Source organism: Anabrus simplex, chromosome 6 (assembly GCF_040414725.1).
Source record: "Anabrus simplex isolate iqAnaSimp1 chromosome 6, ASM4041472v1, whole genome shotgun sequence".
Taxonomy (NCBI): Eukaryota; Metazoa; Arthropoda; class Insecta; order Orthoptera; family Tettigoniidae; genus Anabrus; species Anabrus simplex.
Genome location: NC_090270.1, coordinates 213,568,472 through 213,640,560, shown reverse-complemented (window position 1 = coordinate 213,640,560; position 72,089 = coordinate 213,568,472). Strand labels below are relative to the sequence as shown.

Below are 72,089 nucleotides of genomic sequence, written 5' to 3'. Positions count from 1 at the left end.
TGAAAAAAGTTTGTCTGTGTAAAAAAAAGTGTTAATTGTTTTAGGTGCGTTGATGAGGGATTTTAAATGGTTGTTAGCTGATGTTTAAGTCTTAAGTTTTATAAGGTGAGATGTAGATAGAGGGAGTAGTGCGTGAGAGGTGATGGTGACGTATCAAGGGAAGAGGGAGGGGTGGGGGACTTGACCCCACTCCAAATAAGTTAGATTTGAGCATGTCTGCACGGAAATGAAAAGGATAGGGAAGGTAGTGTGCTGACAATGGACAAGAGTATGTGTGACGTACATAGCGGAAGTGTGTTGCAGGCCACCTGTTGGGTCTGGTTTCAGCCAGGGTGGCTTGTAACACATGATAAGGAAAGGAACACAGTGTTTGTCAGCGAGGGTCGGTGAGATACGATACCAGTTCTCACGTGGCAAGGCTGGTGGCTGCTGTAGACGGGTTGGGGGCGTGTGTTCCATGCCAGGGCTGTTGCAGCGACCAGTCTAATTAATTTTTATATATTATTTTTTTAGGTGGTAGTCAGGGGTTGGGCTTTGGGTAGTTAGTAGTGCGGTATTGTCCTGCATGTGTGCTGGCTATCCGCGTACGTGTGGGATGATACTGAGTAGATGTAGAGGTAGTAAATGTAGTTAAGTAGTTTTAAGAGAGATGTAGTTGCTATTATTATTTGTTTTCCTTTGTTTCGCTCTGTCTGTCTTTATTGCCTGTAAGCCGATGGTGTACACTAGGGTGGGCAATAAAGATATGTATGTATGTATGTATGTATGTATGCAATAGTTTTATCCTTTTCCAGATAGTCGATGAGGATTATTACTTGCGAATCCCAAAAGACAGTCGCCATAACCTTTCCGGCCGAAGGAACGGTCTTCGCCTTTTTTGGTGCAGATCCCCCCCCCCTTGGTAATCCATTGTTTAGATTGTTGTTTGGTCTCAGGAGTATAGTAATATATCTATGTTTCATCCACAGTGACGAAAGGACGCTTAAAGTCCTCCGGATTCTTCTTCAACAGCTGCAAACCATCCTTGCAACACTTCACACGATTCCGTTTTTGGTCAAGCGTGAGCAATCGCGGCACCCATTTTGCGGATAGCTTTCTCATGTCCAAATGTTTATGCAAAATATTTTGTACCCGTTCAGTCTAGATTCCCACAGCACTAGCAATCTCACACACCTTAACTCTTCTGTCATCCATCACCATATCATGGATTTGATCAATGATTTCTGGATTCGTAACCTCCACAGGTCGTCCAGAACATTCAGCGTCACTTGTGCCCTGTCCGAAAATTTTGAAACCACTTATAAACTGTTCTAATCGGAGGTGCAGTCACCATAATGTTTATCAAGCTTCTCTTTAGTCTCCTGAGGCGTTTTGCCTTTCATAAAGTAATGTTTAATCATCACACGAAATTCTTTTTCGTCCATTTCTTGAAAATCACTCGACTTCCTTGATTCACACGAATGCCAAACACAAAGAAATACACCAATATGGCTGAAACTTAGTGTGCGTTCATTCAGGAGATCCTACTAACTGAACATGACCTCGATACGCGCCGGTGGTGCCATCTCTCGGACTTCGCACGGACTTTTCAAACCACCTTCGTATTGCAACGTGTGCGTTGCAATGTCAAAACTTATTACAAAGCATATCCATTTATGTAGCAAGTCATACTTTACATGTTTTACTGTTAATCTACACACACGTGTATATATATCACTATCACTATCACTATCAGCCATATTCAATCGTTTTTACGATGTGGCCTCTTTAAGTCCGAAGCAAGGTAGGTTTTCATGAGGTCTCTCCATCTGGGACGGTCTTGAGCGATGTTCTGCCAATTGATCCCAGTAATCTTCCGGATGTCTTTATCCCATCTGTCCGGTGGTCTTCCCCTTGGTCTGAGATGATCTTTCGGATACCACTCAAGCACAAGCTTTGTCCACCTACCATCAGTTCTCCGAGCAACATGGCCTGCCCACTGCCATTTTAGGGTAAATACCCTTTCTAAAATGTCACTGACCTTTGTGACTGACCTGATGTAATCTGCTCTCTTCCTGTCTTTCTTCGTCAAGCCTAGCATGAACCGTTCCATAGCTCTTTGGGTTGTTCTGAGTTTTTGCTTAACAAACTCGCTCAATGTCCAGGTTTCACAACCGTAAGTCAGTACGGGGAGAACACTCTGGTCAAAGACTATCTTCTTTAGGTGGGCTGGCATGTTGGATTTGAAGACTGAAGAATTTCTTCCGTAGGCTTGCCATCCTAGTTTGATACGTCGGAAGATTTCCGGTCTTAAGTCCCCTTTCATGTTTACAAGTTGCCCAAGATAGACAAATTCATTGACCTGTTGTAATGTGGTGTTTCCCACATGCAGCTTTCCTGCTGGGGCCCATTTGTTAAGCATTACTTTGGTTTTAGAAAAGTTCATGGATAGTCCCACTTTTTGACAGGCTGAGACAAGATCATGTATTAGAGTTTGTAGTTCATCGATGCCGTTGGCCAAAAGTGTAATGTCGTCTGCAAACCTTAAATTGTTCAGCCTTTTCCCATTGATTTTGATTCCTGTGCTTTGCCAGTTGATTTTTGACATGGCCATTTCTAATACGGCTGAGAACAGCTTGGGAGATATGGGGTCGCCTTGCTTAACACCTCTTTGAATGGGAAAATCCGTGGTTGGCACATTGATGTTCACGAAGGCTGAAGAGGTTTCGTAGATATACTGGAGAACTCTTATGTAGGCAGCATCGACGCCGTGTTCAGCTAAGGCTTGCATAACAGCAGCGTGGCTCACCGAGTCAAAAGCCTTTTCAAAGTCCACAAAGGCTAGACAGAGCGGCATTTGATATTCATTACTTCTGCTGATAACTTCACGAAGGGTGAGTATATGGTCGATTGTTCCAAAACCTCGGCGGAAACCTGCTTGTTCAATTGGTTGGGCAAAATCAAGCGTTGAACTGATTCTATTTGTCAGTACCTTGGTGAAAACCTTGTAAAGGACATAAAGCAAGCTAATAGGACGATAGTTTCTGATGTCATGTATATTCCCTTTTTTGTGCAGGAGAATTATCATTGCTCTGTTCCAAGATGGAGGGATGAATGCATTGTGTAGGCAAGACGAGAATATTTTTGCCAAGTGGCTTAAAGTTTCATCACCAGCAAGTTTGAGAACGCTAACTGAAAGGTTATCGCTACCTGCGACTGATTCTTTTTTCATACTGTTTATAGCATGTCTGATCTCAGATGGGAGAACTTCCGGGACTTGGGAAATGTTGGATAAGTCAGGCAAGGACAGGTTATCATCAGCCTTCTCGTACAACTTGCTATAAAAGTTCCTGATGAACTCAAGAAGTTCTTCCCTATCAGTAATTCGTCCGTTGTCCCCAGGGGCGTATATAAGGGGGGGCCCAGGGGGCCTGGGCCCCCCCCCGAAAAATGTATAAGCCTTGAAGAACCGGACCAAAATGATGGGAATTTTCGATCGTTGTTGAGATACCGAGCCAACAGTTAGCAGTTTATGTGCCAAACCTGGACGATTTTTGTAACTCACTAAAAGAACGCTTTGAATCTCACAAGGAAATAGTTGCATCCTTACAAAACATCCTTCCACAATTGTGTATCGTAACAGATTTCGGTTCACTGGAGGCTGCTTTTAGTTTCTACGAAGGAGATCTGTCACATAAAGAGATTGTGCAAAGTGAGTTTATGTTGTGGAAAGAAAAGTGGAGTCAGGAAAATCCTTCAAATCTTCCCAAAATGGCTGTAAGTTCTCTAGAAAAATGTGACAAGACTTTCTTCCCCAACATTTATACCCTTCTCAAATTACTCGCCGTTCTTCCTGTTTCCATCGCAAACGTAGAAAGAACTTTCTCTAACCTAAGGAGACTGAAGACTTACTTAAGGAACAGCACATCTGAAAGTAGGCTTAACGGGCTTGCTTTACTCTCTATCCACAGATACATTATAGTTAGTGACGAAGAAGTTCTTGATAAGTTTGCAAGTGTACCAAGAAACCTGGACTTCGTTTTGTAACCATTGGCGTACTGTATGTATGTATGTATGTGTGTATGTATGTATGTATGTATGTGTGTATGTGTGTGTGTGTATGTATGTATGTATGTATGTATGTATGTATGTATGTATGTATGTATGTATGTATGTATGTATGTATCAGCCCAAATCAATGTTTCCTTTTTCCTTTCTAAAGTGTTTGAAATCGACTGACCTCTTAAAATTACTTAACCTAACCTTACATCAATCTTGGCCCCCCCCAAAAATATATTCTATATTCGCCACTGGTTGTCCCCATCTAATGCAATTAATTGATTCTTCCCGATCTGTAGCTTCCTTTCAGCAGACTTCAAACTTGTTTTTTCAGATAAGCAAGTTCTCAGAGTATCTTCGTTGAATTTCTTTAAGTCGACTTTAATTATCTTTCTTATGGTTTTGCACAGCTCAGAGTACTGTATTTTGTCACAGTCAGACTGAATTTTCATTTCTCTCCTCCTCTTTAGCAGGTTCCTGGTGTCGTCACTGAGTTTCTTATCACGAGTGTTATTCTTTTTCAACCCTCCAATTACTTCAGCCGTATCCATTAGCATTATATATATATATATATATATATATATACATTTAACTACAATCACGCAAACGATCATCATTGCATAATTGAATTGAACAATAATAATTACAATAATAGTAATCTCACAGATAAAATAATAATAATTCGGACATAATAATAATAATATCACAGATGAAATAATAATAAAAGTACAGATATCATCTTGTAACGAGATTTGAACCGTTACAATTCGCCCCCTCATAAATAAATCGAAGAACAAAGAATCTATTGGTTTATGAACAAAATGATACATATAACACTGACACATAAACACTTTAAATGAGTATACAACAATAATTTTCTTTTTCAACATCCATACATTTTATAAAATATCACAGATATGAGAATTTTTCTTGCATATTGTCATCACAGATAACTGTCCAATATTTCGTTCTCTGTCATACAATACATGACAATGTAGCACTTATTCTTCCAATGCAGCAATACGACACTTGGTTCACACGCAAATTCGCAGATGTTAGTTTTAGTTTGCTAGTTTCTAACAAAAATTAATCATCTTATTATTATCTCAACAAATCTCACGTGAAGTACTTCTTTACATTTATAGTATTATAAATACCGACAATATCCCCTTCCTGATTTTTGAAAAGAATTATGCACACTCCCCGATACGCGTCACAATAGTGAAATACCCCTGATACAAAAGAACGAATTCAGACATATTTCCCGCCTCTGCAGATGATTAAAATGGAACTCTGAGTAGCACCTTGTCACTCAAACTGAATCAATTTTGCCCTAGTTAACTTACATATCTCAATAAATCCATCCTTCTTGGCAACAATAATTAAAGGATCAACACTATGGCTACAAGATGGTTCAATTATTCCGTAATCCAGCGTAATGTTTATCTGTTCTACGACGGCACTAGCATATTTAAGTTGAATGGGGTACTTACCTCCCACAAATGACGAATGGTTATGTTCAACAAATTTATGTTCATATACGTGTTCTTCCTGGCTTATCACTATATACCTCTCGATGCTCAACCAACATAGGACACAATTGCTCCTCCTGCAATTCACTCAAATTACCTCACGCCACTGCCTCATACAGACTATCCCTCGGATCCTGGTCGTATATACGCGTGACACACATCAAAACATTTCCTCTCACTAGGAACACCTTCACTCACCTCTCTTATATCTTTAATAGAACACATTGTTTACCACCACTTACCTCAGACCATCATAATTACCAAGTACTTCTTTGCCAGTTTTCTCCCAGAACAAACACACACTACCCAAATCAAAGTCTATTCTACTTCCATGATTTGCAACTCTGTCGGCTCCTAAAATATCTGAATACACAAGCTTTGGTACAACTAAGCATGGCTGAAAGTTACAATTATCTTAATCGTGATTGGTACCGCTATCACCTTATTGACTCACTCACTGTTCACCATCCATTTTACTGACCGACCAACTGTGGCTTCACTCTCCCAATCACCAATGACTTACGCTACAATATACAGCCAGCTTATATAGGCATTAGTTGACACACCTACGCAATCTCCAGAAATAACTATGATATACTCCCACCCTGCTCCAAATGTTACACACTATGGAGAAATTGCCTTGGGCGGCTGGGTTCCTCCAAACAAAATTAGCTCATCGCTAAATGCGATGACTCGGCAGTTACGCTAGCAGTATTGCAACATGTGCGTTGGAATGTCAAAACTTATTAAGAAGCATATCCATCTATGATATAACGTAGCAAGTCTTACTTTACATGTTTTTACTGTTAATCTAAACACACGTATATATACCGGTACATATATTTAACTACAATCAAGCAAACAATCATCATTGCATAATTGAATTGAACCATAATAATAATAATTACAATAATAGTAATCTCACAGATAAAATAATAATAATAATAATACGGACATAATAATATCACAGATAAAATAATAATAATAATATCACAGATGAAATAATAATAATAACAACAACAACAACAACAACAATAATAATAATAATAATAATAATAATAATAATAATAATAATAATAATAATAATACAGATATCATCTTGTAACGAGATTTGAACCGTTATAGTAGGACGGAGTACTAACAACTATACGTGAATGGGAATCCAAAGATGAGAAATGGAAACGTTTATTCCACGAAAATATAAAATGAATATAACATTTCCCCCAAAAAGTGTCAACAGTATTTAACAAAACAAGAAAAACATTTTTTTCTAACAAAATAGCCCTGAAAGTTGCGGATCTCTACCCGAATTATGTGAAAGTCTTTATCATCCTTGGAGTCGTGAGTAATTAACATGGCGTGAGTTTATTGAACAAGTAAGTCTGAACACTGTAGGTATAAATGTCGTCATTTAAAACGTTCAACTACAGGGGATTAGGAATATAAGATTCGCACATTATTTCCACTAATATGACTCCCAATGGTTAGGTAGAAAAACACACACTGGCTTTGGACCACTATACGACCCCCAAAATAATCACTGAAGTTAAGTATGAGCCCGCTCTCATAATCAAGAATGGACTGAATACTCACATCCCTTAATAAGCCTACGAACTCTCCCCTTACACAAATGACACCAAACAACCAATAACAATGCAAGAGACATGGGTAACCAAATATAACACACACAAGTACCTGAAATAAAAACATAAACAAACACTTGTCTTATCGAGATAACATACATGCTCGTCTTCCCAGTCGGCTGCTTTATCTAATGTTCATTAACCTGCTGCCGTGATGGGCGGTTAACAAGGTCGTCTATCTTTCTACGTCCCAAACAAAACATTCCTTTTCGCTGCAGAAAGGTCGCCGCATAGCTGTAACGTAACACTTGGTTTAAATGAGCCTTCTCACCGTCTGACACTCGGGGACACATCCCTCAGCTGGCTATTTTCTTATTTCCCCGCTCGCGGGAAACATCTCAATAGTGCGGGCGGCCATGGCTCTCATATATCTCGCAACAAAATCTCTCATTGGTCTGGTACAATTTCTCCCCAGACTCGTGATTCAACATGGGATAGGCCTATCTACAGCAACGGGCTATCCGGAACTATTACTCAATACATCGCATTTCTTATCTTGCAGACCCAAGTTCGATTCACGTGCTTTGCCATGCGTTGCCTGCCGAGATTTTCCCAGAAGAACTTTTCTAACTCAACGGTGGGAAATGTACGTCCATTCCTTACTCTGTACCACTGAAAAATGTACATGTCTTATACTGTACGACCTCCACTCCTATTCCTTAGGTTATTTCTCACAGCACTAATCTCCCAGTTCGGTGCCGTGGCAGGCACTACTGAGCTTACTTTCAGGATGATCATATCATCTCAGATACTCTCAAATAAAACAGACAGGAATAAGTTTATGTGACAAGACCTCAAAATCAATAAACCAACATCTAATACAAAGCTAATAAGTCTGAACTAATGCATGCATTGTCCTAAACCACCTAACCTATTTACATTTATATAAATGCTTGATGATTAAATGAATATTTACAAAAAAATGCTAATCCTGGTTTGTCCTAATCCATGCTGAAAAATTTGTTCAGACTTATCTGTTCCTGTGACGTTCACTCATCCATCCAAGGCCGCACTGCTTGACTTAGTGCATAACTGCACTACTGATCTCCACAGTTGCTGGTCCCTAGTTCGGCTCCGTGCGGCGGTACATGATTGGTGCCATCTGCTTGATTAACACGTTCTATAGGGAGCTCTGTTACAATTTGCGCAAGAGGATCTATTCGTTGGAAGTTCAGCTTGCTGCCTACTGCAATTAACGCAGATTATTATGTTAATGGATTTCGCTTCCGACTATCGCACTGGCGACTTTCATACAACGGTTTATGAGTGGTAAAGGTTTTTATCAGTTTCTGCAAACTGAAGCTCAGTCTGTCGCTACCGGCAGCCTGCAGCTCCCTGATCGATTCCGTTCACTCACTTATTATGATTATTCGATCAAAATAGTCTACCTAGCATTATTACATTCATTTGCCTCATAGTTTCAAGCAAGACGAGCTTAATGAATTCTCTCTCTATTGTCTACGGGCACTTCTCCTACACTGTCGTTGTTTAGGTGCTAAGTTCCGACGATACGCACAGTAACACATTCAGAGTTCAACAGCCGATCTCACATATCACACCGCTTTCATAAGTTCCAAGAGAGACGCGGTACGAGGCAGATCCCCAGCAAGCATTGCCTTCTTCTTTGTGTCAAGTAAGCTTCAGTTCCCACACTCCATAAAAATGTGAATATTATTTAGTCAGAGCACCAATAAGAGATATTTTCAGCTATTGATGATGGGACAGGCAGCTGGCTGTGGGCACACACACGCTGACGCCCATTGTAAGAGACTTTTTATAGGTAGGCTATTCTTGTTGGTTTGTTTTGTGTGCCGTTTTTTGCCGTCTGACTTTGTTTAATAGTGTTGATTATTATTTATATCCTTATAGTGTTTTGTATTGTCCCAGTTCGGTCTTGTCTTGATTTCTATTTGTTTTTGTATTGGTTTTTTTCTTTTCTATTTTCTCTGTAAAGATTAATTAGGTTGTAAAACTGTAAAATGTGGAGAAAATAAATCTATCTATCTATCTATCTATCTATCTATCTATCTATCTATCTATCTATCTATCTATTTTCAGCTAAAGACACTTGGAAAATTAAAATTACATGATTACAATTCTCTGTTTTACACTCGCAAACAACAGTTGACTGGCGTAATTTGGACATCTAAACAGTCATAAGATCTCCCGCTCTTCTACTGGAGGGCTTGAGTTAGGTAATTCCCCTAACTTATGTCTCTGCCACAAGCCTCTCTCATACAAAAACCACACCCGTGCGCGTTCGCGGGTTTTTCCAGTTTTCGTACCTCAAGTGTTGGTAAATAATATTAATTCAGCGTTAAATATTGGTCCTATCGCATAATACAGTATGGTTCACATTGAAATGGACACTAAACACGACTGCTGCTCTCACTCACTCACACGTAATGACACAGCCACGTATTCGGGAAATGTGCGCGCGCAGACATGTGGCAGCAACCGATTGACGCATCGAAATCTTGATTTCCAGCTTCTCCTGTTCATTAACGAGGGTCAGTTCCGCATCAATCTTATACATATTTTCCGGTTCAGTTTTATTTTGCCCACCTTGTATCTGGGGGACCACCAAAGACCATCTACAATAATATCAGGCCTTAATACAAAAACAAAATGGCCGACGCATCGGTTCAATGTAAACACGCCTGTTATACATAAACATAACCTTTTGATTATCGTGTTGAATTGCTAAACTGTCAATAATAATGAACAGAACACTTTACTTTGGGTAAGAGACCAATACTATCTACAAATATCTTATATTTAGATAAGCAATATGTGGATAATTCAAATATAAATCTTTTCTATGAACTAGTATGGTAAAGGAAATAGGTAATATAGGATTTCATTCTAAAATAACAGTCCTGGGGGAATATTTGATGTGTTTCAATTCAGTCAATTAATTAATCAATCACCAATGGTCCAAATTTAGGGCTGTCCTCCAAGTGGCACATTACGTATCAGTTGTCTACCTAGTCCTTTCTTAAGTGCAGTAGCGGCGACTAAGGGGGCGAGGGGGTGGGCCGCCGCTTTGTAGAGAAAACATTACATTTTCATCCCATTTTAGCCGGCTGAAACTAGGAATTATTAAAACAAATTGTGCAAATTTTTAATTATCTATTAACAACATTATTATCGAAAATACGCACAAAATGTCGTTCGCCGTGGCTAACCAATTTGTATAGCGCCACAGCAAGTAATGGAGACTTCGCAAATGCTATGAGGAAGGGTAACAGGGGTATATTTTTTGCCAAGGTCGTGGACACTGAGGTATGATTCACTTGCTGGCCGCGCGCATTCGTCAGTCTGGCAGTCTCTTTAATATTGCCTGTTAGTTTCTTAGAGTGTAGTCAAATACAAAATGAATTTTTTTAAATTTTATAATCACGCCGTACTTCTATTTGATTGTAATACGTGCGTAATATTGTTTCTTTGATTGAATAAAAATCTCAAAAAACTATTATTGCCGCACTTAAGTTAGTAAACTGTCAACCTTCACCTCTCTGTCGAAATTCGCTCAAAGAGCATCAAAACTTACCATTTTGTTGTTGTTCATAAACTGTCAACCTTCACCTCTCTGTCGAAATTTGCTCAAAGAGCATCAAAACTTACCATTTCTTTTTGTTCAGTTTTGATATATATATTCCTCAACCCGGCTACTTTCTGATGTCTGTATATTTTTGCGCCCCCCCCCCTCCCACTTATAACACCCAATCGCCGCTACTGTTTAAGTGATTTCAAAGAAGTTAGAAATGTATCTAATAGGTGTTGATATAGAGGGGGCGCGCTCTTAGTAAATTATTCCAGACCGTAATTCTTCTTCCTATAAATCAGTACTTCTTTTAGGAATACATTTATTTGAATGACCTTTCTATTACCATACGTTTTTAAATATAAACATAATGGCCTACCTCGTTCAAGAAATTTGTTAGAAACATAACCTTGCCGCGAATTTCAGTTCTCTCATAACAATGATTCTGATAATTGTAACGGACTCTTCACTTCATCGGCAACTACTGTTATGAAACTCGCCACGCACATAACCTTCTTTCTACGATTAGTATGGGCTTACCCTCATCATGATATAACTGCATTTTTCTCCAACTGGAACTTGCATACTTCTGTGAATTTGCATACTTCATACTTTGCATGAACTCTACTCTATTCATCTTCACCATCTTCGATAAACTAACTTCCTTTTTGCTGGCTGACGTCACGTGACCGCCTGGTTTATTCGCGCATGCTTCACTAATCTCTGGAATCTTCCAGATATATTTCTCATTCTACTCCACACTATGAATACCTGGCCTTCCTCTGGAAATATTGAGATGGACTTAGGCCTGTGTGGAGGGAGCAACATCCTACGTCAACTTCGTCCTTATTTACATGTGCCCAGATGTCTTCATTTGCGGGCAGTTCAATTTGCTTCATGATGAGGTATGATAAACTGATTTCTTTACTGTAAATATTTTTAATTGCATTGGGACAGACTTTCCCTGCAAAATTAAACTGGGAGCATGGCATTTCCAGGACGAAATTTCACTTGCCCCTTTGTATTTAAAACTTTTCATTGACTAGCTTCGTAACAACTTTCTTTTGAAGTGTGCGTGTGGTGTATTGGCAACTGTGCGACTTCTACTGTATACACACTTCTATTCGTTCAGTGCTTCGGGATATTGTGAAAACTGGTTTAATGGAACTACATTGTGGTTATTTGGCTGTAGAACTACGTCACCTAGTGTTAATCTGTGTGATAACGGAAGTGGTGGTGACCTGCATATAGTATTTGCATTTTGCTCAGATAATTTTCCTGCTGGTATACTTGAATTTGCTAACTGAACATCTTCCTTTTTTTGTCGTTCTGGGTTTCTCTTTTTATTGCAGCATTCATCCTTTCCTTGTTTGTCCCTTTCCTTTCCTGTGGCATTCTTTCTCTTGGATATCTTATCTCTTTTTTTATATATAATGTATTTGTAATCCGTGTAAGTGGTTGGGAAAATATTATATTTGTATAGGCCTCCTTTCATGTAAATTGTCAGAGGTTTGATTTATTATTTCAATATATATATATATTCATTTCAAAATTTTATATTGGTTTCTGATCTATTTTCACTTATCATGTTCCTTTTTCCTCCTTACATTTTTCTTTAACTTTCCAGGTTATGTAGCATTCTTTTCTTTGCCCAATATCTTGTTACTCAGCAATGCTTGTTTGAGATTTTTAAGACCACGGCCTCCATTCTTAATTGGATAGTTACTTCATTGCATAAATCGTACTACTTGAGGGGAAACTATTCTTAGATTTTCCCTTAGCACTATTTTGCATAATATATGTATATTACTCCCATGGGCCCAGCCACACATGGTGGCAGAGTATATATCGCAGCATAAACTCGAATTGTGTAGTCCATTACTACTTTAATTTTCCACTTTGTTACGGCCTTAGTTGCTTAATATTTTTTTCTTGGGTGGTTTAGTATTTCACCTCGCTAGACTTTGCCTTTCTTTTTCTCCTCTTTTTCAACATGGCTTATTTCTCCGACAATTTTTCTCCCTATGCTTCCGATACTTCTGATATTTCGTTTGATCCTCATTTCAATTTTTCTGATCCCAATCCTTTTACTAATCTGTCTTATAACCCTTTTGTTACTTCTACATCTTGTACTTTTTCTACGACAGTTTCTTCCAGTGCAGGCTCTGAATCTCTACCACCCCCACTTCCACCTAACACCCCTCTCTATCCCGATCTTTCTCTTTTTACTGCCGAGTCGAAACCTCCACTTAACCAGGCACCTCTGCCTTCTGTCGACAAAACTCAATCAGCACAGCACTACACTCCTGATTTGCGAACTCCACCACCATCTCCTTCTCAGCAATATTTTTATGAATCTCCATATCATCACAACCCCTCTTCACATCAACCACTCAATTTCCATATTCTCACTAAATGTCTTGACCAGGTACCCGTCATTCAGTCTACTGATCCTGATACTTTGACACAATGGCTTTTTTCAGTTCGCAAATTTCTACTAACTGACTTAGCTCCGTTTTCCCAATTGCTTTCATTGCTTTACCCAAAGACATCTGGTCATCTTAGTAACTTTTGGCTTCAATATATGAAGTCCTCTCACGATCGGGCTCATTTTCGTTCAGTTTTACACACTTATTTTTTGCCTTATGAGATCCGACAACAACTTGGTAACAAGTATATCAGACGTCATCAACGTCCCGATGAATCGGCTTATGATTATCTTGACTCCATCATCGGCTATTCTGACGTGTTAGCTATTGCTCAACATCCCCAGGAAATTATTTCTCTTATTCGATTTTTTGCCTCCTCAGCCTTCCGTCAAATCATTAATCCCTTTTCGCCACCCACTACTGTTCCTCAGCTTTACAGTATCGCTCAACTAGATGTTCTAAATACTCATAGTAACTTATTATTCTTCCACTCCACCTCCCCAGTTCAACATTTCAACAATTCGCACACCTTCTACCACTCGTCTACCTTCTCAGGGTAATATCTCTCGTTTCCGTTGTTATCGGTGTCAGGCTATAGGGCACTTAGCGCGCGATTGTACCAATTTTACCTTGGGAAACTTCACTTCCCGTCGTCAGTAGGCAGCTCACGACCTCATGGGCAAAATCTGCCTCATGTTTCTTCAGCATTCTCTTCTGGTACTCAATCACAGTCCTATACTCTTGTACAGTTACATAATACTCCCTCCTTAGCCTTATTAGATTCTGGTTCTGCGATTTCTCTAATCAGTTTCTCTTTTTTCCAGCAACTTTTACAAACACATCCGCATCTTCAATTATGCCCTTCTACCCTCAAATGTCTCTCCATATCTCAACACTCTCTTGAAATCGTGGGTCAACTAAAACTCTGTGTTAAAATTTCCAAATTTTCTTGGCCATTTGAATTTCAAGTGGTTAGCAATTGCTCACTCCCTGTCATACTCGGTTATGATTTTTTTGCTCATACTGGCCTTATTTATAATACTGCTAGGGCTTCTATCTCATTTTTTTCCAATCCACACGTTCAAATTCCTTTGGTGGACCCCCTTGATTTCCCTATGAACCACGTCTTCAGTCATCAGCATATTTATGCCACTGCTCCCCAACTAGATGCAATTGATGCCTTAAAATCTCAATTCGCTGATGTTATCACTGATAAACTAGGCTCTGTGGTTACTTATCAGGCTCACATTGATTTAATTGATCAAACTCCTAATCGTTCACCTCCTTACCATCTCAGCCCTCCTCGGATGGCAAAAATGGATGACATTATTCACAAAATGCTTCAGGATGGTACCATTGTTCCGTCCTCTTCCAATTACGCATCCCCGGCATTTCTTGTCGTCAAGCCTGATGGTTCTTCGCGCCTGGTAGTTGATTACCGTAAATTAAACTCCAAAATCCTCTATGATTCCTATCCTATTCCTAAAATGCAAAACGCTTTCCACTTTTTTTCTAAAGCTAAATATTTTTCTCTTTTAGATCTCAATTCTGCTTACTACCAAATCCCCTTGGACTCTCGGAGCAGTCGGCTTACTGCTTTCATCACCCCAAATGGCCTTTTTCAGTTCACAAAAGTTCCCTTTGGATTGAACTTGGGGTCACAAATCATGCAGAGATTAGTAGATTCTTTATTCTCAGATTTCAAGTACAAATTTCTCTATCCTTATATTGATGACCTTTTAATCTTTAGCCCAGATTTTGAGTCCCACATGTCTCATCTCCACCAAGTTCTTTCCAGATTACGTTCTATTGGTCTGACAGTTAACCCCTCTAAAATTTCCCTAGCTCAAACTTCTATAAAGTTCTTAGGTCACATTGTGTCACCTCAGGGAGTAGCCGTCGATCCCGAACGTACTTCTGCTATCTCTAATACTCCACCTCCCAAAAATCTCAAACAAACGCGCACCTTTTTAGGCCTGGTTTCTTTCTATCACCGGTTCATCCCTAACTTTTCCCACATTGCTGAGCCTCTCAATTATCTGAAACGTAAAAATGTTCCGTTTACTTGGACTCAATCTCAACAGGATGCCTTTCTTCAGCTTAAATCTCTTTTGATGCATGCTCCCATTCTTCAATTTCCTGATTTCTCCCTACCTTTTGAAATACATACTGATGCATCTAATCTTGCTGTTGCTGGTGTTTTAACTCAGGTTGTTAATGATGTTCCTCTACCTATCGCCTTTTTCAGTCGACTTCTTTCTTCTACTGAAAGGAAATATTCTATCTTTGAACGTGAAGCCCTGGCCTTATTAAATACTATTGAACACTTTGCTGAATATTTGGAGCATAAAGAATTCCTTGTAAAGACTGATAATCAGGCTCTCTCATGGTTGTTGCACAATGCACCTAAGATTGGTAGAACTGGCCGATGGCTCATGCGATTGTCCAGATTTAAGTTCTCCCTTAAGTTCATTTCTAGCACTGAAAATTCTGTAGCGGACGCTCTTAGTCGTTTATTTGACACTTCTGCTCCTCTGCCTAGTACCACTGATAATTTACCCCTGGACGTTTCTATGTTGCCTTCACCTTCCTCTGTTAATGCTGTTTTTTCCTTAACAGATTTTCCCCTTTCATTTCAATCTTTTCAGTCGCATCAGCTCACCGATCAGTTCTGCATCCAACTCAAACAATCTTTATCTGACCCCTCTTATCAGGGTCCGTTTACTATTTTTAAAGACCTCTTGGTCTACAAGCCCACCAAGAAAGCTTCTCCTAAAGTGGTGCTTCCACAGCCTCTTCAACCCATGATTTTACAATATTATCATTCCTCCCCAGTAGGCGGGCATCTCGGCATCACCAAAACGTACAACCGTATAGCCTCTCTTTTCTTTTGGCCTCAAATGCGTAAGTCTATTCGCAACTTTGTTCAAATTTGTGAATTGTGTCAAAAATCTAAACCTTTAAACATAAAGTCTGCTGGTCTTCATTCTGCTCTTCCACCTACTCACCCTGCCCGAACCTTTTTCATTGATCTAGTTGGACCTATTGTTCGGTCTTCTCGTGGCAACTTGTATATTTTCACCCTGTTGGATGCATTTTCCAAATTTATAGTCCTCCGACCCTTACGCAAAATTTCTACCAAGATTGTCATCAATTTACTCACTGAACAAATTTTTCCTATTACCGGTTTGCCTGCTAATATTGTTTCTGATAATGCTTCTATTTTCACTTCCGGTGTCTTTTTTAATATGTGTTTTCAACTGGGTATCAAACGTATTTTGACTTCTCCCTACCATCCTCAGTCCAACACCGTGGAAAGGTACCACCGTAATCTCAAAGTTGCTTTATCTATATTTCATAGTTCTTTTCAGAAAGACTGGGATTCTTATCTTTCCTCTTTGGCGTTGGCTTTTAATTCCAGCATCAATAGTTCTACTGCTCAAACTCCGGCTAAGCTCTTTCTTGGTCGTGATCTTCCTCTTTCCCTAAATTGGGATTTACACAAACATTTTGAATCTTCTGATCAGCCATCCTCTTCATCACTCTGGAAAGACGCCTTTAATCAATTGCTAAAAGCTCAACAAGTGCACAAAAAAGTTTATAATCCTCGTCATAAGCCATCAAACTTTAAAATTGGCGATTTAGTCCTCGTTGCTAATCATCCGCACAGCTCGGCAATCAATGCCACCTCTGCTAAACTTGCTCTTCGATGGCTTGGTCCATACCGTATTTTGTCTTTCCCTACCCCTGTCACTGTATTTTTGCAATTTACTACTGATTTGTTCGACACTAAGAAACTTCATCTGAGTCAGCTCAAGCGATTTCATCCTTCTTGAACTTTCACATCTTGCTTTCCTTTGCACTGTGTTTTCCTTCTCTTGTTATTACTTCTTCTTTCTAAAAAATTTTCTTTCTCTCTCTCTTTTCTACTTCTACTCTGGAAATGTCTACTGCTCCCAGTGTTATTTTTCTTTGTTTTTTTCTTATTCTTTGTTGTTTGTCTACCTCATCACTTCCTTTTGCTCCCTTTATGGATTTTTTCTCTCTCTTTCTCCCCCTCCACACAGGTCTCTCCAGTCTCCCTCCCAGCCCAGTCGGCACAGGTTGTAATGGGAGTGTAAATATGCTTCCCAACCATTTTCTTTTTCTCGTTTAAACTTGTTCTTCGTTTTTATTGTCGTTTGTGCTATTTACATTCATATATATATATATATATATATATATATATATATATGTTTCTTTCATAACCACCCTCCTCTCCTTACTTTCTCCCCTTGCTAACGCGTTAGCCCTTTCCTTTTTCTCCTTCTTCCCCTACCTCTGTGTGTTTTCCTATTTTTCTGACTAGGCATGTTCTTTGTGTTTGGATATTTTTTCTGCCGCCTTTTGTTTTGCAGTACCTTTCCTCTTTGATATACTGTTGCGGCTGCCGTCGACCCCCGCTCCAGCTGTTGGAAGGGCCCTCCATCGCTGTTCCTGGGGCCGTCTCGCCGTCGCCATTCAACTGTATCTTCGGCTTTTCGTCTCCTACCACCAATCTTCAATCTTCAATCATATCAACTACTTCAACTTCAACTACAACTACTGCAGCTACCAAATACAAACCAAAAAAAAATCCTTTGGATTTTTTTTCTGGTGCCCGGCGGATAATGTAACGGACTCTTCACTTCATCGGCAACTACTGTTATGAAACTCGCCGCGCACATAACCTTTTTTCTACGATTAGTATGGGCTTACCCTCATCATGATATAACTGCATTTTTCTCCAACTGGAACTTGCATACTTCTGTGAATTTGCATACTTCATACTTTGCATGAACTCTACTCTATTCATCTTCACCATCTTCGATAAACTAACTTCCTTTTTGCTGGCTGACGTCACGTGACCGCCTGGTTTATTCGCGCATGCTTCACTAATCTCTGGAATCTTCCAGATATATTTCTCATTCTACTCCACACTATGAATACCTGGCCTTCCTCTGGAAATATTGAGATGGACTTAGGCCTGTGTGGAGGGAGCAACATCCTACGTCAACTTCGTCCTTATTTACATGTGCCCAGATGTCTTCATTTGCGGGCAGTTCAATTTGCTTCATGATGAGGTATGATAAACTGATTTCTTTACTGTAAATATTTTTAATTGCATTGGGACAGACTTTCCCTGCAAAATTAAACTGGGAGCATGGCATTTCCAGGACGAAATTTCACTTGCCCCTTTGTATTTAAAACTTTTCATTGACTAGCTTCGTAACAACTTTCTTTTGAAGTGTGCGTGTGGTGTATTGGCAACTGTGCGACTTCTACTGTATACACACTTCTATTCGTTCAGTGCTTCGGGATATTGTGAAAACTGGTTTAATGGAACTACATTGTGGTTATTTGGCTGTAGAACTACGTCACCTAGTGTTAATCTGTGTGATAACGGAAGTGGTGGTGACCTGCATATAGTATTTGCATTTTGCTCAGATAATTTTCCTGCTGGTATACTTGAATTTGCTAACTGAACATCTTCCTTTTTTTGTCGTTCTGGGTTTCTCTTTTTATTGCAGCATTCATCCTTTCCTTGTTTGTCCCTTTCCTTTCCTGTGGCATTCTTTCTCTTGGATATCTTATCTCTTTTTTTTATATATATAATGTATTTGTAATCCGTGTAAGTGGTTGGGAAAATATTATATTTGTATAGGCCTCCTTTCATGTAAATTGTCAGAGGTTTGATTTATTATTTCAATATATATATATTCATTTCAAAATTTTATATTGGTTTCTGATCTATTTTCACTTATCATGCTCCTTATTCCTCCTTACATTTTTCTTTAACTTTCCAGGTTATGTAGCATCCTTTCCTTTGCCCAATATCTTGTTACTCAGCAATGCTTGTTTGAGATTTTTAAGACCACGGCCTCCATTCTTAATTGGATAGTTACTTCATTGCATAAATCGTACTACTTGAGGGGAAACTATTCTTAGATTTTCCCTTAGCACTATTTTGCATAAGATATGTATATTACTCCCATGGGCCCAGTTACATAATGATCCACCGAAGTGCTACATATGTGAGAAACAATTTGAAGTTCTCTGGTAACATAATGCATTTTCGTACAAAGCACGTTAACACCCAAATCGTTGGCAACGTAAATAGCCTACATACTGTGACAGTATATCAGTTGATACCTTATCCTCTAATTTTAACAAAGAGAATATAATCTTCATTCACAGACAAAATAAATAGCTTTATCACTTTTAAAATCCTCAAAAGGTATAGTAACTGAGAAATGTACTAGGACTGGCAACCACACAGAGTTTTGGCCTTATCCGAAAAAAAAAAAAAAAAGAAAAAAAACCAAACAGCTCATCAAGTACACGGAACACATCCTCTCTATTGACAAATTTATCCTGTAATGTTTTAATGCACCCTAATAAATTACTTGTAACTACGAAATAGTCACGATGCATTAAGTACACTTGATCTGAATGTAAGTGCATCTGCCGTGATATGAATTACATCCAGGCATGCAATACGATTGACACGTCCTAATATATCAAAATAGTTTTAAAACCAAATTTCAATAAAAACATCACCGCACTAACGTTTCCTAATCAAACCAAACCAACAGAAAGAACTAAACAGATGTTTAGCACATGCTCATGTTTACATTTGAACAAACCGACCGGGGTGCCATTTTAATCAATATCGATAGCTGCATTAAGGTCTGATATATTGTAGATGATCTTGGACCACAAGTTTTACGTTGAATATGAACCTCAGGGGCACAACATTCCATTTCAAAAATCCCATATGCATAGGCCGGAATATGAACTATGACTGTCTTGGTGATTTACCAGTGATTATGTCACTCGGCTACAAACACCAATAATAATAATAATAATAATAATAATAATAATAATAATAATAATAATAATAATAATAATAATAATAATAATAATAATAATAATAATAATAATAATAATAATAATAATAATCTGCCTTCGTGGTGTAGTGGTTAGTATGATTAGCTGCCATCCCCGAAGGCCCGGGTTCGATTCTCGGCTCTGCCATGACATTTCAAAAGTGGTACGAGGCCTGGAACGGGGTCCACTCAGCCTCGGGAGGTCAACTGAGTAGAGGGGGTTCGATTCCCATCTCAGCCATTCTCGAAGTGGTTCTCCGTGGTTTCCCACTTCTCCGCCTGGAAAATGCTGGGATAGTACCTAACTTAAGGTCAAGGCCGTTTCCTTCTCTCTTCCTTGCCCATCCCTTCCAATCTCCCCATCCCACCACAAGGCCCCTGTTCAGCATAGCAGATGAGGCCGCCTGAGCAAGGTACTTGTCCTCGTTCGCAGTAATATACCCGACCCGAAGTCTCGCGCTCCAGGACTCGGCATTTGAGGCAGTGGAGGTGGGATCCCTTGCTGAGTTCGAGGGAAAAACCAACCCAGGACCGTAAAAAATGATTACGTATATAACTGCCCTGGTTGTATCTTAATCTTTGAATGAGTATTTCCCACTCACGAAGCAGTGGGTTACAAGGCACTTTTTGCTGTCTTTACCATCTGTTGATTGACCTTCGTTCTAAAATCACTTACTATATATTCAAACATAATTTTACAGATGAGGACTTATGATCTGGTGGCATTTTAAGCATTTAATACAGCGAATGAACAAATATATAAACCACACTGAAGATGCACTCAGAACTCATATACGACTTTTGGTGGTTCGTGAAGCACTGAATACAACAGGTTAACCAAACTGGCGCTAATTATTGCTAATTTCCTTTACCAGACGTACTGTGGTCAGGTATGATTAATTATATTGTCACAGGAGTTGGCTGACAAGACCAAAGCCGAGGTTAGCAATACATGAAAGAATGTGCAGACCACACAACTTGTCGACATTCTATAGACATTCAAGAATCCAGCTTTGAAATACGACGTATTGATAACATATGGAACATATTTAAAATAACACGTTCAGTTATGTAAAGATGCGTGAGTTTTTCTAAAATATGTAAAAAAGTAATTATGTATTATACTTCCAAATATGAAAAAATAAATGTGCCTTAGACCACTCCAAATATTCTAATTCGCAAACATATAGGCCTAACGAAATTTTAATTTTAAGTAAACGCGAACATGTATTTACAGAGAAATAAAAAAGTCATTTATCATTAGAACAAGAAGATAAGTGTAGGAGTTGCTTCAGACTGAATCGTAAGCAATTTTGATTATGTACTGAGTTTAATAGAACAAAACATACAAACGAACGGGGGAATAACTCGGAAAGGAAAACAGTTACTCACATTACGGTAAGTTTTATATTATTACATTATCAGTAATTATGTCACAAGTAGTATAATAATTGTCTTCACTTGGTACAGTATTCTGTGTCTGAATCGTTAAGTTGGGTGGCTCGGGGATCGAGTCAGTACGTCTTGGGGAATAGATGATGTCTCAGTAGTACTTGGGTTTAACGTTCCACGAGTCAGTGATCCTTCTTCTTGCATATCCATCTGCTTTAATTCATATTTGCTTAAAATGTTGAATATGTCGTTCTTAGCCTGTATTCTCAACCGTGGTTGCAGTTTCCTTAATACAGCCTTCACGTGGTTCCCAAATGAAGCAACATCGTCCTCACTTTCTGTAGTGATGGCGCTTAACTGATGCATTGTCAATTGCCGGCTTTCGTCTCGTTTCACAAGACAATCAAGACTAGCATCCTGAATGTTCTTGTCACAGCGTATTTTCCGTCGTAGAAGCGGTGGTTTAGGAGACTGCGACGTTTCTTTCGGACACTCTTCGATGATTTCACTCTCAGTCTCGAACTGTGTGCTGGTCGATGAAGCTGAAGGTGATGGCACTGGCGCTGGGACTGGGACTGGTGCACCTTGATCTATATTAGAGGTAGTACTTCTCTCTGTTGAAACCAGATCTAAGAATTGCAGTCTCTGGAAAAATTCCCACTTAGAATTTTTTGTTGGTACAGCTGATCCTGTTCCCAATCTCCTTTTGCGTTTAAATCGATTGTACGAATCCCGTATGTATTTCCATCGCTTTTTACAGTCTGCACCTGAAACAAGATAGAAAAGTAATGTTACACGCGAACGTCTGTAGTTTGTAAACGACAGCATTTATTTAGTGGTTGACATTTAAAATAATTGCAGATTTATGGCAAGTCACGCATCACTGTCGTTTACAAACCGCTTATCAAGGGTAACACTCTGGATCTTTTGAAGTCCAACTTCAGCCTCCTTTCGGGTGGGGAACGAGGGGGGAGTGATATATAAAAAGTATCGAAAATAGTGACGAATCCATAGATTTCCGGGTCGCTGAGATGAAGAATGACACTCCGGATTTTTTAAAGTCCAAGTTCAGCCACCTTTGGGGTGGGGGCGAGGGGGAGTGATATATAAAAATAATCAAAAATAGTGTCTAATCCATATACTTCGGGGTCGCTGAGATTAATAGTAACACTCCGAAATTTTAAAGGCCAACTTCAGCTCCCTTTGGGGTGGGGAGCGAGGAGGGAAGTGATATATAAAAATAGTCGAAAATAATGTGGAATCCATACTTCTCGGGATCGCTAAGATAAATAGTGACCTTCCGGATTTTTTAAAGTCCAACTTAGCCCCTTTTGGGGTGGGGAGTGAGGGGGGAATGATATATAAACAAATCGAAACTAGTGTCGAAACCATAGATTTCGGGGTCGCTGAGATTAATAATGACACTCCAGATTATTTAGAAGTCCAAGTTCAGCCCCCTTTGGGTGGGGGCAAGGGGGAGTGATATATAAAGTTAATCAAAAATAGTGTCGAATCCATACTTTTTGGGGTCACTGAGATGAATAGTGACACTCAGGATATTTTTAAGGTACAAGTTCGGCCCCATTTGGGGTCGGGGCGTACAAATATTACCTACTATCTGGGAAAAATACTGTGGGGGCAAGACGCCCCTAGAATTCCTAGGGAAGGGGGTGAAATATAATCTACATTAATAAATGGAAGTTGGTTTGGAGCAATCTATACTATATATACTGTAATGTACTTATACATATAAACTAGCCCGGTTATTTTTTGAATGTTTACCTTCAAGATTTGTGTTACCAGATAGTTATGCGTGAAGTGATTTTTATAGAATTCCTTTTTTAAAATGTTGATTGATATTTTATGATGTAGTTTTAGAGTTATTGAAATGTGTTTGATTTGAAGTTTTAGATTATTTAACTTTCGAGTAAAATGTTTATCGTTATGGAAGCTCGAACTGACTGGGAAGTATTTGACCCTGTCAAAAATATAATAAGCGATAATTATATGTATTTACCCGTCGCACTATAGATATAATGTACACGATTTCAACTGTCATTGCGACTGCCACCAATCATCCTTGCGACCCAAAAAGCAGCTCGGTTATTTTAGACTATTTACTTTTAAGCGCATCTCAGACCCCCGTCTCAATGGAGGCTGAACATAGACTTTTAACGATATCCAGAGCGTAACAATAATTCATCTCAGCAACACATAAACAATGGATTCCACATTAATATAGGTTCTTCTACCACTTTTCCCACATCTGTGGTTTTGAGGGAGCGAACTGCGTTTACTTGTGGATTTGGTCCTGTTTTTCGACCGGATGCCCTTCCTGACACCAATCCTATATGGAGGAATATAATCATAACCACTATTGCGTGTTCCTGTCGTGGTTGCTAGCGTAGTATGTTGCCTGATTAAGAAGAAGTGTTGGGACAAACACAAACCCCCAGTCCCCAAGCCAGAATAATTAATCACAAGCGATTAAAATCCCCTACCCGGCCGGGGATCAAACCCATGACCCACTGAACCGAAGGCCGTTAGGCTAACCATTCAGCCAAGGAGTCGGACAACATTAATATTCCTTTCCTCCTGATGGTCATATGTGTACCAAGTTTCGTTGAGAGCTATTCTGGAACATACTCACATACATCCATAATCTCGGTCATTTTTACATTCATTTTCACCCCTTCTCAACCTCCAATCTGACTGCGGCTGAAGTAGGACTTAACCAGCATCCAGAGTGTCACAGTTCAACTCTGCGACCTCGTAAAAATGGATTCGACATTAATAACAGTCGTTTTCGTTTATTTTTATATTTTACCCCCCCCCCATTCCCTAGGAGTGCTAGGGGTGTTTTCCTCCAACAGTATTTATTTCAGGTAGTAAGTCATATGTGTACCAACACGGTATGGAAGCTATGCTGGAAGAATCATACATACATGCGTAATTTCCATAAGTTTGGATATTTTCCTTCTCCCCCCTTCTCAGTCTCATGTCAATGCTGGCCGAACACGGAATCCAAAGACATCCGTAATGTCATTATTCACCTCAGGGACCCCGAAAACTATGGACTGCACATTAATATTTGTCGTTGTTTAATATTTTAATATTTCACCCCTCTTTCCGTACTTCTTTTAATAATTCAACTCCGCCGCTAGTACCCCTCTAGTAATTTCTTCCAGGTAATTCATATATGTACCATGTTTGCTTGAGAGGTATGCTAGAAGATATACACATACGTCCGTAAACTCGGTCACTTTAGACATTTTCTTTTCTTCACTCGTTCTCACTCCCTCTGCCGATTGGGACTGAACTTTGTCTTAAACGGCATCCAGAATGTCACAATTCATCTCAGCGACCCCGAAAACTATGCATTCGACTCAAATATCCGTCGTTTTCGATTATTTTTACATTTCACCCCTACCCCAGGGGGCTACGGGTTTCTTATCCCCATAGTTTTTTTTCCAGATAGTGTCATACTTGTATCAAAATTGATAGAGAGCTATGCTGGAACGCTCATTATCTCGGTCATTTTGGAGATATTCTTTTATACCTTTAATCACCCACGATGCCAAAGAGGTGTTGCTATTCATCTCAGCGACCCCGGAAACTATGGATTCGACATTATTTTCGATTATTTTTATATCTCACTCCACCTTCGCCACCACAAAGGGGGATGAACTTGGATTTTGAAAAATTCGAAATGTTACTATCCACCTGAACGACCCCGAAAACTATGGATTCGACACTATTTTCGCTAATTTTTTATCTGACCCCCTAGCCCCCAACCCTAAGGGGGCTAGAGGTGGCTTACCCCCACAGTGCTCGTCTCTACATAGCCAATAATAAGTGTTCAAAATTTGATTGAAATTACTCCTGTGGTTTACGAGGAGACGTGTCATTTACATACATCCATTTTTATATACATACATACATACATACATACATACATACATACATACATACATACATACATACATACATACATACATACATACATACATACATACATACATACATACATACATACATACATACATACATACATACATACATACATACATACATACATACATACATACATACATACATACATACATACGTACGTACATACATACATACTAAACGTCGCCACAATCCTCGATTTGCAACTAGTGCTGTGGCCTCATTTAGTTCTATACCTCTTATCTTTAAACCGTTAGAAACCGAGTCTAACCATCGTCGTCTTGGTCTCCCTCTACTTTTCTTACCCTCTATAACAGAGTCCATTATTCTCCTAGGTAACCTATCCTCCTCCATTCGCCTCACATGACCCCACCACCGAAGCCGGTTTATGCGTACAGCTTCATCCATCGAGTTCATTCCTAAATTAGCTTTTATCTCCTCATTCCGAGTACCATCCTGCCATTGTTCCCACCTGTTTGTACCAGCAATCATTCTTGCTACTTTCATGTCTGTTACTTCTAACTTATGAATAAGATATCCTGAGTCCACCCAACTTTCGCTCCCGCAAAGCAAAGTTGGTCTGAAAACAGAACGATGTAAAGATAGTTTCGTCTGGGAGCTGACTTCCTTCTTACAGAATACTGCTGATCGCAACTGCGAGCTCACTGCATTAGCTTTACTACACCTTGATTCAACCTCTCTTACTATATTACCATCCTGGGAGAACAGACAACCTAAATACTTGAAATTATCGACCTGTTCTAGCTTTGTATCACCAATCTGACATTCAATTCTGTTGAATTTCTTACCTACTGACATCAATTTAGTCTTCGAGAGGCTAATTTTCATACCATACTCATTGCACCTATTTTCAAGTTCCAAGATGTTAGACTGCAGGCTTTCGGCACAGTCTGCCATTAAGACCAAGTCGTCAGCATAGGCCAAACTGCTTACTACATTTCCACCTAACTGAATCCTTCCCAGCCATTTTATACCTTTCAGCATATGATCCATGTAAACTACAAACAGCAAAGGTGAATGATTACAGCCTTGTCTAACTCCTGTAAGTACCCTGAACCAAGAACTCATTCTACCATCAATTCTCACTGAAGCCCAATTGTCAACATAAATGCCTTTGATTGATTTTAATAATCTACCTTTAATTCCATAGTCCCCCAGTGTAGCGAACATCTTTTCCCTCGGTACCCTGTCATATGCTTTCTCTAGATCTACGAAACATAAACACAACTGCCTATTCCTCTCGTAGCATTTTTCAATTACCTGGCGCATACTGAAAATCTGATCCTGACAGCCTCTCTGTGGTCTGAAACCACACTGGTTTTCATCCAACTTCCTCTCAACGACTGATCGCACCCTCCCTTCCAAGATGCCAGTGAATACTTTGCCTGGTATACTAATTAATGAGATACCTCGATAGTTGTTGCAATCCTTCCTGTTCCCTTGCTTATAAATAGGTGCAATTACTGCTTTTGTCCAATCTGAAGGTACCTTACCAACACTCCACGCTAATTTTATTAATCTATGAAGTCATTTCATCCCTGCCTTCCCACTATACTTCACCATTTCAGGTCTAATTTCATCTATTCCTGCTGCCTTATGACAATGGAGTTTATTTACTATCCTTTCCACTTCCTCAAGCATAATTTCACCAACATCATTTTCCTCCTCTCCATGAGCTTGGCTGTTTGCAACACCACCATGATGATTTCCTTTTACATTGAGATGATGTTCAAAATATTCCCTCCACCTCTCCAGTGATTCCCTGGGATCTATTATGAGTTCACCTGAATTACTCAAAACACTGTTCATTTCCTTTTTACCTCCCTTCCTAAGATTCTTTATTACTGTCCAGAAAGGTTTCCCTAGTGCATTTTTAACCCCCTCCCCCATATCAAGATGGCGGCACAATCTGCCAGACGAGCTAGAAAATTGAAAATTGGCAAAATTCTAGCTTTTAGCCTGTAACCGACGGAAAAATTACGAGATTTTAAAATTTTTCATTTTCTACCCCCGAAAAATATGGAAATATGGAGGCAATTTTAATGACGGTGCCGGCTTTCCTTTCGAGGTATTTGGTGGCTAAACTATAAGTCGTATCACAAAACGGATGGCACAAACTGCGTTCAGTTTGGTGTGATTTACAACTTCGGTCCTATGACTTTTTGTCGTAGCTCTCTCTCCCCTATACGTTAGATATGGCTGTATTTCTCGATTAGCTTCCACATAAGTATGCGAAAAATAATGTAAAGTGATAAAAAAATAAACCCAAATTTCACCCTTTTCAAAGTGATATGGGAGATACGAGAAAATGTTATAGGACCAACCATGCAGAACGATAAAAGGGGCGTCTGATGGCGTAATCCGTTTGTCGATATAATGTACCGTGCAGGAGCAGTAAATCTCGAAATGAAGGTCTGCACTTACAAACGTGCCCATGCCTATCTATCTATCTATCTATCTATCTATCTATCTATCTATCTATCTATCTATCTATCTATCTATCTATCTATATTTACACTTAAGAAAATGGAAATTGCAACACCATGAAGGCATCGGTCGTTTGCGTTGATTTTCAAGATATGGAACGATGCCATGTAGGTATGTAAACGATCAAAGTTTCAGACCCATTGGATTGTTGCTACAGGCCTCCCCACGTGATTGGTCGCGGAGGTATCAACTCCAGTATACGGACTCTGGTGTAGCGTAGTTGACTTGCAGTCTGTGCAGTGAAGTGTTCCCCGTCAAACATGCCTCGACGACAGAGAAGAGCACGCTATCAACAACTGTCGCCGTTTGAGAGGGCTCGGATAATTGGGCTGTGTGAGACTGGATTATCGCTAAGGACTGTCGCTGCACGTATTGGCCGACAGGCATCTACGGTACAACGTGTATGGCAGCAGTGGTCAAATGAAGGTACCCACACTTGTAGACCCGGCACAGGCCCAGCGCGACAGACAACAGTGAGAGAGGATCGCAGCATCATTCGGATGGCCCAGATGGAACCCCATGCAACAGCAGCGCAAATTCGAGCAGCTGTGGCACCCCACGTTACACAACAAACAGTTGGTAATCGCCTGCGTGCAGCTGGCTTACGAGCCCGTGTCCCTGCAGAAGGTGTTCCATTGACCCCACAACAGCGACATGTAAGGCTGGCCTGGTGTCGAGAAAGAACGACGTGGGTCTACAAATGACAAAGGGTCGTCTTTAGTGATGAATCGCGCTTCTGTCTTGCCCGCAGTGATTGCCGGAATCGTGTGCGCCGACGTACCGGGGAGAGGGGCCGCCCAGATCTTATTCTCGATAGGCACACAGGGCCAACACCAAGCATTATGGTCTGGGGAGCTATTGGCTTTAATGTGAAATCACAATCAGTGCTTGTTGAGGGCACTATGACTGCTCGACAGTACGTGGATAGGGTACTCGATGCAGTGGTTGTCCCTATGATGGCGAACATTGCTAATGGGATGTTTCAGCAGGACAATGCCCGGGTTCACACTGCACGCATCTCCAGAGAAGCTCTCCACGACATCACAACCTTAGAATGACCCGCCAGATCCCCGGACCTCAGCCCTATTGAGCATGTGTGGGACATGATGGGTCGACAACTGGCCAACCGTGCTCAGCCACCCACAACTCTGGAACAACTGACCCGTGCAGTGCAGCAAGCATGGACCACAATTCCTCAGGAAGCGATCCAGTGCCTTATTGACTCCATGCCTCGACGAATTCATCAATGTATTGCAGCTCGTGGTGGGCACATCCTGTATTGATTGTTGTCCAAACTTGCGGTCAGAGGGACCTGAAAGTGTAATAATCGAATCACAACCGAACACTCGCCCTGCATATTCAATTGCGGCAATGTAGCACCACTCCTTCTGGACGTTGCAATTTCCATTTTCTTCAGTGTATATCCATCTTATCATACTATATATAAAATGGATGCATGTGTGTAAATGGCACATCTCCTAAACCACTGCAGCAATTTCAACGAAACTTGCTACACTTATTATTTACTTAGTAATGTTTTATTTTACTTGGCAAGATCAAGGCCTTCCGGCCTTCTCTTCCATCTAACCAGGCACTGAAATATACATATATTACATTTTATTAGCCTACTTTACAATAATTAGATTTAATACAAATTAAATTAATAATAATATAAGAATGGTGAGTGATGAGATTAAATTAAGATAAAATAAATGAGATATATTAAAAGGACAAATTCTTAAAACTAATATCCTACATGTAAAAAAAAGAGGTAGTACATAAAATTTAATAACATTTGGAAAACAAATCGGGTAAGAATTTTAGACTAATCTTCTACCAGGACATCCATGACTACAGAATGGTTGTGAGTAGTGGCATCAGGTTTACAGATGATCCTTACTGGTGCATAAAATGTCTCCAAAGTGCATCCTTGAAAGTGCGAATAGCGCTTAACCTTCTGATACTTTCGGGAAGGAGATTCCATTCACGGCAGGCAAATACTGTGAATAATTTATCGTAGATGGCAGTTCTATGGGTAGGTAAAGCAAAGATGGAATTATTAGTAGATCTGGTGTTAAGACTGCGATAAGAAAAGAGGTATTTGAAATATGAAGTAAGGTAAACTGGCTGTGAAGAATGAAGGATTTTATGCAGATGGGACAGTGCCACGGATTTCAGCCGGGGCCAAGATAGATGGTTATATGAAGGAGTTACATGGTCATATTACCAAAGGTTACAGACGTATCTCACACGTGCATTTTGACCACGTTGTAATCTGCTCAATAACTTGCACCCAGCGTCTCTATAAATTGCGTCACAATAGTCGAAATGAGGAAAAACCAGAGCTTCTATCAGCATTTTTTTAGTTTTTCAGGAAATAGGTATTTATACCCGCGCAGCATGTGCAATGCAGAGAATGTTTTCTGGGTGATGTTCGTAATTTGCGTTTTCCATGACATGCCATCATCGAAAGTAACGCCTAGAACTTTTACGGATGACATGAATGGTATGTTAGTATTACATAAACTCATAGATGGAATCTCTGGTCGATTGACCTTCGCAGTAGTTTCGGATATCCAAGAATGATGGCTTGTGTTTTGGCTGAGTTTAACGTAAGGCCATATCTCAAACACCAAGAAGAAAATGATGTTAGATCCTGATTGATTTTGTCTATGGCCGAAAATATTAGATCTGGAGATGTATGGAGGTACATTTGTACATCATCAGCGTAAATATGGTATTTGCAGTGCGTTAGGTTTTTGGAGACGTCATTAATGTAAATAGAAACAAGAAGGGGTCCTAACACCGACCCTTGTGGCACACCACACTGCATGGACCGCCAAGTTGATGTGTTTGAAGTCTAGAAGTATTAATACTGTCACTTCTTTGTTGTCCATTGCTTCTCGAATATCTTCTGTGACGTTCAGTAGTGCCGTTATAGTACTGTGTGCTTGACGAAAACCAGATTGTAGTGGTTCAAGTAAGTTGTAAGTCGTCATGTAATCTGTTGTTTGTCTATGAGCGATGAACTCTAGCGCTTTGGATAAAGCAGAAAGTATGCAGATGGCTTTGTAGTCAGATGGTTCAGAAGGAGAAGCTATGTTTTTTAGAGGACGTTCCATGTTTCGGGAAATGTGCTGTCTACAAGGGAAGAGTTGAATGTGTTAATTAGTGCGGGTAATATCACATCCAGAATGATTTTTATCATCTCTATTCCTATACTGTCATTCCCTTTCGCCGTTGATGTCATCTGATTTATAGTAAACCTTACTTGTGAGTGGGTTGCTGGACAGAAGTAGAGGTTTTCTCTATCTGTTCGCGTCCTTGCATAATTACCGTCTAGAACTTCCTGTTTTAGGACTGCATTTAAAGTGCAGTTAGATGAAAAATAATCCTTCAGTTTTTCCAAGGGTATATTTATGTTGTCATCGTCTCGTCCTTTGGTAATGCCAAAGTATTTTATGGATTTCAACAAGGCAGCTGTTGAAACATTTGGTTGAATTAACCTGTGAGCGTGTCGTAGTATCGCGTTTCTAATCTGTTGAGTCGTACCGTTTCTCAGTCTCTTATTGTTAAGTAGATTGTCAAGAGAGCAATGTTTTCAAACTCATCTATAAGCATCATCGCGTTCAACCATTAGTGCTCTAATCTCGTCTGAGAGCCAGGGAGGTGGCTTCCACGAAACTCGAGTCTTCTTTTCAGGGGGATATCTATCGTACAATTCAGTCATATATTGATTGAAAAGAGTCACTTTGTCATTTATGTCTTTAAGTTTAAATATGGCACTGCAACTGCGTCTTGTAAAAGTTTATTCTTATCAATTCTTCGTAGATCTCGATATGAACTTATTTCGGTTTGAACTTGCAACTTTTAATAGAATAGGCCATAAATACCGCGATGTACCTAGGACACTAATTTGACCGTGGTGAAGAACTAATTCAGGTTGGTTAGTGGCAATGAGATCAATTGAAGTGTGTGATGTGTAGCATTAGAGGGAGAAACGTTAAGTAGCAAGCTTTAAAAGAAGTTAAAAGTTGGGTTGTCTGAGGAGAGTTATGTTCAAGAAGGTTTATGTTGAAGCCGTCCATTATAATTATATTTGAGTAATCAGTTACTAAATCTTGTATCTGAGTCTCTAGATCGCATTCAAAACCCGCATTCGGTGGCTTATCATACTACACCCAGAATACATTTTACTTCACTCACAGTTATTTTCAGGAACATGAACTCAGGTTTTCGCTGGTACGGACCTGGAGACCTGCAGATTATTTTGATGCTTGCTTGTTGTTTAAAGGGGCCTAACATCGAGGTCATCGGCCCGCAAATTATTTTAGGACGTAGACTGGTTAATAATTTCGTGTGGCTATTTCTAGCCGAGTGCAGCCCTTGTAAGGCAGACCCTCCGATGAGGGTGGGCGGCATCTGCCATGTGTAGGTAACTGCGTGTTATTGTGGTGGAGGATAGTGTTATGTGTGGTGTGTGAGTTGCAGGGATGTTGAGGACATCACGTAGACTGGTCATAACCCATAACATAAGCGGCGGTACCCATGGAGGGCTTATTTAATCTGTCGGATCTAAGCAATGTATAACACACCAGCTGCAGTATTTCTATTGCGTGGCGTGGTTTTAACCAAGATTCGGAAATTAATATTGCGTGGAAACTGGGAGGCATAAATAGGGTGTTAATTTCGTCCATTCGCGCCTCAGCAAGGAGGCTTTGAGCATATACATGGCAAATTTTTAAAGCATGACTGTACGGAGATAGCTGGTGGTTAATGATGTCCCTTGTCGACGGGGAATGGCAAGAAACCTCAGTTGTCAATAGGTGTGTGTTGCCTGCACAACTTACTGGTTTCAGGGGCATTGGGGGAGGATGGAGAAAGTGAAAGGTTTTGAGGAATGTTTGGAAGGAAGAGGGGAGCCTGTTCGTTTGTCTAAGCGCAGTTGCATCCAGTTTCTCCACTTTCAATTTATATTTTCTATGTAGGGCCCAACTTGCGTTGTTCTCAGTTATATTGGAGATGATTATGACAACAATGGGAAAGGAAATTACAATTTACAGCGATCAATACGATAATAGCAATATAGCAATAATGTAATCTATATATATAAAATAAGAGTTGTGTCTGTACATTGCTCAGAATTTGAAAAGAATGGTATTTCTGTATCGATCATGTCCACAGTAACAAGAAAATGCAGTATTTACTTTTCCGTAATTTCTGTCTGTCTGTCTGTCTGTCTGTCTGTCTGTCTGTCTGTCTGTCTGTCTGTCTGTCTGTCTGTCTGTCTGTCTGTCTGTCTGTCTGTCTGTCTGTATGTATGTACACGCATCACGAGAAAACGGCTGAAGAGAATTTAATAAAAATAGGTATATAGAGTCGGGGGGTGAACCGCTACAATCTAGGCTATAAATTATTTTATTTACGCTGAGTGAAATGGTAGTTTAGGGGAAGGCCTAAAATTCAATTCTCAAATATTTATATTATTAATGGTCATATTGATAAATACTACATCACTAAAGTTATATAGAATTAAATTTCTGATCATTTACATCTTATGCATTTTTACCGTACCGGCTATGATAACACCGATATTCATGAATTTGGATTTTTGTTGCTAAGTCCATACCAACGCCGAGTCCCGACAAAATGGGTAAACAGAATTCAATGAAAATCGGTATATAGAGTCGGGAATAAGAAACTACAGTTTAAGCTATAGACAATGTTATTTACCCGGTGTGAAATGGTAGTTTAGGGGTAGGCACCTAAAATTTAATTTTTAAATACCTATGTTCTTGGTCCTATGGAAAAGTACTACATAACAAAAGTTACAGAGAATATAATTTCCGATCATTTATGTTTTATTCAGTTTTACCGTACCGACTATGATAAGAGTGGTATTTCAGAACCGGAAGACAATTAATAATGTGAAGGCCTACACTATCGAAAGCGCGTAACATAGATCAACAATAACAATACACTGACAGTTTGAACGTTGTTTGTTGTGATGTTCTTTGTCTCTTATGCTGCCGCTCAACTCCGATAGATCGGATTACTGCTGCGTACCGAGTATAACAGCCTAACTGAATATTGGCGGGAAATAGCTGAGGAGTTAGATAACTTTCTTCTTTAGCATGCCAATCCTCTGGTTCATACATTTTCTGATACTGCTGGTACGTAACACACTGGTTCATCATAGTATGCCAGCTATTCGATACCTACTCTGACGCGCTGTTTTGAATGAGCAGTGTGCGCACTTAAGTCAGAGGCTCAGTTAGTAGTAGTGGGAGTAGTAGTATGAACTGGTCTGGAATTACAATTTAGCCCTATTCCAAATTATAGTACCACAATTCACTAAATAACTCAAAATTCAACACAGAAAAGAGCCGTTTCTTAGGAAAAGCTTCTTCCTCTTCACTTTCATTAAATGTACATTAATTATCTTCCAAATTAGCAGCGAAGATGTGGTTTCTTCTCTGGCTTGGAGGAAAAATTGCCTCCACGTCAGACAGTTCTTTCCCCCGCCAGTGTAGTGAATTGAGATTTTCCGACTCATCGGGTACTTCCAGGAAACAGATAAGTAAACGGGCATAGCTTTTGCCCTGGGACTATCCACTATTTGACTCCCCCCCGCCGAAAAAGGACGAAGATTGTTCACGGATCACGGATGTCTGCGTCTTGGTCATTCCAGCTCTGTAGCTTTGGACTGTTAGTTCGGCAGCATAGTACTGTTCGTTAAAAGTGAGAAAATGTGTGGTTTTTCATTTGATCGAGTATTTCATATGAAGGCATTGCTTTTAATCGCACCATTCTTACTGACGTCATTGTAATGACCCATGTTCATTTCAGTTGGGAAAACCACTAAGAGAGTCTTTCTGAGAATCTATAAAGGCAGGCGGAGAGTGTCTGCTATTATAATGAAAACTCCCCAACCTGATTGTGACTGACGGTAGGCAAGCTGGCCTACCATTACAATGAATATTCTCTAACCCAGTCTTCATATGAGAAAAGACGATGGTGACTTGCCCGTCGTGCTTCTAGGCAACGTTAAGAGCTATGCAACCTAATACAATCTTGCTCACCACGTTTACACTACCTAACCTAGAATTCTGTTAAAAATTTAGAATTCCGTAGCGAAGCACGGGTACATCAGCTAGTCGGAAATAAATACGACAAAAATAAGGCACTGGAACCAGTCTACTGCTACTAACACCAATCTTCAACTACGGCAAGTAGAAGTAAACTATATTACTAACTGGCAATGTACCCGTGCTTCGCTACGGCATTCTACATTGTATATGGATATCGAAGTAAATTACTGTAGATGAAGTGAATAAGATTTTTTAAATTGCATGTCTCTTGGCGTTATCCGAGAAACAGCATAGGGAGGTCCATAGACGTTGTTTACAATGTACAGTGCGACTTGCGGAATTGTGATGATAACGGCAGGACCACTTGTCTACTGCAATTCACAAAGGAGTTGGGAATATTCATTTAACGCCGGCCCCCATTCCTAGTGCGCGGCTACAATCGATTTGGGAAGTTTTCGTTACAATGGCAGGCCCCATTTCCTACTTTCAGACAGATTACAGTTGAGGAATTTTATTATAATGGCAGGCACCTTCCCTACCGCCAGTCAAAATTGAGTTGTGTTGTTATCATTATAATGACAGACCCATTTTCCTAATGCCAGTCAAACCGAGTTGGTGAGTTTCTATTATAATAGCAGGCCATTATGCGTAACATCAGTCACGTCTGAAATGGGTAAATTTGTTTATAATGGGTGGGAGGGCGGGCACCCTTACCTACTGACAAACAGAATCGGTTAAAGGAGTTTTGAAAAAAAAATTGCACGCTCCCTTGCCTTCTGCTAGTCAAATGGAGAAGGGAATTATTCATTACAGTGGTACACAGGAGTTGGAGGAGGACCCCATTCCTACCGCCATTCAAAGTCGATGTGGGGAGTACTGATTACAATAGCAGATGCCCTCCTGCAAACAGTCACTATCGATTTGTAAAGTATTAATTACAATAGCAGACACACCCTTTCTAGATCGCTGCAAATCGACTTCAGTGAATAAATATAGATCGACATACGGAAGTATATGCATGTTCACCTTCATTTACAGAATAACTGCTGCTAAACGGTGCATCATATCGAAAAACGGATTGTATGATAAGACGCCTCTGGCCTCATTTAGCGATCTAAATGGCTGGTCCTATGATATTTTCTCGTATCTGATCTATTTAAATATGAGATTGTTTTAGAAATGAATAGGGTGAAATTTGTGTAAGGTTTTCACACAGTGAATTCGTTTTCAGCTACTTATGTGACTGCTTCAAACATAGTATTTGGCTCGTATATGGCTGCTGGGTGAGCCAATATTCGTGTAGAATATGATGATCCTATCTTTTCTATAAGTGATTCAAACCATCAATTATACGTGTAAAAGTGCAAAGTTTTTGTACAATCCAGAAACCTCGAAAGGAAGGTCTGCACCGTCATTAAATTTGCCTCCATATTTCGATATTTTTCGGGAGTAAAAAGTAAAAATGTTTAATATCTCGTAATTTTTCCGTTGGTTACAGACTAAAAGCAATTCTGCCAAATTTCAACTTTCTAGCTCGTCTGGCAGATTGAGCCGCCATCTTGATATGGGGGAGGGGGTTAAAAATTATGACTTTCAGGAAACTTTTAAGCCCATAAAACCTATAGGTTATCCTTTTGTATAAATATATCCGACTGCGTTCTTAGGTAAATTTGAAACTCCCAGCATGTCCCCCTCAGAGAATTTTGAGAATTTTCAATTTTTCTAGGGATCCTGAAAACATCAGCTTGTCTGGTACCATGTTTTAAGTTTCTTTGTTATTTTGCTTTACGTCGCACCGACACAGATAGGTCTTATGGCGACGATGGGATAGGAAAGGCCTAGGAATGGGAAGGAAGCGGCCTGGCATTAATTAAGGTACAGCCCCAGCATTTGCCTGGTGTGAAAATGGGAAACCACGGAAAACCATCTTCAGCTATGCCGACATTGGGATTCAAACTCACTATCTCCCGGATGCAAGCTCACAGCTGCGCGCTCCTAACTGCACGGCCAACTCGCCCGGTTTTTAAGTTTCTAAGATGCCTGGAAGTGTCTCATTAATTCACGCCTGTTTTCTTTTACATACCTTAATTTATAAATATATACAGTACAGTATATATAGATCGCTCCAAACTGACTTCCATTTATTAATATGGATTATAATTCACCCCTCCCCTATTGGTTCTAGGAGCGTCTTACTCCCACAGTAATTTTTCCAGGTAGTAAGTCATACTTGTAACGTCCATTATCTCGGTCATTTTGGACAATTGATTTTTTCACCCTTTCTTATCCCCTATGCCAAAGGGGGCTGAACTTGGACTTTAAAAAATCCGGAATGTTACTATTCATCTCAGCGACCCAGAAACTATGGAATCGACACTATTTTCGATTATTTTATACCTCACTCCCCCCACCCTCTGGTGAGTGGGCAGAAAGCTATGAAACAGGCTGGATCACCACTGAGATCTTAACAAAATGGTTTAAGGAATTTGTGGTATTTTCAAAAGCTAGCAAAGAGAACGTTCATTCTACTCATACTAGAAATCTACAGGTTATTGACTATGCAAGAGGAAATGGGGTTGTTCTACTGTGAAGCCGCAACAATGGAAACCGCTTTGAAATGATTCAGGTCAACTGGTATTTGATATGAGCGTCTTCACAGATGTTGCCTTTCTTTATGCTATCATTCCCGACTGATAAGCCTAACCCTACTCAACTTCAAGCGGGCACATCAGTGCAAACTGGTGTACACATACAACCTCCTAAGCATCCAGAACCATCTGTGAAAGAAGAAATTTGTTCAACAGATATCTCACCAGATGATTTGCGGCCTCAGTGTTCATGGGACATACCAAATATCATCACTCCTGAAAGTCTGTCAACAGCATTCTTTTGTGTTCTTTCATGTGTTCTTTCGGTTCCAATCAATTAAGGTTTCAAAAAGAAAGACTGAGAAGCAGGCACAAAAAGCGAAGAAGAAACTGAACATGAACCTGATCCCTAATAAAAGGAAGTGTACTGAGAAATCAAAGAGCAAGGAGAAAGCTACAAATAAAAACAAGCGAGATGAATCATCTGGCTCTAGTAAGGACAATAATGATGCAGAGTGTCTGTACTATGGTCTTTTCTACTCCCAGTCTAGTGAGGGATGATTTGCCTTTGATAACAGTCATACTTAGGTTCACAATTGATGTGCAGGAGTAGACACAGATGACGATGAGGATGATGAGTATAGATTCGTTTGTGAATTTTGCCGGTGATTTAATTCATTGTTGAGTCAGATTTATTATATCTGTAAAGAACATTAGAATAATGGACAATAACGATACTGCAGATTGACATTTAGTAGAGAAAACTACCAGAAATTTGACATTTCCATCCATGGTTCCATTCAACCCCGATGTTTGGGGCAGAATGGTCCATTCGGAATATATTATTTTATGCTAATTTTTACTAGTTACGTTTATTATATCTGCTATTTTTTACTTGTTTTCTGTTGTAGTATATGTTGTGAAATAAGAGCAATAACTTTGTCTTGTTTAATTACATCGCTCAACCATCACACTGTGTTAAAGCTTTAAGGTTCCCTTCTGCCCCACGTTCCCCATACAAAATATTAAAGGTAAACATTCAAACAACTGCCCGGCAACCCCGGGTACTACAGATAGTCTATATATATAAACGTATGTACAGTATGTAAAAGACACTTCTCTTCCTAAACCGCTGGAGCAATATCAACCAAATTTGGTACACTTAGTAGAGACGAAAATTATAGGCACTAAAAACAGTTGAAATAGGCAGGCATATAGGCTCTTAAATGAGCCAAAATAGGCATATAATAGGCACTAACGAGTAAAATAGGCAACAAAATAGGCATGACAAAATTACTTCTGATTTAATAACACACTCAATTAATATAAAAGGAATTTACAAGCAACGTTTCAATGTTTTCCGGTAACAATCTTGTTCTCCTCTCAAGCATAATGTTTTTGTTCTGAGAGAAAGATCTCTCAACATCACATGAAGTGATTAGACAAAACTTCAATGAAGTCACTTCAACTGGTTTATTTCGCTGACAGCGGCTGCCTTTCCAGAGGTTCGGTCAAAACTTCCCCTGACTTCTTCCACAATCCTAAGTGACTCCACCAGGGGCAAGCCGCTCTTCTCCAACTTGATGATTGCTCCCGGCAGCCTGTTAAAATTTGAAGATGCTCCGGTTTATGCAGGGGCATATTTAGCTCCTAACATTGCAGTGCATAGGTCTGAAGAAAATGGTTGTTGGTCGCTGCCCAAAGTGGACCGGTAGAAAGGCTGCGTTGATAAAGATTTCTGTACTCGTGTCAGATGCATCGCAGTATTTCTAAGTTGATCTATGTGGTTTTTTCTCCCAGTTGATCTGAAAAATAATGAAATTGACATAAATTACATAGTCCCTATATCTTAAATTTCTACAGTTGGGCTAATTGGCAATAATGCTTAGTATACATGTCATGCATTTGTTTCATTAAAAAAAAAAGACTATTAGAGATGATGTTTCTAGAAGTACAAAACTTTAAAGTAGGAACAAGGGAATTAGTAATTTACATGGAAATATGTCCTCAAGGATTTTCAGTTATAATTTGGCAGTATCGTGTCGAGTTCACCGGCTGAAAAATATAATAAAAAAGACGTGAAACGATACCGGAGTAGCGTAGAGGAGAGATCCGTTCTTTATGCTTGCCAAGGACCCACCAAGCTGGCCTTAGCAGTATTCTTACTCATATAGAAGAATGAAAACGGATGCACTATAAATCTAAGATTTGTGAACATTGTATTTGTGTCTATTCGCCGACTTTGGTCAGCCGGGTCAGCTGTCATGAAAACTATTTTCTGTTGCCTGCAATAGATCCTGCATAATGTGTGCCCACAAGGCCGACACACCTCGTTGAAAATTAAAAACCACGTAATTTGAAATTGTCGTGACATACGACCATAACCTTATTTTACCGGAACGCGCGAGTTGGCCGAGCGGTTAGAGCTTGCATCCGGGAGATAATGGGTTCGAATCCCACTGTCGGCAGCCCTGAAGATGATTTTCCGTGGTTTACCATTTTCACACCAGGCAAATGCTGGGGCTGTACTTTAATTAAGGCCGCTTCCTCCCAACTCCTGGGCCTTTCCTATCCCATCGTCGCCATAAGACCTATCTGTGTCGGTGCGACGTAAAGCCACTAGCAAAAAAATAAAACCTTATTTTTGTCACAATTTAGTAAGACTCTAGAGGGGATGCTAGAGGCTTGTTAACCTGGGAGCATACGCCCTTCAGATTATCTTTGCTCCCCCCACTAAGCACAACGGTTACTAACCGAACCTCATCAATCCAGACCAACGGTCTTTTCGCTGGCCTAGTTTTGTAAAGGGAGTCTTGGCAACCTTGTAAAACACGCTGTGGCATAGTCCTAGCCAGGCTTCATTGGATCTGCAACCTGTGTTTCGCGAAGGCTTAGCGGAAGTGTAATAGAATTCACGAGTTTTTAAAGGGAGTTTAAAAATTGCATTTCAGTTATAAATCTCTATTTTCATAGGAAATGAATCACAGTTCAAAATACCGATTTAATTTTCATCCATTCTGTGACAAGAGACCACCGACGTTCTAACTCCGCGTTCAGTAATTTAATGATTATTTACATTTAGCAATATAAATGATTGAAAGTTCACGACTAATACAGCATTGCAACAAAACAACTTGTCACAATACATAAATTAATAGTCCTATGACAATCAAATGCGACCATAGTTCGCAATCACAAAAAAGATAAAGGGAACAAACGAACTTACCTCCTTACAGCAAATTTGATAGACTACCCTTCCATCCGTAGTGAAATTGGGATCCCCTGTGATCCACTGCTTCAGCCAGAAGCACTTCAACGATTTTTCTCTCGGCAATGCCGCAAAAAACACTTCTTCTTCCACTTCACAATAAACCACAACACGCGTACAGCAGTTCGCATCGAAAAGGAGGAGCAGGACATATGGGTTGTGCAACATAGTTCGACGTTGACTGGTTCTCGCATATGTCTTAGGAGGTTGGAGGGCTTGAAGGCTTCGAGTTCAAATTGTTCCTTGTTTCTCCTGTAGGAAACTTCCCTATAACTATTTCTAGTGACTTCTGAGAATTCCCATTTTTGTTCGTGGGGTAAACGGATATTGAGGAAAGAGAAGATAATTCTGTCGAACGCACTAGCTACGATATAATGCACTGGAAGAAAATCGGCTTTTAAAAAATACAGTCAAAAGGCATCAAATAGGCAATTATACTCCAAATAGGCACAAACTCCTGAAATAGGCATTTATAGGCACAATAAAACCAACGAAATATAGCTAAAGTGACCCTAAAATGGATTTATGTCTCAAAAGCCTACGTTTCTGAACACAGGAATAAAATAGGCAAATTCCTGTCTCTACGTTATAACTTACTGTGTGTATAAAATTAATCGAAAATAGTGTCGAATACATAATTTTCGGGGTCGCTGAGATGAATAGTGACACTCGGATTTTTTAAAGTCCAAGTTCAGCCCCCTTTGGTGCGGGGGGCGAGGGCGGAGTGATATATAGAAAATCGATAATAGTGTCTAATCCATAGATTTCCGGGTCGCTGAGATGAAGAGTGACACTCAGGATTTTTTAAAGTCCAACTTCAGCCCCCTTTGGGGTGGGGGCGAGGGGGAGTGATGCATAAAAGTAATCAAAAATAGTGCCAAATACATAATATACTTCGGGGTCGCTGAGAAGAAGAGTGACACTCCGGATTTTTTTTTTGAGTCCAAATTTAGCCCCCTTTGGGGTGGGGAGCGAGGAGGGAATGTGATATATAAAAATAATCGAAACTAGTGTCGAATCCATAGATTTCGGGGTCGCTGAGATAAATAGTGACACTCCAGATTTTTTAAAGTTCGGCCCCCATTGGGGTGGGGCGTATAAATATTACCTACTGTCTGGAAAAAAAAAATTCTGTGGAGGCAAGACGCCCCTAGAGCCCCTAGGGAAGGGGTTGAAATATAATGTACATTAATAAATGGAAGTCGGTTTGGAGCGATCTATATATACTGTAATGTGCTTATATTATTATTATTAACTTTATTGGGCACATTGGACAACTTGAGTCTTCCATGTACACTTTTTCTTTGAAGGTTGTACTGTTCGATACTTTTTATCTGCCCAGTACTTCTTCATTCGTTCTGATCGCAGCGTTCTTAATTCGTCTGAAATCTCTACAGGCCTTCTGAGCATCATTTCAGTTGAAAATGTGTGATTCTTAAGAAGGGTGGTAATTTTATTCTTGTTCTCTGCATCTGTAATTTCGAGTCCAACTGTTTGGAGATCCTCTTGAATTTCTTTGATCCAATGCCCTCCTGTCTTCGTTCCCAGATTTCTCATCACTAGTTGTCATGCTTATATATATGTATACACTGACTGACAGAGCAAATGCAACACCAAGAAGGAGTGGTCAGAACTTTATGCCAATTGCAGGGTAGACTGACGTCACTGAGGTATGCTCATGATGTGAAATGCGCCGCTGTGCTGCGCACGTAGCGAACGATAAATGGGACAAGGCGTTGGCGAATGGCCCACTTCGTACCGTGATTTCTCAGCCGACAGTCATTGTAGAACGTGTTGTCGTGTGCCACAGGACACGTGTATAGCTAAGAATGCCAGGCCGCCGTCAACGGAGGCATTTCCAGCAGACAGACGACTTTACGAGGGGTATGGTGATCGGGCTGAGAAGGGCAGGTTGGTCGCTTCGTCAAATCGCAGCCGATACCCATAGGGATGTGTCCACGGTGCAGCGCCTGAGGCGAAGATGGTTGGCGCAGGGACATGTGGCACGTGCGAGGGGTCCAGGCGCAGCCCGAGTGACGTCAGCACGCGAGGATCGGCGCATCCGCCGCCAAGCGGTGGCAGCCCCGCACGCCACGTCAACCGCCATTCTTCAGCATGTGCAAGACACCCTGGCTGTTCCAATATCGACCAGAACAATTTCCCGTCGATTGGTTGAAGGAGGCCTGCACTGCCGGCGCCCGCTCAGAAGACTACCATTGACTCCACAGCATAGACGTGCACGCCTGGCATGGTGCCGGGCTAGAGCGACTTCGATGAGGGAATGGCGGAACGTCGTGTTCTCCGATGAGTCACGCTTCTGTTCTGTCAGTGATAGTCACCGCAGACGAGTGTGGCGTCGGCGTGGAGAAAGGTCAAATCCGGCAGTAACTGTGGAGCGCCCTACCGCTAGACAACGCGGCATCATGGTTTGGGGCGCTATTGCGTATGATTCCACGTCACCTCTAGTGCGTATTCAAGGCACGTTAAATGCCCACCGCTACGTGCAGCATGTGCTGCGGCCGGTGGCACTCCCGTACCTTCAGGGGCTGCCCAATGCTCTGTTTCAGCAGGATAATGCCCGCCCACACACTGCTCGCATCTCCCAACAGGCTCTACGAGGTGTACAGATGCTTCCGTGGCCAGCGTACTCTCCGGATCTCTCACCAATCGAACACGTGTGGGATCTCATTGGACGCCGTTTGCAAACTCTGCCCCAGTCTCGTACGGACGACCAACTGTGGCAAATGGTTGACAGAGAATGGAGAACCATCCCTCAGGACACCATCCGCACTCTTATTGACTCTGTACCTCGATGTGTTTCTGCGTGCATCGCCGCTCGCGGTGGTCCTACATCCTACTGAGTCGATGCCGTGCGCATTGTGTAACCTGCATATCGGTTTGAAATAAACATCAATTATTCTTTCGTGCCGACTCTGTTTTTTCCCCAACTTTCATCCCTTTCGAACCACTCCTCCTTGGTGTTGCATTTGCTCTGTCAGTCAGTGTATATAAATTAAGGTATAAAAATGAAAATAGACGTTAATTAATGAGGCACTTTCAGGCATCTTATAAAATTTAAAACTTGGTACCAGAGAAGCTGATGACCTCAAGATCCCTAGAAAAATCGAAAATTCTCAAAATACCTGAGGTGGGCATGCTGGGAGTTGCAAATTTGGGGATTAGCATAAGAACGCAGTCGGATATATTTATCCAAAACGATAACCTAGAGGTTTCATGGGCTTAAAAGTTTCCTAGAAGTCCTCACTTTTAACCCCCTCCCCAAGTCAAGATGGCGGCAGAATCTTCTAGACGAGCTAGAAAATTGAAATTTGGCAGAATTCTAGATTTTAGCCTGTAACCGACGGAAAAATGAGATTTAAAAAAAATATTTTTACCCCCGACAAATATCAAAATATGGACGCAATTTTAATGACGGTGTCGACCTTCCTTTCGAGGTATTTGGTGACTAAACTGTAAGTCGTATCACAAAACGGATGTCACGAGCTCCGTTCAATTTGCAGTGATCTACAACTTTGCTCCTATGACTTTTTGTCGTATCTCTATCCCTTATACGTTAGATTTGTCTCTATTTCTCAAATGTACGTAAATTTTGCATTTTTACACGTGTAATTGATAGTTTGAATCTCTTATAGGAAATATAGGATCATCAAATTCTACACGAACATTGGCCCACCCAGTAGTCGTATGTGGGCCAAATTATATATTTGTAACTGTCAGATAAGTATCCGAAAAGTAATGCACTGTGAGAAAACCTTCCCCAAATTTCACCCTATTCAATGTTTCTAACTCAGTCTTACCCATAAATGGATGACATACGAGAAAATATCATAGGGCAACCCATTTAGACCGCTGAACGGGGTGTCTTATCGTGCATCCGTTTGTCGATATGACGGACCGTCTGGCAGCAGTTAATCTGTAAATGACGGAAAACACGCATATACTTCGTATGCCGATCTACTGTATATTTATTCACTGAATCGATTTGTAGCAATTTAGAAAGGGTGTGTCTGCCATTGTAATTAATACTTTATAAATCGATAGTGACTGCCAGCACGAGGGCGCCTGCTATTGTAATCAGTACTCCCACATCGACTTTGACTGTTAGTAGGAATGGGGTCCTTCTCCAAGTCCTTTGTACCATTGAAATGAATAATTCCCTTCTCGATTTGACTGGCAGAAGGAAAGGGGCATGCAATTGTTTTCCAGAACTCTTTTACCCGATTGTGTTTGGCAGTAGACAAGGGTGCTCGCCATTATAATCAAATTTACCCACCTAAAATGTGACTGACGTTAGGCATAGTGGCCTGCTGTTATAATGGAAACTCACCAATTCGGTGTGACTATCAGTAAGCTGACTGGCATTAATAAAAATGGCCTGTCATTATAATGTCAACAGCACAACTCAATTTTGACTACCAGATTGGGAAGTCCTGCCATTATAATAACAATTCCTCAACTGTAATTAGTCTGGAAGTAGGAAATAGGGCCTGCCATTGTAATGAAAACTTCCCCAAGTCGATTGTGACCGCGCAGTAGGCAATGGGGCCAGCCATTATAATGAAAATTTCTAGCTCGATTGTGAATGGCAGTAGGCAAGTGGATCTGCCGTTATCATCACAACTCCGCAACTCGCACTTTACACTGGAAACAATGTATGTGGACATCTCTTTGCTGTTTTTCGGATAATGCTAAGGGACATGTAATTTTAAAAAAAATCTTATTCATTGCATGCACAGTAATTTACTTCGATATCGATAGCGAAGCACGGGTGGATTTGCTAGTAATAAGTAATGTATTGAGTACATTTCTATGACGAAAGTTCAAATAAAACATTCATACATTATATCACACACAAAGGTAATATCTAAAACAAACTCAAGAAGTCGTCGCTGAAAACTAAATCAGTGTAATGTATAGTTTGGAATACCATAAATATATTCCACCCCAAGAGGAAACATAGATGGGACATAAATAATGCAAGAGATATTTTAAGGTCAAAACCCTAAAAAAAGCGGGAGGAAATATATAATATGGTCATTCTATACTGAATACTACTACAAGTTCAGTTATATTTTAACGAAGATTATGTTTGTAAATAATAATAATAATAATAATAATAATAATAATAATAATAATAATAATAATAATAATAATAATAATAATAATAATAATACCTCTATGGTGTAGTGGTTAGTGTGATTAACTGCCAACCCCGGAGGCCCGGATTCAATTCCCGTCTCTGCCACGAAATTTGAAAAGTGGTACGAGGGCTGAAACTGGGTCCGCTCATCCTCGGGAGGTCAACAGAGTAGAGGGGGTTCGATTCCCACCTTAGCCATCTTCAAAGTGGTTTTCCGTGGTTTCCCACTTCTCCTCCAGGCAAATGTCAGGATGGTACCTAACTTAACGCCACGGCTGCTTCATTCCTCTTCCTTGTCTATCCCTTCCAATCTCCCCCCCCCCCACACACACACAAGGGCCCTGTTCAGCATAGCCTGGGAGAGGTACTGGTCCTCCACCCCAGTTATATCCCATTGTCCCACAGACTCACGCTCCAGGACATTGCCCTTGAGGTGGTAGAGGTGGGATCTCTCACTGGTGAGTCCGAAGGAAAAACCAACCCTGGAGGGTAAGCAGATTAAGAAAGAAAGAAAGAATATATCTGAGTACCTTCAAATAACACCGGACTGAGCCAGGATCGAAGCTGCCAAGTTGAGGTCAGGAGGCCAGCACTTCAACCGCCTGAGCCACTCAGCGCGGTGATTATATTTATTTTATAGTTACCTTATCTGTAAACACAATTCTTGGGGATCATGGAAGTTCAGTCGCTGGATTTTCGGCAAAGAGAAATGATTGAGCAGAAGTTGCTTTTGAAGAATTTACTGCGGGAAACTGGTATTTTTTTACAACACGAAATATGGTGATGCGTTTCCATTCCTGGGAGAAGCTACCAAACAGGTTATCTCAGTGCGTTACGGCATTGCCTGTTAAGGCTATTTAGGGATAGGGCTTCGGCCATCCTCGAAAATGGTTTTTCGTGGTTTCCCATTTTCGTTTCCAGCCAAATGCCAGGATGGTTCTTTCCTCATGCCTACGACCACTTCCTTCCCATTTCTAGCCCGTACAATTACAATTTCACCCACGGAGAACATCCTCACACAGTAGGCCTATTACATGTACGGTAGTTCACTCCCATGGGATGTCCGGGAAAATGAGCTACAGATCTGGCGAGCCGAACATGTCCTCGGACATTCCCGGCACTAAAAGTCATGCGCTAAAAAATAAAATTTGAAAACTTTCAAAGTAATCATAGGAAATGGTAGCAATGATTCAGATACTTTGGGTTCGAGCCCCACTGTCGGCAGCCCTGAAGATGGTTTTCCGTGGTTTCCCATTTTCACACCAGGCAAATGCCGGGACTGTACCTTAATTAAGGCCACGGCCGCTTCCTTCCACTTCCTAAGCATTTCCTATCCCATCATCGCCATAAGACATATCTGTGTCGGTGCGACGTAAAGCGAATAGCAAAAAAAAAAAAAAAAAAAAAAAAGAAAGAAAGTAAGTTCCGTATGATCATGTAACATAATTAAAGCACATTCCAGTATATACAATATGGAAGATAACTAATGCTCCAAATTAACACAGCAGATCTTGGAGAGAGGATCACAATGCCGTTATTTTCAGGTCTGTAGCTTGCATCCTTACGCTAAGATTTGGGAGAAAGGAGACGAGCTGCTCGACTAAGCGGTATTCTACGAGCTGTCAGTGGAATTACATTAGTAGACGAATACGTTTGAGTGGTGGTTTTAAAAGTAGGAAAGATCACAATATGAAGATGAAGTTGGAATTCAAGAGGACAAATTGAGGCAAATATTCGTTTATAGGAAAGCGAATTAAGGATTGGAATACCAAGGAAAATGTTCGATATATTTGCAAATGCTCTGAAATTATTTAAGAAAAGACTAAGTAAACAACCGATAGGCAATCTGCCACTTCGGTGATTCTCTAAATACAGATCAGTGATGACTGACTGGTTGATTGACTGACGGGTCGCATGCGTCACGATGCTTAATCCACTCACTAGCTAGCGGCACGATATCGGCGTGGTCGCATCCGGCACGGTCGCTTCTGGCACGCAACCTTTGAAGAAAGCCTGTTTTAAGTGCATGGCGCTGAAGATTGATATTGATTACTGTGATGTTGAAAAATATATTCTGTATTTGCAAACTAAGTCTAAATCCTTTTAAACTGATGATGTGAAATCTTCTAATCAGTTCTGCAATTTGAAGCAATTCCTGAATGAGAGCAGTGATGACCCTGAATTTAACAAGTTACCTTGTAGTCAGAAATGGGCAAAGTATTTCAATTCACGCAAGTCAGTTGATTGTACTTCAGAGTTATTAACATTATTTTGTTTTTCTATGCAGTGCAAACGATTATTTTCATTAATCTCAGCCCAATGAACTGATAACAGGAATCGTTTCAAAGTAGAATATATGAAAATCCTCTTAATTGCTCCATATAATCTAAAGGAATTTACATGTGTATTTGAACACGCCGAAACTCGTGAAGGCAACTGGATTTTCAGAAAAGTACCAGCAAGGCTTGTAAATTAGTTTCATTGTTTAAATTTTGTAAAATTTTACTGTATAATATGGAAATGGATAATTTTTATGTATGTGAAAATTAGAATGGTGTATATAAGTCTAAATTCAGACTCTCATTGTAGGATTTCTGTTTCCTCCTTTTTCCGATACTGTCTTCTTTTTTAAATCTGTTTACATCTGGTCATCCTACTCTTAGGCCTTTAAGAAGCAAGTGGGTACCTCAACTCGTGCTAGAACCTACGCCAAAAAGAGTTTCGACAGATTTCTAAAGAATTTTGGATAAAATGGAATTTCCCGAACACCACTGGAGCCATCGTTGGAAATCATTTTACTAAGAACTCCCCCAAACAGCGGCTCATTGTCTTTTAAGGGGAGGTGGTACACTCTATCTTGGCAACGTTAAATTGTCCATATTTAAAAGTGTTTTTCTACAAAACTATAAAGCTTAGAATGATGAAATTTGGTATGGTTCAGAAGCAATCTTTGCTGTATATACTGAAAGTTTTATAACGTCATCTAATCTCACACTTAGCAGAAACATTTTTTTTACTTCTCTGCTAAAAATAATTGTTTTTTGTGAAGTGTAATATTCAATAACTTCGGAAATATTCGACCCACACAGCCCTCATTATAGGTCAACACTGCATCATACAATCCTATACATAAGGCATCATAGACAACAAACACTGTTTTGGGTACGCGGTTCCAGACTACACTATTGAACGATGCATTTACATTTTGTGTATTGCCATGTAAACATTTACGAAGGTTATCAGGAGATGCTAGATTTCTGAACACTGGTTTGATGACTTTTATAACTTCATCTGCAAGCCAAAGCTTATGCTGAAAAGGTTCATCAATAACAAGGGACCTATTATACTTACACCATCTTGATTCACCTTTCGGACAAAGAAAATGTGGATTCTCATCTATCGAACACTTGTGTAAAAATATTGCCCAGACTCCCTGCTTCATTTTATCCATACAATCTATCTCTATTTCCCCTTATAGCCATGCCATAATATGCCTGTGTGTTGTACTTCAGTTAGCCTACCATGCTCAGATATGAACTTTCCATAATCTAGTTTCTTGCCTTTATAATCCTTCACTAACCTCCGGAGCTGACATCCCATTCTTTTTTTTTTTTTTTTTTTTTTTTTTTTTTTTTTGACATGTGCTATGCATTCCAACTTTTCAACTTGCAAATCACCATAACGATGGCCTAGATTGAATACCTCGTATCTCACAAAGTTCTTCCTATCCATTATTTCCCTTAGGATTGGTCACGCCTTCCAGCCGCATTTGGGAATGCAGTCCATCAGAACAATGTTCGTTGGGTTTTTTCCTATGCTTACGAGTAAAGGAAAATGGACCTTATAAAAATTATACTCTAGGAGTTAGTAAATACGCCACGCGAACATACTTTCCTATAGTACGGTACGGTAAGGTTCATTTTCCTTCACACATCGGCATAGGATAAAAGAACACAACGAACATTGTTCTGATGACTGCATATCCATGTGTGGCTGGGAGGCGTAACCTGTCTTAAAGGAAATAATGGATAGGAAGAACTTTGTGAGATTCGATGTATTCAATCTAGGCCATCGATATTAAGGTTTACTGTCCACAACCTTTTAAAAACCTTTGTTATGCCGCCAAGCCACAACACTTATACCAACCCTAGAAAGAGAACAAAAATGCGGCAACAAAATATCAGTTATACAAAAAGGGGGCGTAACCTCAGATGTCAGGGTGATATTTAAATGGCATTTGAGACCTTAAGGGATGACTTGTACAAAATAAACAAGCAGTATATAATAAAATAAGGTATAAACTATCAAAAAACATGAAAAAGAAAAATGTTTTTGGACATTAAAATGTGTACCACCTCCCCTCTGTTAATGAGAGGTAAAAATTTTAGAGCTCTACCTTAAGTCGTTTCTGAGAAAATCGGAAACTTTCGCAAAAATATGTAGTTTTTTTTAACAAATTACACTTGAAGAAGTGATATGCCACTTACAAAACGTGGCTGCTGCCATGTTTCTTACTACATAAATATCAGATAAGAAGTGATATCGTAGCAACCAATGTAGCCAACTTATGCAAACATAAATTACCGCCTTCTAGAGGAAATTGGTCCCGAGATATCTTGTCCTAATTGAAGAAATGCTCACGAAATTTGGAGAAATAGCTTGTGCAGTGACACATTTTTTTTAAAAAATTATAAAAACATGCAGTCATCCAAAATCAATGAAACATACATCAAATTAAAGAGGAAACTCCAAATAATAATTGTCCATAAAAACGAAAACTATACACCTTTTTCATCGACACCACCTTTTGTACCCCTCCCGACCACTAAGTCCTATGATTCTTTCCCCTCCACCTTTTTTTTTTTCTTTCTCATTACGCACCCTATGGCCTATAGTGTCTTCACTAAACAGACATTCAATTATAGTCGTTGTCGTGCCAGAAGGGTATCAGAAAACGCATTTGGGTTTCTTAGACAAGTATTCAGAGCTTTTTATATACATATCAACATTTTGCCGGAGACATGTGATGATTTCATGTTTAGCCTCCACCGGGCTGAATAGCTCGGATGGTAGACAGCTGGCCACCTGAGCCCAACTTGCCAGGTTCTATACTGGCTCAGTTCACTCAGTTCGATGGCATTTGAAAGTGCTTAAATACACCAGCTTCGTGTCGGTAGATTTACTGGCACGTTAAAGAACTTCTGCTAGACAAAATTCCGGCACCTCGGCGTCTCCGAAAACCGTAAACGTAGTTAGTGGGACGTAAAACCAATAACATTATTTTTAGTCTCCTGTTCTTTACATAGCCTGTTACGCACTTGATTACTAGAAAGATTCGAACAAATTTTCTATCACATCGATAATGACGTGGAAACAACGCTAACACCAAACATACATTCTTTGAACCGTCCCCCCCTGTAGGTGGGGACGGTAGAATAACACCCACGGTATCCCCTGCCTGTTGTAAGAGGCAACTAAAAGGGACCCTAGGGGCTCCTAACTTGGGAGTGTGGGTTGGCGACCATGGGACCTTAGTTGAGTCCTGGCATTGCTTTCACTTACTTGTGCCAGGTTCCTCGCTTTCATCTAACCTATCCGACCTCCCTTGGTCAAATTTTGTTATTTTCCGACCCCATCGGTATTTGGTATCGAGACCTAGGGAGACTTTCATTTTCATGCCTTTCCTGGCCGTTGTTTATCTTTAGCCGATACCGGTTCCTCCATTCTCGAAGTGTCGAACCCCTTCCATTTTCCATTTAGTGTTTTTCTTTTTTTAATGCTATTTGCTCGGGGCGTCGACCTATAGAGATCTTTTGTCCCTACTTGCACCATGTGATATGAACCTGCGTGAAATTGCAATGGAGGAAGTATAGAATGTTGAATGTGAGGAAAGGAACGTTAAGGACGACACAAACACCCAGTTCCCAGGCCAGGGATATTAATCAGCCGGGAATCGAACCCGGGGCCGCCGGGTGACAGGCGGACGCGTTGCCCCCTACACCGCGGGGCCGGACTCCATTTGGTATTGTTTCTACGTCCCACGAACTATTTTTTGAAGGTTTACGGTGACACCGAGGTGCCGGAATTTTGTCCCGCAGGAGTTCTTTTACGTGCCAGTAAATCTACCAACACGAGGCTGACGCATCTGAACACCTTCAAATACCACCAGACTGAGCCAGGATCGAACGTGCCAAGTTGGGGTCAGAAGGCCAGCGCCCCAATTGCCTGAGCCGCTCAGGATGGTTGCCCAGTTGTACTTACTCTTAAAACAATAACTATCCCCACCGCCACCTTTAACCTGTGCAGGAGGGTACGCAAATAGAGCTGGATTCGAGATAAGGGAAGAGTTACGTAAGTATTTCATAACAGCCGTTGCTGCAATTTCCTGGCAAGCGGATCGCATAAACAGAAGATACTAACCCATAGGCCTAGTAATAATCCATTTGTTCCAATATACGTAATTAATATATTATTAATATTATAATGTATAAAAGCAATCGTAAACAACTTACCACTTTTGTTTAATTTCCCGCCAATAATCTTCCAGGTTTTCTCACGGCTCTTCGAATGTTTGTACGACTCAACTTCAGGATCGAACAGCAGTGGGTTTTCTAGAACTAATTTAACTAATAGGTCGTCTTCTTCACCAGTAAATTTTATTTCAGACATACTATCACTTCAGAAAACACGTGCTGCGTCCGCTTGTCGCGAGACACTACTGGTCTGAGAGCGGTCTCCTAGCTTTGTAACCGTTGGCGGGCCCTGTCGCTTGCCAGTCACGCGCCTTCAAATGTACAGCAGTACCATAAGTATTCGTACACCTGTGCTGGCTAACGGTGTGTAGCACTGAGTCAACTGCTATATGATATTTGTTGGGGCTAGATTAATACGACTGATGGTATTAAAAACCAATACATTCCTTTATTTTTATACATCTAAGATTTGAACAAAAGTGTGTATTACCTAGGTATAATCTCTAGTATTAAAGACATAATGTAACAAAAAAAAACCACAAACAACCATCGTGCCATCAAGTATTCGTACAGACATGAAAGCATTCTGTAAACAGGGCTGTAAGCGGTTATGTCTCATCTGCGATCACTCTAATTACAGAAGAAGAAAAAAGAACGTGAAGAAAGGCTAGTTCGTGTCCCATTCGCGATCACTTTCAAATTATCAGCAGCCTGTCACGGTTTGCCAATGTCCATGCAGCAGGGGGCTGCTAATTAGGGCGTTCGAACGCCACAGTCGGCTGCCCTGATAATGAATGGTTTCCTGTCGCTTCACATGTTCACTTCCAGGCAAATGCCGTGACAGTGGGCCTTGGTTCCTATCCATAGGGCACAGTCGATTCCTTCCACCTTCTTACGCGATTTCATTCACAACATACATTTCGTCTTCATTATATCTTCGACTAGCCTCCGTGGTTCAGGCGGCAGCGCGTCGGCCTCTCACCGCTGGGTTCCGTGGTTTAAATCCCGGTCACTCCATGTGAGATTTGTGCTGGACAAAGGGGAGTCGGGACAGGTTTTTCTCTGGGTACTCCGGTTTTCCCTGTCTTATTTCATTCCAGCAACACACTCCACTATAATTTCATTTCATCTGTCAGTCATTAAATCACTGTCCCAGAGCAGTGCGACAGGCTTCGGCAGCCGGCACAGTTCCTATCCTCGCCGCAAGATTCCATCCCTGACCTGGTCACTGACTGGAAAAAAAGGTTGTAGGTTTTTCTATATCTTCAATTGAATTTGGTATGAGGAAGGGCATCCGATCGTAAAAATATGTCATATAAATTCATCTCGCCTTATCTCCGACACTTATCAAGAAATAGGACTAAGTGGTAGACATACATACAGATAGATGAAAGTAGGCTAATTATATTTTGAGCAGTTGTTTACTTAACATGTCACTTCAAATATCTGAACAGTTTGAGCATTTGAGCTCTTAAGTGAAAATACCAGCGTTTCGTCCCAGTGTAGCAGACATCAGTGGGCTCATCAGTTGGAATGCTACACCTTTCCAAGACGCCGGCGCTAGTGCGCCGTTGACATACCACTGCAAGCCTCCTACGTAGGACAATGAAGTGACGGTGCACTAGGGGAAGCATGTGCCTCCACTTGTATAAAGGGCTGCTTTTGGCCTACCCTATATCAAAAAATAAGGTTCCTAGAAGGAAACCATAATTTAATTTCATGGAATGCAAATGTTAAACACATTTAGGCTCTTATTTATTTATAATACAATATTGTTCTTGTTGTGTTTGTTGTGGTATTTGTATTATTGAAGTGATTTTTTCGTGTTCCGCTCGGCTGTTCTGTTGTACTCCCTTAACAGTGGGCTGTTCGGCTCCGTGGCTAAATGGTTAGCGTGCTGGCCTTTAGTCACAGGGGTATCGGGTTCGATTCCCGGTTGGGTCGGGAATTTTAATCATAATTGGTTATTTCTGCTGCCTCGGGGGCTGGGTATATGTATCGTCTTCATCATCATTTATTTCATCCTCATTACGACGCGCAGGTTGCCTACGGGAGTCAAATCGAAAGACCTGCATCTGGCGAGCCGAACTTGTCCTCGGAAACTGCCGGCACTAAAAGCCATACGTCATTTCAACAGTGGGCTGGGGAGACTGTTGGCCTTATCTTGGCAACAATGGTCGATTGGAGATTTGAACTTGAGCTACTATGTTTCGCTTATCGCGCAGTTAACACTGATCGCCGGGAGCTATTGTGTGTCTGAACTTCTAAAGAATTTGATGTAAATGTGGTTAATACGTTAGTATTAATTGTCTTCCGTATTATGTTTTACTAAATGAGCTACCAGAGAGATGTTGTTTTACCAGCAAACAAACACCCTGCTTTTGGCGTGCATTTCAAAACTCATTGGACCGCCTTTATACTCACGACCAAGTGGTAGTCCTAAATAAAACGCACATATGGGTCCTATTTATTCTCTCTTTGTTTGTCCCGACATTTGCGCGTCAGACTCAAGCGGTAAACATGAATAATTTAATGAGTTTCAACATTAGAATCTTAGCACGTAATTGTCGCCATTACTTAAGAGCTGTCTCCCTGTACCAGTCCTTCAGTAGGGAATTCCCTCACAGTAATCCGAGTGTTTGTAGGCCATTATATTCACACTGATAAGAATGATCGCAAACGGGACAATACATTTTATGCTAGTGGCTTTACGTCGCACCGACACAGACAGGTCTTATGGCGACGATGGGATAGGAAAGGCCTAGGAGTTGGAAGGAAGCGGCCGTGGTCTTAATTAAGGTACAACCCCAGCATTTGCCTGGCGTGATTATTGGAAACCACAGAAAACCATCTTCAGAGCTGCCGATAGTGTGATTCGAACCCACTATCTCCCGGATACAAGTTCACAGCCGCGCGCCTCTAACCGCACGACCAACTCGCCCGGTCGGGACAATACTTAAAACGTCAAAAATAAATTAGTCGTGCATTCTGGAACGACACCTTGTGAGCGCAGTTCCCGTACGGCGGAAACTCGTCTGACACGCAATTGTTCAGTCCGAGGTCGACTGCAGCTGTGTTTGCATGTGTGATTGTGAAGTGGTGTCAGTATGAGTCGTAAGGGAAAATTTTGCTAGTTGCTTTACGTCGCACCGACACAGATAGGTCTTATGGCGACGATGGGATAAGGAAGGGCTAGGAGTGGGAAGGAAGCGGCCGTGGCATTAATTAAGGTACAGCCCCAGCATTTGCCTGGTGTGAAAATGGGAAACCACGGAAAACCATTTTCAGGGCTGCCGACAGTGGGGTTCGAACCTACTACCTCCCGAATACTGGATACTGGCCGCACTTAAGCGACTGCAGCTATCGAGCTCGGTCGTAAGGGAAAAGAAAGCAGTCAAGCGGAGAGCAAGCTTGTTTTTTTTTTTAAAGTTGCTTTACGTCGCACCGACGCAGATAGGTCTTATGGCGACCTAGGCCTAGGAATGGGAAGGAAGCCGCCGTAGCCTTAATTAAGGCACAGCCCCAGCATTTGCCTGGTGTGAAAATGGGAAAACACGGAAAATAGTGGTGTCGAACCTACTACCTCCAGAATACTGGATACTGGCCGCAAAGCTTGTTATTAAGACTCCACAATCGGTGTAAATCTTAACGGGAGATCTCATCGTTTGTTGGGAGACCCCGATCGACAGTGCAGGCTATAATAGATCGGTATTGCAGTGGCGGCTCGTGGCTGTAAAGTATGGTGAAGAGCTATTACCCGTTCGGTTTCGAGCGACAGATTTAGGTTCTTTCTTTCTTAATCTGCTTACCTTCCAGGGTTGGTTTTTCCCTCGGACTCAGTGAGGGATTCCACCTCTACCGCCTCAAGGACAGTGTCCTGGAGCTTCAGACTCTGGGTCGGAAAATACAACTGGGGAGGATGACCAGTACCTCGCCTAGGTAGCCTCACCTGCTATGCTGAACAGGGGCCTTGGTGGGGATGGGAAGATTGGAAGGGGTAGACAAGGAAGAGGAAAGGAAACGGCCGTGGCCTTAACTTAGGTACCATCCCGGCATTTGCCTGGAGGAGAAGTGGGAAACCACGGAAAACCACTTCCAGGATGGCTGAGGTGGGAATCGAGCCCACCTCTACTCAGTTGATCTCCCGAGGCTGAGTGGACCCCGTTCCAGCCCTCGTACCACTTTTCAAATTTCGTGGCAGAGCCGGGAATCGAACCCGGGCCTCCGGGGTGGCAGCTAATCACACTAACCACTACACCACAGAGGAGGACAAGATTTAGGAACTACGTGTTGTCTTTGGTTGTTTTGTACTCGTACCTCGTACCTGTGACTGGCGGAGGGTCCAGCACGTGACCACGATTTATTGAATTTAATGTTTCGTCATGACCACGAAAAGCTAGTTCTTGCTTACTTAAATAGAGCACTGCATCAATTACCAACTGAAGGAAAAGCCTATTTAAATGTACATTTTCACTGAACTGTACAATTACAATATACAGTCTGGCATTTTCTTTCAGGACATCAGAGATCGTATTTTGGTTTGTTTCCAATGTCTTGAAATCTAGCTGCCGTATTTTATGTTCTGCAGAGTCTGAGTGCTGATGTAAAGAACGTGTTATGTTCAAAAGGGCCGAAAATCCTTCTTTATTCCAAACGTTATTTTTATTGATAAAAGGCAAGCAGGCCCAACAAAACAACTTCTGTGGAGCTGGAGAGGAGCACAACCATGGAAATTCCTTAAACCACGATCGTTTGAAAGTAAGATTGTAAGATTTTCCGGAATGTTTCACTTCTTTTGTAGCACAAATTTGCAGTGATTCAGTAGGGCGATCAAAACGTAGAACTTCATTCTGATCTTCGTTTCTTCAACGTGAAAATGGTGTTTATAATAAAATGCATACTATGTCATAAACAGGATACATATTTAAATAAAACAGCACAACACTACGAAGAAACCACGATTCGTAAGTACTCGTACTTCACACAGGATGACGCAGGGAAGACGAAACATTCCGCTATTCCGGCAACTTCACTAGCACATTCCGCTATGTGGAAAGTACGCGGGTGACGTCACGGTTGTCATGGCAACCGCCAAGGCGAAGCGCTAGGAGGGAGCACTTGGGAGGTAGAGGCAGCTGCGGAATCTCTCGTCTTCACTCAGTCTCACGCGCCGTACTGTGGCCGACAGCCGGCGCTTTGGAGAGTTCCCCTGGTTCTCATCAGGTGACGAGGTGCTCCAAACGCCGTACAATAAAACATTTTCTTTCCGTAAAACCAACAAATGTCATAAGAAAAATAAATTTAAGTAATTCATTATGGTAATAATAATTGGTGAAGTGGCACTTCACCTGAAAACCCGCCCCTGCGGTATTGTGCTACTACTATGGTCGTCTGACGAGAAGTCGTGTGCATGTGGGGTAAGGAGTGCTGCGCATGCGTCAATATCAAGAACCAAGTCCTGACAATAAACATCGGTTCCGTCCGCGGTGATTCTTATGAACTAAGGTGCTACTGTGAAGTTTCAAATTGGCAGTGCTATTGCGCTTTAGTTACATATTTACTGTAAGTACTGCATAATGAACAGTTTAATAATGAACAGGCATCTCTTTCAGAGAGCTCGAACTGTTTATCACGATCAATGTTTGTAGCTTAATGTAGTATCTATTACTCGTGCCATGCCTACAAGCTGCCGCGATTTCTCGTGAGACGTCGAGAATAACTCTGTGCAAAACTTGCCAAGAAATGGACGTCCAGAGAAACTGACTGCCAGAGACAAGCGTAAAGTCGTGGGTCTGATTAAGGACCAAAATTCAGTGCTCCAGAGATAATGCCACAGCTATCCAATCAAGATATTGCAGTATCTGAAAGCACAGTGCGCCGTGCTTTTAAACACGAAGGGTACAACGGTCGAGTTGCTTGCAAGAAGTTTTATGTTTCTGAAGCGAATTGGAAGAAACGCCTTGCTTTCGCAAAACAATACGTCGAACGCATCACCCGTGTTTGGAATAAAGTTATTTTCTCCAATGAAAGTAAATTTAATTTATTTGGGTCAGATGGACGACATAAGGTATGGCGGAAAAAGAACACGGAGCTAGCGCCCAAAAACCTGTCTCCCACAGTGAAACACGGAGGTGGAAATGTGCTGGTTTGGGGATGTACGAGTGCTGCCGGAGTAGGGAAGCTTCATATTATAGACGGTATAATGGATCACAAAGTTTATATTGACATCTTGAAAATAAATCTGGCTGCCAATGTCGAGCAAATAAACAGCCAAAAACGACGTCGTGTTCCAGTAAGCCAATGATCTCAAGCATACCACCCATAATACAAGACTGCCGCTGTTGTATAATGTTCCAGAGAAGCTTCATACCCCTACTCATTTCCCGGATATTAATCCAGTTGAGCAGTTACGGAGCAGTTTGGAGACCAGGATACGGAAAAGGCAAATTATGAGCAAGGCTACCTGTAACTGTTTTGTACGAAGCATGGACCTCTAATCAGGTAACGAAACTCTAGTCGAATCAATGTCACGGCATCTGTTATTTACCGGGCGAGTTGGCCATGAGGTTAGAGTCGCGCAGTTGTGAGCTTGCATCTGGGAGACAGTGGGTTTGAATCCCATTATCGGCAGCCCTAAAGATGGTTTTCTGTGGTTTCCCATTTTCACACCAGGCAAATGCTGGCTGGGGCTGTACCTTAATTAAGGCCACGGCCGCTTCCTTCCCACTCCTAGGCCTTCCCTATCCCATCGCCGCCATAAGACCTATCTGTGTCAGTGCGACGTAAAGCAAATAGCAAATAATCGTGTCGGTAGATTTACTGGCACGTAAAAGAACTCCTGCGGGACTACATTCCGGCACCACGCCGCCTCCAAAAACCGTAAAAGTAGTTAGTGGGACGTAAAGCCAATAACATTATTATTATTATTATTATTATTATTATTATTATTAATAATAATAATAATAGCAAATAACATATGTCATTAAAGCGAAGGGAAACCCAATAAGGTATTCAAAACCTGAAGAGAGACTGCATTCAGTTCGTTCACAACATAGTACGTATACGAATACTTTTGACACGATAGGCTTTTGTGTTTCTTGACAGTATTTCTTTAATACCAGAGATTGTACACTCGTTTTGTTCAAATCTTAGATGTATAAAAATAAGGAATGTATTGTTTTTGTAATTCCATCAGTCCTAATACTCTAGCCCCAATAGGTATCGTATAGCAGCTGATTCAATGCTATACACCGTTCGTCAGCACAGGTGTACGAATACTTATGGTGGGAGATCAAAAGCGGCCTGCCTCGGCCTCGCAACTCTGTCGCCTGCCTCTGTCGTGCACAGCCAGTGTTGCCAACTGCAGACGTATTCTCGAAAGTCGCCAGAAGTCATAGTGCATTCCAGTTTGTTCTTTAAGGTTATACTTTACAATTTAAAATATCTTAAATTTACTAGAGGCCCTAATGACTTTGCTTTTTAATTTTACTGGCTGCTTGGGAATCAGAGAATACATTCTTACTGAAGTGGCCTGTTGTTAGAAATGAGCAATGTTCAGCAACGAACAGTGATAACGATAACATTCCTTTGGCAACTCGTGATGGATCTTTATTGGAAGGCTTGAGCAAGCTTCTGTCGTGTTGGATTAGTCGACTTAGCATAGGTATAAAACTGCACGGCAGTATTTGCAAAAGGCTTGTGTTGAGTACCAGCCTTGCTAGTAACCTAACCCCATGGCACTACAACCCTGAAGGGCCTTGGACTACCAAGTGAGCGCTGCTCAGCCCTAAGGGTTGCAGATTACGAGGCGCCATGTGGTCAGCACGACGAATCCTCTCGGCCGTTATTCATGGCTTTCTAGACCGGGGCCGCTATCTCACAGCCAGATAGCTCCTTAATTCTAATCACGTACGTTGAGTGGACCTCGAACCAGCCCTCAGATCCAGGTAAAAATCCCTGACCTGTCCGGGAATGGAACCCAGGGTTACCGGGTAAGAGACAACATATGACGATGCTGCTCCACACTGTCTGGCTGCAATTTGCAATTTGCTGTTAATATACAGTAAAATGTAGATGCATATGGCCGCAAGAAAAGACACTATTGGCTTAAACTTTTTTATTCAGCCCGAAGGCTGGTTGGATCCTCAACAGGTTCACCATTATCTGTCATAGATGGCCTAGGTGTCACTGAAGAGGCGTACTAGGGAAACGAGGAGTAGAGGTAGTTTCCCGTTGCTTTCCTCACTGAGTCAGAAGCTGCTATGGCACATCAGTCTTGGCTTAAACTAAGGTCGTGTATTCCTGAGTAAGAATGACAGCATTCATTACAATAACAGCTTTTTACACTTCTCAGTTTTTAATCGGGGAAGTACTTTTATCTCTGTGTCGAAGGCAGTGCTAGATACTGTAACCGTCCAGGCTTCTCCAGCCAGACTAATTTAATATACTATCATTTTACGCGATATCATTTGATATCAAGTTTATCTGCCATCGGCAAGTATTCGTAATAACATATTTATTCTACGTCAATCATTTGTAAACAATGAATCATATTATATAGTTATAACATCATTTATTATTTAAATTATTATATTAGGTAGGATCGGAATTCATTATGTACTGTAAATATGGTCAATATATTGAGACATAGTTGTTGTCATTTCATCTCATACTTGTGTATACGGAAAAGGTTATTCTTATAGCGGGGGAAAATTACATGAGTCATTGGGTTAAACTCATGAGCCAAGGCAGTAAACAGCGACCCGTGTGCAAGGCTAGGCTTGCAGACTACATCATCGCCACGCCTTCTGATCTTGTCAAGAAGAAGAGGGAGATGATAATGTGATCTACGAATCAGATGCTTCGTTATAAAGAGATCTGAGATTAAGCTGTTACCAAGAGTGGGGAGAGCCCGGTGATATTATCTAACACGGAGTCACGGATACTCACTCACATCGCTATTTCTACTGTGAACATCTACTTTGAACGACGTTATTGATTTTGAGACAGTGTGTGGTCTCTCCGAGACATAGTTATTTTTGTACAGTGTGTTGTAGCTTCGATACAGTACTTAGCTGCGGTCATGTTATCGGATCTGCGTGAGATGAAACAAGCTTACGGCTTGTGTTATATTCAGTAAATCTTCTGGACGAAGAACTATGTTTAGTTCAAGTCGATGGAATTTGGTACAAGTCTGTACCGTATAAATAGTATAGCTCAGTTGGATTGAGATTTCTACTAACATGGAAAAATTCATATCTCTGAATTTTCTCCTCATACGATCAACGCTGATCAGTTTTTACAAGTATAGGGCCAATGTCTAATTTAAAGACTAGGCAATTAGGGAGTGCTAGACCAGATAGCCCGTACCACATCAGAGAAGGAAGGATGTCCATGGAGCCATTTCTACATCGAGAAGAAGAGAACGAGTAACCACGGAAACCAGATGACTTCAACGGAAACTGCAATTGGTGAGCTTCAATTAGATAAAACAAGCAATAGTAATTTGAGTAACGTAAATCCTAAATCCCTCCACGCTTTAAGGAACTTTTGCGATTCATCTCATTATTTTTGTATAATAAATTCATTTGTATTTTATATTGCGTTAATTTTCTTTCTCAAACGATACTTAATGGTTAATTATTTAAAATCCTACCCCTGTGATATAAATTTTTCTTTACAGTTTTGTTTAAAACTGTAACGCTGGCGCCCATACATCACATAGAGAAATGGGAAACCATGGAATGTTAATTGTTTCTATTTCCGTGGCAATTTGCGGGCAAGCCACATATAGTTTATTTGATATTCATGTGTCCCAAGGTATTAACTTTCGTCTCCTCTAGTGAGAAGCTTAGGGTCGAACAGTTACAATACTAAAGGCGAATACAATAAAAATATATTGGTCTTTCAGGTGGACAATAAAATTGTTTCCTGAAACTTAACATTTCAAATCTCAAGACAACATTGTACGAGGCGTGTTTTTTAAAGTAAGGATCGTTTGAAAATAACTACCTACTCAAGGAAGGACGATATTCAAGCACCACATTTATTTGCTGATTCTACATACTACCCTCTATTTTTCAGTATAGCCGCCAAGTTTGTTTAGACACTTATCCTACCTTAAAACTAAGTTTTGAACTCCCTCTTGATAGAAACTTGCCGCCTGCTCCGATAACCATGATCTTGCGCTGAGACAGAGTTTGTTTGGCCTTCACCTTTACAGGCAAATGTGCGAGTCTCCATTCCATGCTCTGTTGCTTCGATTCGGGCGTGATATGCGAAACCCATGTTTCGTCTCCCGTTACGATCTGGCTCAACATGTCGTCACCTTCTTCGGTATAACGAGTCAAAAACGTCATCGAACACTCAAATCCTTTGTTTTTGTGGTCCTCCGTTAGGAGTTTAGGGACCCAACGGGAGCACAGTTTCCTAAAGTTTAAGTTTTCACAAACAAAGGGGCGGGCGAGTTGATAATCTCGAACATTTGAGCAAGCACAGAACCGTACAGGTTAGCAACAGAGCTGCAACCGAGCACCGTTGTTCCCAAAGCATGCCGGCACACGACGCGCGCGCGTACTACTAGCCTCTACCTCGTATTTAATGGGTAGAAGTCGCCAGTTTTGACACTAATCTCTAAAGCTTAAATTTAGTCGTTTTCAGCGATCGCAAGTCACTAGATTTAGCGACAAAGTCGCCAAGTTGGCAACATTGTGTGCAGCCGAATGGTACCTTTACGGTCGCCGAGCGTACGCGGTTTGTTCTATAAGTTTCAAAATCTGACCAACAGATGTCAAGAGCTATGGTCCCTGCCATGTAAGCTTATACTCTAAGGCTGGGCTTCTCAAACGCCCAAAATCGCCAAGTTGGCAACATTGTGTGCAGCCGAATGGTACCTTTACGGTCGCCGAGCAAACTGCGGCGCAGAGTTCCTGTGCACAGTGCATCGGTCCCACTCGGCTCGGCTCGGACCAACCCTTCGTCTCTGGGCTACTCGGCTAAGCTTGGCTCAACTCGGCTCGGATTTGTAGCGCTACAGAGCAAGTGAGGAAGAGGGAGACAGGGGGAGCGAGCGAGACAGGCGTGGGGAAAGAGAGAGACAGCGCCATTGCTCCAAATCGAGGAGTGGGGATCTGCTCTAAGGGTACAACCTTACTCTCTCTCAACTGTGAATACTGAAGGTAGTGATTTATAGTTATTTTCTAACTGTTGGGTTTGATTCAGTGTCACTAACCATACAGTTCAGGGACCCTACTCGCCGATATGACATCTTACAGTTCATGTTAATCTTGCAGGTTGGTACTTAGTAGTCATGATTTTTTCGTGACTTGATATATCATACTGAACCATTCTGTTCATGGTCAGAATATGCTGATTCAATGATAATTATTATGAGTATGTGAGACCACAAAGAAAGGACCCTGGGTGGCATTTTATTGTGCAACATTATCTAACATTGCGCGTTTTCCAGAAGAACTTGGTGTCAGAAGCGAGCTGAAGTTCCCCAAGATGCTTATTGAAATTTATTATCCCAAGCGAACCTCTTGAAGATAGCGTGGGACGCGAGCAACTCAGTGGAAAGCCGCGGGGATTTTATATTGGAGGGAAATGAATTTATTAAATATCTCCGACCACAAGAGGAATAAATGAATAACAAAATGGCATTTGGCATAATTTTCTGAAAATTTTGATATGCTACATGACACTATTTGTAAGCACAATTAGGAATGTATAATTACGCGGTATACCGTGGGAGAATGATCATCTTCGCGGGCACGCTTACGAGGGCCCACCCATGTCGAGCTCCGTAGCGTGGGTGCGCAATCGCTAATATATACGACCGCCGAGAGCGCGAGCGTCAGTTTACTGTGTGTATCGCTGTCAACTAGGTGTATGTCACGCAGCGGCTCAGCGAGGGGAAGACTACCTTTGTCTACAAGCAGCGCATTCAGAGTCCACCTTGTACGTGGGACTTGTAAGTAATAAACATTTGTAATATAGATAAGAACTTTATACAGCAAAGAGTGACCTGATTCTCTGTGAAAATATTTCTCTGATAGTAAACTCCGTCGTAAAGTCGCATAACAAAATCTGATGCTAATATTGTCTGAACTTATGTTATATGCTAGTGTAGGCTCAGAAGATGCTTGTCAATTCAATTCGGTCAGTATAAATAGCGGTTTTAAGTAAAGTAAATTCTTACTGAGAATGGTATGATTGTATTAGAAAGACAATGCTAAGACCGAGTCCTGACATCACGAGATTAAAAGAAAGGCTAGTGGAGAGAGCTAGGCCTCGAAGTCGGAACATGTTGTAATATGGCTTTCCTTACAGTTTCCTTTACGTCACGTGTCAAATGGACGCTGCTCATCCATTACGTTGAGGCAGTAATTTGGAGCGGCGCTGCCGAACATCATTCAAGGCATCGAGGTGTGAACGTGGACCATCAGCGTCATCCGGTAAGCACGACGACCACATCGAGGAGGCGGCAATCAAGTCATCGGAACGAGTTGCAGCTGAACGTCACAGCAGACCAGGATGTCACCAATCATCAAACTACAATTGCTGTCACCTGTCCACAACGTTAACATGATGGCTTAAGTTAACCACGTCCATAGGGGAACTGTTCAGTATGATATCACACGACACAGGTCAGAACTTTCTATTTTTAGCATGCAACAACTCGCAGAATGATAGGTCCGTCATAGGTAAATTTGGCCTTCTGCCAATATGGAAATACCTAGGTGTCTGAGGGCACAAGTGTAAATAGAGTTTATGCCCAGGACTCAAGCTTAGAAGGTTAGTTAATGCTTGCATGTTGTTGCTCTCTTTTATTTTATTTGTTAGTGTCATAATTGTGTGGATGCAGTGTTTTAATATCGGGAAGTTAAGGTCACGTACTTTCATTTATCCGAGACTTGAGCGGTCTCATTTGAATATTGCCAGGACAGATTGTTTAGGTATTAGCTTAGTGCATGAGCATGGTAGAATGTAAGGTTAGTTGGTGAGAAGAAGAATGGCATAAGATCTATACTTCTTTAACGCAATCGGACTAGCGTATTAAGGGGAACAGGTCATGTCTTGAGAATCCCAGAATAACTGAGGAATATGTCCGTAATGCCCTAGTGTAGAGATAAGGCCCATGAGTAGCATGATGAAGAAGGATTACGTGGTAATTTGAAAATGTGAGTACCAGTCAGAGCACTAGGCTGTATTTACGTGAAGGGGCTAGTAAAAGCACCAGGGTGAAGCAATGAACGGGCCAATTGTATTTGAATCTTAACTGGACTAGAACAGTGAATTTGAAATCTAAGGAAGGTGTTCGCGTGTAATAGTTATTATACACTGACTGACAGTGACAATGCAACACCAAGGAGGAGTGGTTCGAAAGGGATGAAAGTTGGGGAAAAAACAGAGACGGCACGGATGAATAATTGATGTTTATTTCAAACCGATATGCAGGTTACACAATGCGCACGGCATCGACTCAGTAGGATGTAGGACCACCGCGAGCGGCGATGCACGCAGAAACACGTCGAGGTACAGAGTCAATAAGAGTGCGGATGGTGTCCTGAGGGATGGTTCTCCATTCTCTGTCAACCATTTGTCACAGTTGGTCGTCCGTACGAGGCTGGGGCAGAGTTTGCAAACGGCGTCCAATGAGATCCCACACGTGTTCGATTGGTGAGAGATCCGGAGAGTACGCTGGCCACGGAAGCATCTGTACACCTCGTAGAGCCTGTTGGGAGATGCGAGCAGTGTGTGGGCGGGCATTATCCTGCTGAAACAGAGCATTGGGCAGCCCCTGAAGGTACGGGAGTGCCACCGGCCGCAGCACATGCTGCACGTAGCGGTGGGCATTTAATGTGCCTTGAATACGCACTAGAGGTGACGTGGAATCATACGCAATAGCGCCCCAAACCATGATGCCGCGTTGTCTAGCGGTAGGGCGCTCCACAGTTACTGCCGGATTTGACCTTTCTCCACGCCGACGCCACACTCGTCTGCGGTGACTATCACTGACAGAACAGAAGCGTGAGTCATCGGAGAACACGACGTTCCGCCATTCCCTCATCCAAGTTGCTCTAGCCCGGCACCATGCCAGGCGTGCACGTCTATGCTGTGGAGTCAATGGTAGTCTTCTGAGCGGACGCCGGGAGTGCAGGCCTCCTTCAACCAATCGACGGGAAATTGTTCTGGTCGATATTGGAACAGCCAGGGTGTCTTGCACATGCTGAAGAATGGCGGTTGACGTGGCGTGCGGGGCTGCCACCGCTTGGCGGCGGATGCGCCGATCCTCGCGTGCTGACGTCACTCGGGCTGCGCCTGGACCCCTCGCACGTGCCACATGGCCCTGCGCCAACCATCTTCGCCACAGGCGCTGCACCGTGGACACATCCCTATGGGTATCGGCTGCGATTTGACGAAGCGACCAACCTGCCCTTCTCAGCCCGATCACCATACCCCTCGTAAAGTCGTCTGTCTGCTGGAAATGCCTCCGTTGACGGCGGCCTGGCATTCTTAGCTATACACGTGTCCTGTGGCACACGACAACACGTTCTACAATGACTGTCGGCTGAGAAATCACGGTACGAAGTGGGCCATTCGCCAACGCCGTGTCCCATTTATCGTTCGCTACGTGCGCAACACAGCGGCGCATTTCACATCATGAGCATACCTCAGTGACGTCAGTCTACCCTGCAATTGGCATAAAGTTCTGACCACTCCTTCTTGGTGTTGCATTTGCTCTGTCAGTCAGTGTATATAAAAAGGGAAAAAAATGGAAGAGTAGAGGTTGGTCTGAACGAGGGGAGTGTTGACCCTTGGTTCTGTTTACTAGTTGTCGACCGAGTGAAAGATTTATGGGATAGAGACATGGCTACTCCTCTCATACAAAAGCCGAGGGTGTTGAAGACTAAATGTAGGTCCTTCTGACGTCACCACACGAAAGTCTGCTCTTGGGGGAAGAACACTGTTTTTGTCAAGGGGGAACGAAGAACAGTGACCGTTTTATTTGTTTAAATACTGCTGTCTGCAGGATAAAATCTCATACGTGATTAGGTGTGTGTCATTCAGATGTGTGCGTAACCATTCATATATATCTGCACAGTGTAAATTATGTTTTCTCATCAGATGTGAAGTCAGATTGTTGTTAGATATGAGAGTAGTCTCGTGTTCGATTCCCTGACGGTATAGGGTTTATTGCATGCGCAGTTTAGAGCTTATATTCGGGCGAGTACTGTGACATAGATTCACGTTAGGAGTAGGTTAGGTTCCATGTAAATATGATTTGGTCACTATCAGGCTTGTGATTCAATTTATTTTCTTTTGACGGAGCCATTGTGCTGGCTGTTGCAGTGTCAGATGTTTCCGCGAAGTGAGAAATCCCCTCCACAGGGACGTTAACCCCAGGCGTGGTGCCTCTTTACTTCAAGAACGCATTTGATTTTTTTACGACAATTATGTCCATTGTGTAATCATTATCGAGGATTTGGTTTATAACAAAGTAATATTATTGTAATAAATTGTTTGTGATAATGAATTTGCAGCTCAGTGATAGTTATTTTGGCTAGAGTTAGTTCTCACCTTGCACATTTTTTTTACTCCTCTTCATTCATATTTTATTTGTCACGTTGACCCTTATGGTACCCAATATCCCCTGATACTGCTGTTGCGGCCGGAGCTGATGAAGAGGACAGTCGTGCAAAGTAAGCTATGTGCCATAGTGATTCACCTGGCGGTGGGTGTATTGTTCACTATAATGTACTTGGTCAGATCTCGGCATTGGCTTGACGTTGACGAAGGCATTATAGGGCACAATACGTACCGATACATACTGCCCCTGATATATTGTGAAAATCACTAATGTTACAATTGCGGGAGTAAGTAAATCATAATTTCCTTTTCTGTAGGACTGTAAATCAGTTTGGGTAATACCAGGTAAGCAGAATTGTGGCATGTTCAAATAATGCATTCAATAACGTAGTTGGTGTTAAATGACGAATGCAGCATTTTATTAATACGGTCTTATTTCGTCCATTTTAGTGTATAGAATTCAACTAGGTTGTATAAGAAGTAATACAAATCTTCAAGAACCCCTCCGAAAAGGAAACTAACGTTACCTCCTCTTTAAAGATCAGTTCAGTTGGAACGGATGGAAATCTCGTTATCAACCCAACCCAGCCTAACCTTGTCTTGTCACGACTCTGTACGGTTTGCAGACTTAGCCTTTATGTATTCTTATTGACTTACGGCATATTCAACTTACTTGTAATATATTTGCTTGTGTTTATTATTACAGCGTGGTTTCACTTCAGTTCGACGAGTAATAGCAAATTTCAACAAGGAAGATTAGTTATTTGCCCAAGACAAACATCGAAGAATACGGTTATAGTAATGCGTTTATCAAAATAGAGGCAGAAATGTATACATTACCATTAAATTAAGTGAGGATGAGGGAGATTGTTTATTTCCTTAATTCCTCACTGAGCTTGAAAACAAACCACCCTAGAGCTGCCAAACGTCGCTTTTGCGACTCAATATAATGTCACTAGAATATCAACGTCGCAGACGCGTCGCATAGTGCATGCATTCGCTTAATCAGTTATAAAGCCGCGTATACACTTGAGCATTCGCCCCGAATGAGCATGCGTTTGCCCAGCTTTGCTCAGATGAGTAGAGGGCGAACCGAATGGGTCCGCATGCCTCAGCCCGGCCCGGTACCTCAAAGTGAGCACGTGCTCTGTTCGTGCTCAGTGTGGACGGTTGATGACGAGTGGGGTAGCCCGAACAGTATGAGCCGACTGCTTCCGCTATCGCTATGTATATGCGATCTCGCTCGTGCAAGTGAATTGAAGGAAGAGTGTGAAAGATAATTTCAAGCTGAAATGGAATTGTCCCAGGCGTGGAACCCCAAGGACGAGTTCTATTGCAGTAGCTTCACATAATCCTTTAAGCAGGCTACGATGGCTTGGCACACTTCAGGTATGATTCTGCTAATGGCTTGTTTCGAAATTTTGAAGAGGTACTGCAAACTCGTGTAAGATTCTCCTGTAGCCAGAAATCGCAGTGTCACAGCTAGGCGTTCCTCGGCAGATATGGCTTTCCTAGATGTTGTATCCTCTCTCTCAGTCGTGGCCCTGATACCATGCAATATCCATTCAAAATCCTCGGATGACCTTCTCGTAAAATTTTTAAAATTGTCATATGTTTCATGTCCGATCGTTTTTAACAATTGAGCATTGCATCTCTCTTGATAGTTTCTTTTGCCACCACCGCGTTCTCTCTTTTATTTTCAAGGAATGCAATAAATACATATAACAGTAACTGGCCGCATCGGCAACGCATGCTCATTCGGGGCGAATGCTCAAGTGTGAAAGTGTATACGCGGCTTTTGGCATTGAAGAGGAAGCTTCAAGTCTTTCATCACACATTCCTCACTAGCCGGAATTGACTCAGTCAACGTCAGGGTAGGTATAAAATCAGCTACTCTTTCCTCATCCCCCTGTCATCTCAGTTGCTATATAAAGGCCGCTATTAGCCGTGGGCGACTAGTGACGCAACTAGTTGCCAGAGTATTTAAGTACCGGGCGATCAGTGGCGCAACTTGTGAAAAATTGCTCAGTTGACACCGGGGAATAGTCAGTTGAGAGAATGGCATCCTACGAAAAACTTCTTCTCCTTGTTCTTGTATTAAAAAGGAAAAACCGAAGTGTTAGGAAAATGCGGAGACATCCTATATTTGTTTCTCGACTGATCAGAGGATTATATTATATACATTGTTTGACGATCTAAATGAGGATGACAGTAAATTTGTCAGTTACCTGCGCATGTCAAAGTCGTCATTTTACGAATTGCTCGTCTACATAAAAGAAGAAATAACGGGAAACGACACAAGATTAAACAAGTGTTTCCCAGCCGAGCTGTAATTCACTAATATAGCCATATAATGGACCAATGGTACTTGTAAATGTAAACGATTATAGAATTTTTATGGATATTGCATATTTCCATACAAGAGTAGTAAACGTTTTATAATACTCATCTAGAGTATTTTCTCGCCTACGGGTTTTGCTTCGAATTCTGGAATAAAGTTCTTTAAAATGCTGTTCCAAGAATTAAGTTTTTCTATTTTGTCAGCGTAAGCTTCAGTTCTGGAATCCCAAATGGCCGGTTTTCTTTCTTCCTCAAAAATGAAGTCTTCGCTATTTATTCGACTTTCAGATAATTTTGCCATCTCCTTCATTTGCTGTTGTAGTTTATTTGATGTCTCCATGTTCAATAAATAAACTATCACAATAAGTAAACTATTCACTCTACCATAGCGCGAGACCAAACAAGGTATTGAAGAAAGATAATGGTTAGGCAGATCGCTGATTCATTTGCGTTCAATCTTCCGCATTACGTCAAGCTGGTGTGAGAACACGAACTTGAGTGACGTTTCCGCATGTGCGGGCAGAAGTAGTTGCGCCACTAGTCGCCCACGGCTAATAGGCTACATTTACTGCAATGACCCATCACGCATTTGAACAACTAAGGGCCTGTACTACGACAGCCAGATAAAAGTGCGGTATAAATTTATTTGCCAGTTTGGACATTTATCTGGAAGTTCGGTTGAAACCGCGTACTACGACTTTCGTTTATGTGCAATCTGGGAAAATATTCTCGAGTATAGCTATGCCGAAGTTGGAGAGGCTGTTAACGCTCTTATCTGGGACTTAGCTCTCATCGGGGACGCTACCGTAAAGAATCAAGATGGCTACTCATGAAGATTAATCTACATCTGCATGATGCTGTGCGAAATTAAGTTGTTACAATGTAATTTATGTATATATTTATGAAGTATGTCATGCTTCCTGTCCAGCTATCACAGAATTCTAAAAGATTTCCTAAGCTAGAAAGTTGTTGCTAGTGAGTATATCAGTAGTACACACGCAGTTCATCGCAAGTTTCATGGGTAGCCGTGGTCGTTAGGGCAGCAAAGTTTGCTGATAAGCATATTTTCGTGGGTTCGAGTCCCAACAGTTTAACATTTTTTTACCTTGTAAATTGTAGTCGGTTGGGTACTAGAGGCGATAGCACACATTTCCTAATCATCAGAATGCGTGTCAAAAAGTGTGGGTTCTATTCCAAATCTATCCGCGACGCACATATGGAGTAAAGGTATACGACGTTGTTCATGGCGATTCGTCCGTCGAATGAGGATGTTAAGGAGGTTATATTTCTTTTACTTCATAACAACTTGCTACAAAAGTATTTACGCTAAAGTGAGATAAATGCTTGCCAGTTACTATTCCCACGTTGTATTGAAAAGAAAGAAACTAACTACTTATTCAATGAGCAAACAATTTTTGAATTAATAATAAAATTAATGATCCCACGCTGCATCAATGGCATTAATTGCGAATATAAACTTTACTTTCGACGTAACGCGCAACCTCGTAAATAGTACTAGACAAAAAAGATACATAACCTGAATCTTAACTTTTGCGTCCAGGTTACATTTATTTTCTATAACAGTTTCAGTTTCGTTATACAGTTAATTAATTTTAACATTTCTTCGTA

General features: G+C 41.2%; 1 protein-coding gene across 1 annotated transcript; it reads right to left on the bottom strand.

The window, feature by feature from the left end:
- Positions 1 to 21,474: 21,474 nt before the first annotated feature.
- LOC136875665 (uncharacterized) lies at positions 21,475 to 52,760 on the bottom strand. The gene is made up of 2 exons (XM_067149213.2): positions 52,569 to 52,760; positions 21,475 to 22,256 (listed from the first exon to the last, which is right to left on the bottom strand). The coding sequence occupies exons 1-2, from the start codon at positions 52,723 to 52,725 to the stop codon at positions 21,586 to 21,588; spliced, it is 828 nt and encodes a 275-aa protein (XP_067005314.2). The 5' UTR covers positions 52,726 to 52,760; the 3' UTR covers positions 21,475 to 21,585.
- Between the last annotated feature and the right edge of the window lie 19,329 nt (positions 52,761 to 72,089).

Excerpts from the sequence above, each read along its gene's own strand:
- LOC136875665 (XM_067149213.2), bottom strand. The coding sequence starts at position 52,725 with ATGTCTGAAATAAAATTTACTGGTGAAGAAGACGACCTATTAGTTAAA. Across the intron at positions 22,257-52,568 it reads CGGGAAATTAAACAAAAGTG|GTGCAGACTGTAAAAAGCGA; the intron begins GTAAGTTGTTTA and ends ATCTTGTTTCAG.